We start from the raw sequence: 72,089 nt of genomic DNA on the forward strand, positions 1-72,089 counted from the left end.
GATAGAAAAGATTATACCGGAAAACTTTTTACCTGATGATGAATGTGGGGAATTTGTACAGTACAGTATATTAAATATTCAGGCATAAAAAGAAAAGCTTTGTAGAATTTTTACTTTATTTTTACTCATAATTTTTAGAATTTGAATATATATTTGCATTTTATTAGGTAAAGCAGCGTGGCACTTGTTCTTCTGTTATCTGTGTTGATATCAAACGATCTCTTGAATTTCTTATGTCTACTTTTAATAGACCCTACATAAAATAGGGCATGTGGTAATTCATTCCTCCATTCATATTGGGGGTTAGGCGTAGAGCTGACAACTCTGCACTGTAAAAAAAATGTCAAGAAACAGCAATATAAGGCCATGGATGTTCCCAAGGTAAAATATTCCGGAGGTAAAATAGTCCCTCGTTCGGATCTCCGGGTGGGGACTACTTTGGGAGGTCCCTGGACTAAGGATAAGATCTACGTTAGGAATAAGGATATTAAATTAAGCACCTGGAATGTTCTGAGCCTTTACCGGCCTGGGGCATTTCAGTGTACAGTTAATGAGATAGTTAAGTATAAATTAGATGTAGTAGCTGTCCAGGAAGTTAGGTGGCCAGGAGAAGGGAATTGTAAAACTAAAAATTATACTTTTTTCTATGGTGGTACTGAAATTCATAATTTTGGAACAGGCTTTTTCATAAATAATAGAATTATCTCGGCTCTTAAAACTGTAGAATTTATTAATTATAGGATATCATATGCAGTTTTACAGGGTAGGTGGTGTAAAAATATATATATAAACATCCATGCACCAACGGAAGATAAAGATGATAATACTAAAGATAATTTTTATACAGAGTTAGAACAGGTCTTTGATAAATTTTCTCAGTATGATATGAAAATTCTGTTAGGTGACTGTAATGCACAGATAGGCAAAGAAGAGACATTTAAACCTACGATTGGTAAAGAAAGTCTTCATGATTTAAGTAATGATAATGGTATAAGATTGATTACTTTTGCAACCTCAAAGAATTTAATTGTGAAAAGTACCACTTTTAAACATAAAGATATCCATAAATATACCTGGTCTTCTCCAGATGGTAAAACTCATAATCAGATAGATCATATTCTCATTGATAAGAGATGACATACTAGTATAATTGACGTTCGTACACATAGAGGTGCTGACTGTGCCAGTGACCATTATTTAGTAATTGCTAAATTAAGAGAAAGACTCTCAGTGATAAATCATAAGCAACAAAATCTAAAAGTTCTAAAATATGATACAGGAAAGTTTACTGATGAAAGAATTAAGAAAGATTACCAAATTAAACTGTCAAATAGATTTGATATTTTGCAGGATTTAAATGATGATGAAAATATAAATGAAACAGACGTAAATAAGAATTGGGAGCACATACGTAATGCAATAGAATCAGCAGCTAAAGAAAGTATAGGATACCATAAACCGAGAAAAAGTAAGCCATGGTTTGATAATGAATGTCATAATCTAATAGAAATAAGAAATCAGGCTAGACTTAGGTGGTTAAATAACTCTGATGATACAAATCTAAACAATTATAATAGAATAAAGCGAGAAGTTAACCGCACGTTTAGAAGTAAAAAAAGAGATTACTTGAAAAGCAAAATTAACGAAATTGAAACAAACAGCAAAAATAAAAATATCAGAGATTTATATAAAGGTGTAAATGAGTTTAGAAAGGGATGGCAACCTAAAGTAAACTTGATAAAAGATAAAGACGGTGATTTTCTAGCTGACCCAAGCGATATTCTAAATAGATGGAAGAACTACTTTAATGACCTTTTAAATGTCCATGTAGGAGATAAATCAGAAGTGAATGAAGTCCACACAGCAGAACCTTTAGTTCCAGAACCCAACTTGACTGAAGTTAAAGATGCTATTAAAAGGCTAAAGAATAACAAAGCACCTGGCATTGATTGAATACCAGCTGAGTTAATTAAATATGGTGGAAATTTATTAATATGTCAAATTCATAAATTAATTTGTTTAATATGGAATAAAGAAGAAATCCCTCAACAGTGGAAAGAATCCATAATTGTTCCTGTGTTTAAAAAAGGTGATAACATGAACTGCAATAATTACCGTGGAATTTCTCTACTCTCAACAACATATAAAATATTATCTAACATTCTTTTAACAAGAAGAACCCCATATGCTAATGAAATTACAGGTGATTATCAATGTGGATTTAAACGTAACAGATCAACTACAGATCAAATTTTTCACATCAGACAGACACTTGAAAAAAAATGGGAATATAATCAAAATGTCCATCAGCTATTCATTGATTTCAAAAAAGCATATGATTCGGTCAAAAGAGATAAATTATATAATATATTAGTAGAGTTTGGAATACCTAAGAAGCTTGTTAGTATGATAAAAATATGCACCAGTGAAACAGAAAGTAAAATTCGTGTGGGTATTAATATGTCTGACAAATTTACAATTCATGATGGGTTAAAACAAGGGGATGCATTATCTCCACTGCTCTTTAATTTTGCCTTAGAATATGCTGTTAGGAAGGTAAAAGAAACTAAAGAAGGACTAAAATTATATGGTGTGACTCAGTTGTTAGCATATGCAGATGATGTAGACTTACTTGGGGATGATGTGAATACAATTAAGAATAATGCTAAAATATTTTTCAAAACTGCTAAAGAGATAGGTTTGGAAGTTAACAAAGAGAAAACTAAATATATGCTTACAGGCCGAAACCAAGTGTTAGGTAATAATCAAAATCTAATTATTGATAACAACTCGTTTGAACCAGTTTCCAAATTCAAATACTTAGGAGTAATATTAACAAATGCAAATTATATTAAAGAGGAAATAAAAAGTAGGCTTAATTCAGGAAATGCATGTTACTTCTCTCTTCATAAACTTTTGTCTTCTCGTTTAATATCTAAGAAACTAAAAGTTAAAATATACAAAACAGTAATTTTGCCTGTAGTATTATATGGATGTGAAACTTGGTCCATTACATTGAAAGAGGAACATAAATTGAGAGTATTTGAAAATAAGATCCTTAGGAAAATCTTTGGACCTAAAAGGGATGAGGAGACAGGTGAGTGGAGAAGGTTACCTAATTTAGAACTACATAATTTGTATTCATGTCCAGATATTATTAGAATAATTAAATCAAGAAGACTTAGGTGGGCAGGCCATGTGGCACGAATGGGAGAGGAAAGAGGAGTTTACAGGATTCTTGTTGGGAAACCTGATGGTAAGAGACCTGTAGGAAGGCCAAGACGAAGATGGAGGTACAACGTTGAGATGGAACTAAGGGAAATTGGTAGGGATGGAAAAGAGTATATAGAACTTGCTCAAGACAGGGAAAGATGGAAGGCCTGTGTTGCTGCAGCCATGAACCTTCGGGTTTAAAAAGGCTAGGGAGTTAGTTAGTCAGTTATGTGGTAATTCAGCCATTACTGTGATGATAGGCCATTACAATCAACGATTTCTTGGGGGCGCCCTCTTAATGAAAATTGCCACCGCCCTTTTGGCAGACCCAGTTCGGCCCTGAGTATAAGGAGCTATTATATGCAGATCCATAGCGAGGGATAGGCTAGGGGGGCTGAAGACCAAGGTGCAATTCAACTTTTTTTTTAAGGAAACACAATCAGAATATGCGACGGAGAAATTTACACTTGGTAGATGTAAGGGGGAAAGGAAAACATACAAGGTGTTACTCGACTCTTGTCCCTTTTGAAGATTTTCAAGTGATGAAGTGATATCTAGGTACTTGAATTTGGGGAGGAGTGAAAATAGATGTCTCCATTCAACTCGGGAACGACCTCAATCCATTTCGATTTATAAGGTTCATACCAAATTACAGACTTACCCTGTATGTAGATATATATTTAACAATATGCTTACTTAATGCTTACGTCAAGATGGTCTTGAAAGTCAAGAAAAAGACAAGAAATCAACAGGTAGGTCAATAAGTTAAGAAAAATCAAGAGATTGATTGATTTAGTTTATTTTCCTTCACTTTTCTTTTCTGCCACTTTTGGCTAATCGCGAAGATGAGGATGAATGATGGTAAGATGAGATAGATGAAGGGACGAACCCAAACATATATGGATGCCACAACACGAGCTACACAGAAGATTATACTGGCTGTTAGTCCGGCGCCATAGCCTCGCTAGTGTGCCAGGTAGATTACGTGGAAGAAAGGTTGACATTTCGGAAAGGGTCACCCCTTAAACCCTGATAAGGCGATGATGACCTTCTGAATTGCTCTTATTCTTAATTTATGATGCTAATCTGAGCAATTGATTGAGTGATAGCTGTTTTGCTTTATTATTTTCCAGGTCTATACCTATCCTATCATATGCAAGCTTTCCCTTACAGCTGTTTATGTATATTTAGAAATCTAAAATTGTTTTGAGTTGTGGTTAAGATTTGTTCAGCTTTATTTCTTAAGAATTACATTCTTGTATGCGTGAAGTTTAGTAAAAATATTTTAAAATGTGGCCATTCCCCATTCAGGATGATGTCTGAAGCATTAATTTTTACATGCATTAATAGATGAAACAAGTCTAATTATCTTGTTAAAGTAGAGCTTCAGTTTCCATCTTAACCGACCTCTTGGTAGGGGTTTTTCATTAAAGAAAAATAATTTACTGCCTGTAAGGAAATATTGCTTTATTATTTATTTTAACTGTGCTAATTTCCAACTTTACCTAAGTGGGGTCAATTAAATAAAAGTTTAGAGAAACGATAAATAGTCAATAAAAGGTCATGAAAAAGTCAATAATTTTGGCGTTGTTATTTTGGTTGAGTGTTGACACGTCCTTTCCTCTTGTACAAATGTTTATTGTACTCTGCAAATTAACTTTCTTGTTGTACAAATGTTATTTTTTAATCTATTTAAATTGATTTCTGCGCTTAGCCAATATTTAAAATGATGACGTCACAGGATAGTGACTGACCTTTATGTGCATATCTTGTATGAGTTGTTGCCATGGGAATTACGATTGCATTTTGTCTTTAGTTCTGGCTAAGATTTTTAAAGAATGGTCAAGCTGAATTGTGAGAAGCTGTTATTTCTTTGACTGCAATGGATTTATGCACATAAGTATTTTTATTTTGCTAAGATGTAAAATATACTTCTTCTTCTTCTTCTTTGTGAAAAGTTAACTTTGATTTCATTTGACCAAAGAACGAACAGAGATATTACCCATACCCTGAGAGGCACACGAGTCTTCATGTGATCATTTTTTGCTTAAAAGAACGTGTCACTGTAGTGCGTTTTTAAAGATGTGTTCCAGACACTAAGACATAACTGAAATACGATTCTTATATATTCTGACTTCTTTTTATTCAGAATTACAAATTACAATTGATTGATTGATTGAGTTAGATTTTTTGGTTGTCTCGGCGGGTATGGCCTTTTGGCACCCTTCTAAGTATAAGAGGAAAAATCCCCTTATCTAAAACCCTTACTTTAAAAATTAAAAAGTGGTGTAAAGGGCCCCTTGAAAAGTGAAAATTGTAAAGGGACAGGCACAACAATTAAAAAAAGGTAAGGCTAGTAGAAAACCTTCGTCAGAAATAGTATAAAAGGCCCGCTCTTCTCAAAAACCTAAACAAATTTGTTAAAACACTGTCATCATCTCTCAGCATGGAAGAATAAACGTTTGGAAGGTCAAGACTTTTTCTGAAGAAATTAAAATTAGCACATTCTAGAAAGATGTACCGAACATTTAAAACGTCATTACAGACACTACACAACGGAGGGTCCAGCCGTTGCAGAAAATGATGATATGTGAGAGAGACGGCTGTGTCCTATTCGAAGCTGAGTTAAGATGACTTCTCGGCGGGAGGGACGGGGCAAGGAACGTCATGCACCAATGGTGGGCTTGATAGGGCGAAGTTTGTTGCCCCTTATCACATCCATCTTTAAATATAACCTATATTATTTTAAATGAGTTTTTCTGTTCCCTCGTTTAAAAATTTGTAGGATATAAATATCGAAAGAGGCATATAAAATGTCGGTGCTTGGTAGTACAAGTGGAGGGGAAGAGGACGCCAAACAACAATCTTACCTAGGGCGCCCAAATATCTAGCCACGGGACTGATTGTATGTGACACAAGATATGAAAAATAAGGATATTTAACAACGTAATTAAGGATACTAAGTATGGAAAAACATGTTTTGGAAATATATTTATTGATCACACTAAAATATTTTAGTTCATGATTAATATTGTAATAATATACATCTCATAGCCACTATATGTATAAATATGTTACAGGGTATGTAATGATAATATCATGTTAATGTACTTCATAATCAGGTGATTTACTCATCTATGTAACAAAGTACCAGGTTACACTTCACTGAGGAAGTTGCTGAATTGTTTGTTCCAACTGAGCAGCCGACTGTGCTGCCACTTGGCCGATTATTCCCTCAGGTGACTCTGGATCCTCCAGCTGTAAAATGGTTGCCGATTCTTTCAGATAGCCCGCTGCTTCTTCAAAACTCTTCCGCATGCCCTTCTCGTCAATTTCTCCATACTGGCATAGATTTCTGCCATAGATCAAAACTGGTGCATGAAGCTCGTATAGGGTCATACCTGAAAGATAAAATTAGCAATATTGTTAGGTGGAAGTATATTGACATATTTCTCTTGTATTAACTTAGTTTTCACCTTACCATAGACATATAGGCATCCAAAAATGTGACTGTGTAATACTTTCCTATGTTTCTGTGTTTTTGAGTAAATTTGGTACTTATATTTTCATATCATTTTGACCGTAATACAATATTTATATTTGATATTCTATATTATTAAATGGAATATGAAAATATAAGAACAAGTTTCATATAATTTGAAAAAAAAAAATACTTCATGGATTCTAGAATACGTAATTATTTAATTAGCTTTCTATATAAACACGTAGTCAGTATAAAGTACAGTCAGGAAAGTTGATCGTTGTTATGAAATGATTAAAAAACACTCGCGAATATCGAACAGTTTATACCTGTTAGTGGTGGCCGCGGTGGCTCAGTCGGTAACGCGTCTGACTACCATGCTAAAGGTCCCGGGTTCGATCCCCGGTCGGTTCAAATCCGGGAACTTTTCTAACGATGGAAGCGGCTCCGGCGCCCACCCAGCGTCGAATAACATGGGTACCTGGGGGAAACCCTGGGGGGTAAAGGCGGTCAGGGGCGTGATGCTGATCACATCACCCCCACTCACGACCGGATCAAGAAAGTGTGGGGCGTTACCCCCACACCCCCTATACGCCTTCATGGCGTGGTGCTATGCACAGGGGAGAACTTTACTTTTTACTTTACTTTTTATACCTGTTAGTGGCAGGAAACTTTTCATCGTCCTTCATTTTAATGTGTGTCTACGACTTCTTTTAGGTCCTGCAAATTTGCGTATAACGGGTTCAGTGTTAATGCTGGAAACTTTGAAAAATGATATTCGATATAATATTATTGACTTATCAGCCATTAAAAAACAAGATGATAGGAAAGCTGTTAGGTATTAGTCGTTTGTCGATTGTCCGTTTATCTGTCATTTCTGAGAGATTACAAGCAGGGTTTCGGAGCGGAGCGGATCAACGCTCCGACTGTTGCCCACGCTCCGGAGCGAGGAGCGAGATTCTAAGAAATGGTTCGCTTCGCTCCGGAGCGGAGCGATGTCTTAGCCCGCTCCGCTCCGGAGCGGAACAGCGGGAATCGGAAAATTTCTCGCTCCGCTTCGGAGCGAGGAGCGAAATTTTAGAAAATGGTTCACTCCGCTCCGGAGCGGAGCGCTACCTTGACACGCTCCGCTCCGGATCGGAGCAGATGAAGTTGAAAAATTTCTCGCTCCGCTCCGGAGCGAGGAGCGAAATTCTAAGAACTTGCGCAGTCCGCTCCGGAGCGACTCCGGAGTGCTCCGATGTTGGATAATACTGGACTGTTTTCGTGAAGAGAGCGATATTATTATTATTATTATTATTATTATTATTATTATTATTACATTTTCATTATCACTTTTACTACTCTACTACTACTTCTGGGGACAATATATTTCAATAGCAGGTGTGCCACCTGTGGTTTTATAAGTTGAGAGAATGGAACCACTCTCTCATTTCCTGCCACCAGGGATCGCGACTGAAACTTATTTCTGTTCAACTTCTGGTTCGGGCTAAGCACTTCGACATATCGGCCCGACGTTACAGTCCACGCCGCGGGAGAAGTGAGTTATTCCGGAATATTGGTTCGAGTAACACTGGCGAAACTACTGCATAAAATCCATTCTACCTTCTAAAAGGCTAGGAGCGCGCAGAGGAACGGCGAAGCAACTTGTACGGAGGAAGATAAAAGGCAGACAGGTGTTCATGCAAAACACTCGCTGGTGCATGATTGCCATATCTAACCTTCTTTTACGCTGGTTATGTATGATACTTTTAATGTAGCGAAAGGGAAAAGTTTTAAGTAATTGGAAATTCAGGTTGCTAATTTTAACTTTTCGATTTTTGAATGTATGAAGCTGAAATTCGGAATCATGCTTATTAATGTTACCGTCGGCCAATAAGGAAACGTTTTAATTTGAAATACAGAGTTTTCATATCTAACTTTTTTTTAAATCTTGACACTAGAAAGTTGAAAACCGGCTTAACCAAAAATGTAAGTTGCCACATTTGGTTTACTTTCATGAAGGTATAAAGTCGAAAATCGGAATGTTGTTTGTATACAGCCGAACAGGGGAATTTAAATAGTATGAAATACAGGGTTGTCATATCGATTCTTTTTCCCAATTTTAAAGGCAGGAAGTTGAAATACGCATTTAATGGTTACATACGTATACTACTGCAAACATTACAAAATGTTCGGTTGCCATATCTAACATTTCAAGTTTGTAAGCAGTAACCTGGAAATAGGCATGGTGGTTATAAGAAAATTGCAAACATTTTGGAAAAACGACGAATGGAATGTTGCTATATTTAACTTTCTGAGTCTAGAAAGCCAGAAAACGTATACGTATAAAATTAATATTTTTTTGTATTGAGTACGTTATACACAGCAAACTGAAAGCAAGTTTTCAGTAATGAACAATGTGTAGTCAGCAGATAAGTCGAAACAAGATGTATAAACCTTAATAACTGTGGTAAACACAAAATGTAATATTATCTACTTGAATAGGGTCATGTCCTGAATTTTATGGTTTCATTTTGAAAAACAGGGCTGCGAGAAATACGTTCCTTCCTCACTGATGGCATTTGATTTGATTTTTGTTACTTAGCTTTGAATTTAGGCTAATAGCGACGATGATAATGAGAGAATAGATAAATGTGTACTGGAAAATAATGTAGCGCGCCGTACCCCGATAACATAGTGGTAACAACGTCTCCTTGTAATAAAGGGGCACTGGGATCGATACCCGGTGGAAGGACATAGTGGCTCGAATCCCACTTTAGGTAGGATTTAAACTGTAGGTCTATTCTCGATAGCGTATTGTTGAGTCTTAAATCCACCTAAAGTCCATAACAAAAGGCATTGTTTCAACGTATGTTGAATGTATAATTGCAATGTATATTGTGATAAATTAATCCTCAAGCAAATATACATTTGTAATTCTGTTTAACAATAAGAGACTTCACTTTCCTTTACATCTATTCACAAGAGCATAAAAATACAACTTGGAAATTCATTTCCAAATGAACAACCTCTTATGCATATCTTTTACGTATGTGTGTGTGTGTTTTCTGAAATCTGGCACTTCATAAATGTCTATTACATAACAGAAAGCATCATTGGGTATTCAATATCAGACGAATAACGAATTCCATGGGAATATTTCAGCGAGTTCGTGGATGTGAGTTTAGCTCTCAACGACAAATGGTGTTGGTTTGACCCATGGTGTCATAACTAGGGCTCGGATTTTTAGGTGCTAAAAATCAGAAAAATATTTATTTTTTATGTGCTCAAAATACGGAAAATATTTACACTTTATGTACTTAAACATGGAAAATATGCATTTTTATGTGCTAAAAATATTGAAAATTTCTGCTTAAAACAGCTCTACTCACCAGATGAAATTAGCATGTTTTGCTGAAAAATGGTGAATTACAATACACCACAACTGTCATCTTCAAATTGTCCATTACAAAGGACTGACGATTGTCTCGAAACAGTGCCTTATACTGCGAAAATGTTCGTTCTACATCACATGAAGTCAACCTCGCATACTTAAGGCATGATATTTCACTCACACTTAAATATCCAATATTGTCTTCCTGTTCACCGTCCAATACATTCGAAATGTTACACATCATTTTAAAGCCGGAATTTTTTGCCATGACATCTTGGAGTTTTCTGCGAAGCAATTGTGCCTTTGGTCCATTAAGTTTGTTGAGCTTGCTCTCCACTTCACGAACTTCTTTAACTGCTTCTGACAAAGGAATGTCCGTTGCTTCTAGTTTCTTGATCGTATTACATAGGAAACTCAAATTTGCAGAAATATAAGCCAGGTCATTTCTTAATGTAGAGTCACTCAACATACCTTGAAGAATTTCAATTGAAGAAGCATCATCTTTATTCTTTATTCAGTCCATTAACAACAGATGAAAATTCTTCCAAATTTTCAGCATAGTATGCAACAGCATTAAGCCATGTTCCCCACCGCGTAACTACAGGTGTGGGTGGCAACGGTGTTTGGGGATTTTCCTTTTTGAAGATTTCAATTCTTGTTGGCGATTTCACAAACACCTTTTTTCCATTCGAAACCAATTTTTCTACATTAGGATATACATTTCTGATTTCTTCACATACCCTATGCAATCCATGAACAATGCACGTAACATGAGTCATTTTAGGATAACTGACTGCAAGACCTTCTGCTGCTTTCTTCATATATGCTGCAGCATCTGTGAGCAAAAGTAAAACATTGTCGAACTTCACCCCACTTGGCCACAATATCAGCATGGCTTCATTGAACAGTCTAGCAATTGTAACATGATTTGTGGCACACAGTTCTTGGCACGTTAAAAGAAAAGACTTACTTGAAATTGTTTCATCATTTTTCAATAACCCAACAACTACATTTCCCACTTTCCTACCACTTGAGTCCGTACTTTCATCTATGCTGACCCAGATTTTTTCATTCTCACAGATATCGCGAATTTTCTGCATCGTTTCTTCGTAACACTTTGGGAGGTAACATTTCCTTAAAGTAGACTCATCTGGGGTGTCGATGTTTGTGTATTTGCCTAAAAAATTTCGCAGCTGAGGATGATTCACCTTATAAAGCGGTATGTCAGCAGAAACAAAAGCCATACACAAATCCGCACAATAACGAGAAAACTTGGATGGTTCTTGGGACGAACTTGGGATGGGGTCACCAATAAGGGATTGTTTGCTTTTCACACGCACAACTGCAGCAATATGTTTACTGCCATTCACATGTTGGGTTACCTGATCGCTGTTCTGCTGTTATGGCTTTTCCACAGGGCTGACAAAAGAGTAGCTTTCCCTCAGTGGTAAATGTGTTCTTGAATTCTGCAACATATTGCTGCAAACGATAGCTTGGTACAGATTTCACTTTCGGCATTTTCAAACACGCACACACTTACAGAAAACTCGCACCTTTCGAACGAAACACACTAGTGCTTCTCCCACGCCAAGCAAATACTGTGGAACAATCTGTCCACTACTGAACGTTGAGCTTACGTTTTACCTCTCAGTATGGACAATTCGTTACATCCAGACTGGATACTGTTGCCAGGTCTTGCAGAAATTTTTCCCTCTCTAAGATGAGAAAATAAATACAGCGACTATAAAAAAAAAAACCTTTTGATTTTTTTTCTGGGAAATCTTAAAAATATAAGAAAATTTAAGTAGATAAGAAATTTTATGTGAAATTTTTGGGACAAAACATTCATTTTATGCATTTATGAGCGAATATTAAGAAATATGTATTTACATAAAAAAAATGGAAAATATGTTTTTTTATGTGAAATAAAATTTGATATATAGGCTCCAATTACTATGATCGGAATTTGTAACTCACTTACGAGGTCATATCTACTCGCAGAAAAAATATTTATTTACCTAAAAATCCGAGCCCTAGTCATAACGTCATTGGTGTTTCCTTTGTGTTTGTTTCTCTATCACAGTATATTTCTTTTCCATAGTTCCGGTGTCCTATTTTTTTACCGACTTATCTAGGATTTGTTTAAAATTACGGATCATGAGAAATATACGATTAAAGGCAAGGCAAAGGTAATAGTCCGGAATAGACAAATCGAAACTTATAGTTAGTTGAAAGGACAATTGGTCATTGTTGATTACAATTATAGAAATAACTTGACCGAAATACTTGGTTTTCTTTTACATACATTTTTGTAATTCTTTTTGTGCACCTTTCCATTCCTACTTGAACAGGTAAACTGTAAATAAAAACTCGGCATGGTTTCCTTCAATTCATTATTACAGTATACTGTATCTCTACGGATACGTCGAACGCAACGTACAGCGCAGCAAACGAAGTTCTCAACCCCGAAAGCACACACAAACAAGCTATGTACCAGTTTCAACTTCCTTCCCTCTTGAAATGGGCACAAGACCAATGCGCTATAGTGGAACCACAAGGAAAGAAACCTGCCCAGAACCTCATCGCGCTGGCGGGTGGGGAAAAGGGCAGGGGGAAGGAGCCTTCGGCGCGGCCAATGTCAGTGTTGCCACACCTATTGATTTCTTGGGAGAATTCCTTAATAAACTATTGCTATGGCACCTCCAACGGCCTGCAAAAACACGTTTCCTGCTCATCTTACTTGAACATGAAGGGGAGAGGTAGAGTGGAACTCCACTCAGCCATGAAAAGTGCTGTTTGAACTGTGAAATTATGCCAAACGATACTTAATTGTGCTAGAACATTATTATTATTTTATTACTATGTTACTATTTTTAGATGCTTGTATTTTATCCCACCCGAAAATCTATTTCTATTTTAGTTATTTTACGTCGCTTTTGTGCCTCTACGGGTAAGTATGACAATATGGATGAATGAAAAAATGATGAAATGGATGAAGTGACACAGACACAGTGAAACGTCCTTGCCTTACTAGGTAGAAACACTGACTTCGGAGCGTGGGCAAATTATTTTATACATGTGTGTGTGCATGGGCGTCCGGAAGGGGGGCAAGGCGGGGGGGGCGTGCCCCCCCTGGAAAATGAAAGTCAACCAAAAAATATGTATTTCACACATAATTTCATTTTAGCCACAATAATTTGTGTTAATTATTGCATGAACACCATAAATTCATATTTGAGCAATGTTTTTTAGGGAACAACACTATTTTTGGGGAAATTTTGCCTTCGTTTGCCCCCCCTGGAAAAAAATACCTTCCTATGCCCCTCCCTGGAAAAAATCCTGCGGACGTCCATGTGTGTGTGTGTGTGTGTGTGTGTGTGTGTGTGTGTGTGTATGTATATATTATATAATGTATATATATTGAATGCAGCAACATAGAGGCAGCATAACTGACGAAGAAAGCATGTGAGTGTTAATAACAATAAATTTGCTAGAGATCGAAGCGGCATAGTTCAATTGCAAAGGAAATAATGCACCCCCTTCCCCGTAGTTGCTTCCAACTTTCATCGGCTTGAAATTACTTAATTTTCTATCCTTAATATACTATTCTAAACTTAAATACTTCATTTTCTACAAAATTATATAGCGGCATGGACGTCCAAAAGGAAGTGCAAGGATGGTCGCCACCCCCTCCCCTTCTGGAAAATGAATGTTGACATAAAAGTAGCTATTATTTCAGATGTATGAGAGTTGATTTCAGTCACAGTAATTTACATCCATCATTATAATAGGAATGTATGAACGTTATAATTTCAAACTCAAGTGGCGTTTTCTGAGAGGGCAACATTATTACGGGGCAATATACCCTCGTTTACCCCCTGATAAAAATACATTGTTTCCCCTTCGCTGGAAAAAATCTGCGGACGTCCTCTTACACCCCCCCCCCCCACTGCGAACGCCTATGCCACCCCCCGTCCCCGTCGTTCATCCGCTACTATTCTCCCGATTTTTTCAAGTGTGACCTGGCAACACTGCCCCGAGCACCGACAACGGCAGGGAAGATGCGCGAACTCATTTGACGGAAGGTTTTTTTCCTTGTGGTCGAGCTATAGCCGACTGCACAGAGTCACCTGTAAGGAACACGAAATACGGCACAAAACGAAGCTGTCTGTTGTATGGGGGAGGTGGGTCGGACAAATCCGCAAAGCAGAGAAACTGATTGCTTGAAATTATTCGTAACACATTCAACACATAACATTCAAACTCTTATATCTAAGAGTCACAATACAAAATAGTACATCTCAATACAGAAATACTATTTACGTAATTCATATTTCAACTTACATCAAATGAACAATTTACGTACTATAGCTCTCTCTCTCTCTCTCTCTCTCTCTCTCTCTTGAGCCAAAACAACATTCTTGTATTGTTTTACCAATGTTTAATGTGCATGATTGATTGATTGATTTAGTTCATTTTACTTCTCTTCTTTGTTGCTTTTGGCTAATCGCGAAGATGGGATGATCGATGTTATGATTAAATTGATGAACGATACACACAAAGATTGTACACTCGCCTCACTTAGTACTTCGGCAGTTTGTTTCTTTATACAGCATATTTGCAGAAGATACAATTCAACATACAAGTGTATATAACAAACTTATTACTAACTTCGTTGACCCTGTACAAGCCCATGCCGGGATTTGAACCACCCCACGGATCCCTGACGTCATAGGGTGCTGTGCTGTAGAGCGACCACAAACACAAAAGCTACGGCCAAAAGTCCCCGCGCACCTCCCTTTACCCGTTCGACTAGGGTCAAAAGGAAGCATGATCCACTCTGTCCCTCCCCTCCAAGCGGGGGCGATCATACAGACAAACAACTAGAGTACGTGGAAACAGGACTGCAGGCTCTTTTCCATGTGGTTCTACTATAACCACTCCGTCACGGAAGTCGGCTTTAATGTGCACATTCCCATTATTCATAGTTGCATTACAGCATTCGTGTAAAAACAAACCTTTACCGGATCGGAGCGTGCTGTCAAAAGCACCACGCTCCGCTCCGGAGCGGAGTACTGCTGTATCACGCTCCGCTCCGGATCGGAGCGTGTATCCCAGAAAGCCGAACCACTCCGCTCCGGAGCGCTCCTTTAGTACGCTCCTCACTCCGCTCCGAAACCCTGATTACAAGAGCTTCAGTGATACAATTTGGTTCACTGATAGACTTACCTAATGATCAGTCCTTAATTTCTTACCCGTCAAGACCAACAATTGGACTCACATAACATCACGTTATCTCACTAATTATAGAGTTGAAAATTAAAATTCACTTGTGTTGGAAATCTTACAAATACTAATTAAACACGTCACAAATCACCTATATTGATTCAGGTAGTTTCTATGGGAATTAGTCATTCGATTGTCAACAATCAACAGCAATTTAACCTATCGATATCTTAATAACCACTGAAGCTATAAATGTGATACTATTAGGTGAAATGAAAGGGCTCTATAATTCGAATTAATCTAAAGTAACGCAACGTAATATTCGACGCATTGAAATAGCTGGCTACCTATTACTATTTTAACACGACATAAATTATCTGGATCAACTCCTTTAACTTGGTGCTTCGACTGATCAATAAATAGACAACTTCATGGCATATTCTCGATCAGCCTGTTGCCCGACCCTGTGGCCGAGTGGTTAGCACATCGCGCTGCGACGCCAAGGGTCCCGGGTTCGAATCCCGGTCGGGCTTGGTTGTTTGTGAATGTCCATTCATCAATTTCATCATTTCATCACTCATCTCCATCTTCGCAAATTAGCCAAGAGGCACAAAACGCGAAGTAAAATAAACTAAATCAAATCAAATCAAAATCGATCAGCCTGTCCATTTTTCTGTTCGAGCCAACAAGTAAATCATTCGATACTTATTGGTTGTTCGGTTACAAAAACAAAACTGGTACACTCTATGAAACTTACCAAATACTAGTTCATGTCAACCTAAAGTATATTTCGTAGTTAATTTAAAAGGCAACAAGTAGTAATGACTGATCGTGAGTCAATGTGAGCACGCTTTAATTTATGCCGCCTCCATAAGTACTACCACACATGACCAAGGAAAAGCATTACTTTGTGTAACTTTGACGCTCCTATGGAATATGTTCGAGCATCATCAGTTTATACCGATTGGAATGTTTACGCAAGTAAAGCTCATTAACATTCACTGCCTAATTTCTGTTGCTTCGTAAGTACGTATGTCTACGTAAAAAGCAAGTTCATGTGTTCTAGGTGTTTAGATTAGTTATATTTAACTAATTACGGCTGATTACAGACTAATGCGTATGAAATATGGTTCTATATGAGTATGAGTGAATTATTCTCATGTGTATGGTGTATCTGAAACGTCAAAATGGTACAAAAACTAACGCAGAACCCATTTCAATAGCTAGAAAACCGTCTGTAATTGTTGCTATGAAGTCATTTCAATTTATTCATCTATAGCATAGGTTTCAAAAAATTATTCCATAACGACAATATAAAATGTGGTTTACAATATTAAACTGACACTCATTTGTGTGGATTCAAGGACGCTGATTCTTTGATGATCAAAATGAAGCTTAGAAACATTGTACACATTTAATTCATAACAGTGATTTGCGAATTTGTTAAAGTACTGTAGGAGAAAATTTCAATACGAAACACGCACCTCTTAATCTGCTGTATCCCGGCTCGATGATATCAGCAACTCTGAGAAGATTTTTGCAAAGGTCGATCTTCCTTTCAAGAAGGACATCGGGCAGCTCGTCTAGCGTGTAACCAGGAACGCGTCCGTACATCTGGGACAGGGAGTGCCTGATGGCAGTGTGGTGGGCATGGAGTGGGTGAAGGACGCTCTTGTACTTCTTGGCCATCAGCTCGAAGGTTTCGACGTCGCTGGGGTCCGTGGAATCGATCTCCTCCTGGATGACAGCGTACACCTTCCTCACCGCGTTGCCGCTGGTGGCGAACGGGCAGTGCGTGCATTTCCACTCGGCTGCGGGATTCAACGGGTCCGTCGAGAGGACCAGACCGGGATCGCACTTGGTGCACTTCAGGGTGCTCAGGTGCGAACCGAGCTCCGTTGGATCTTTGCAGCGGTCGCAGTCGCAGTCGAAGAACTTGCTAAGCTTCAGGTGCTCCCGACGTATCAGCGTCGGCGACAACGTATGGGTGTAGGTCGTCGTGATCTCCTGCCCCTTTTCTATCTTGACGGTGGCCCTGACGACGATTCTGTAATTCTTGTATATGGAGTGGATGGTGTTGGAAAGGCAGCTGTGAGACATGATGGCAGTCTGGGGGTAGATGCCGCGAATGCTGGTCCCTCGTCCTCTCGCCTCGAACGCGTTCACCTCGAGGATGCCGCAGATGGAATGGATCAGATCTTCGTCAAATCGGTCGGAAAGCTTGCACGCTTTGCGGAGGAAATCCACGACGTTCACCTGGTTGGCGTCCCAAGTGGGCGTCTGCTTTCTCAGCTCGTTGTGCGTCTGCATCATCTGCACTTCCTTCTCCCACCGTTCCTGGTCTCTTTCCTTGGCCAGGAGGAGCCTGAGAGGCGTTACGCACTCGTACATCTGACTGTTGGCCGTGTAGTCGTTGTCTGCTGCCTGGAATCGAACTCCCGCTTTCTGGAAAATCTCGCACTCGTTGTCCTTGTGGTTGTGATCATCCTCGCATTCTGCCCCGCACACTGGCCACCCGCAGCGAGAGCACAGGTACGAACCGTCGACCGCTGTGTAGCACCCCAAGCACACGGGTGTGGTGTCTTGCTTTGGTCCTACGGCTACAGGCATTTCGTCAATTATGGTTTCCCCAGGTTCCAAGGTCCGTGCTGCTACAGTGTACCTGGAAAATTCAAAGATAAATACAGGTTAAACCTTGTATGCTTCAATATTATGCGCATAATACAAATAAAAATTTGTACAAGTACAAAGTAAGGAGTTCATAGTGCATCACTAAATGTAAAGAATACTATTTTATTTCCGAAGCATCTAGCTTTCATAGTATTCTTCAATTCACAGCTACAGAAGGAAGATAAGTATAAATGGAGATTCCAGACCGAAGCGACACACGACACTTCCCGCTTTGGAACGAGCCAATCAACAGCAATATTTCACACCATACTGGTATGGCAGGCCGCATGAAGCTTTGGCCAAATCTTCAAATTCTCCCTTATTTTTTTTTTTTATGCGACACTTACAAAATTTCAGTGGAATCTTTACAAATCAGAAGTTCCCATGACTGTACTTACTATTCCAACTTAATTTTACTTAAACTGTACAAGCAGCACATGAAATGTCTAAATATCAAAAGTTATCCGCATTTTCATTATCTCATTTATCTTATTTCTCTGTATCATTTTTCTGCCCCTTTCAGTTCGAATTGAATGATGAATGATGAAATTGATAAATGGACACTTACAAACATCCATGCCCAGGCCAGGATTCGAACCCGGGACCCCCGGCGTCGTAGCTCGACGCTCCACCACGGGGGCCGGCCAAAGTCAACCGTGTTAATAATTATTAACTATAATTATAATTTGGGATGCATCTTGATCTCCGTGTTGTTTAGTGGCAGAGGTAATGAAATCACTGAAACATTACTTTTTGACTCTTTGAAAGTCGTTGAGTTGATTGAGTTGGTGTTTTAAGTCCACTTTATGCACAGTAAGGCTAATCGGGATTGCAGCTACAGTTTAAAGTGAGATCCGAACCACTCTGTGCCCTCCATTGATTACAATGAGACGTTGCTACCACTGCGCCATCGGGGATGCTTTGAAAGTCATCGTCAGGAATGAAACGAACGAATCAAAAAGGAAAGAGTTGTGTTCAGGAAATGAATCAAAGCTATTTTTTTTCACGTAAAAGCTTTGAACGACAGTAATAATATTAATATTTATTTAAGTGATGAGCACGATTTGACAATCATGTATGTCAAAATTGGTTATACAAAATTACAAAATTGAATACATAATTATAAAAATAATACAGTGGCTCCTACAATCTTAAGCATCATCATAAATTCAAATTGTATGTTTCAACAAGATCAGCTACTAAACCTCTGGCCTTATTTAGACCTGTAAGAATTGAGATATATCTATGGGAATATTTGGGAATTTTATAAGATATACTAGCTTATTACCCGGCGTTGCCCGCGTATTTATTTATCCCAATATTCTATTAGACAGGAAAATAATGAATTCTAACTATAGTGCAAAATGAACTTGGAGTTGAACGGCATTGGGAGTGTCACTATTCATCTTAGCGACCCCGTAAACTATGGATTCCACACTAATATCGGTCGTTTTGCATGTCACGCACTTCCCACCCCCACCCCTAGGGGTACCATGGGTGTCTTGGAGTTCAACGGCATTGGGATTATTCATCGTGATTATTTTTACATGCCACCCTTTCCCACCCCACCCCTAGGGGTGCCAGAGGTGTCTTACCCCAAAAATATTATTTCCAGATTGCAAGTGATATGTATACCAAGTTTGATTGAAATTGCTCCAGGCGTTCAAGAGTTATGCCGGAAAAAACACGCATACACACCCACACACACAGACACACACACAAACACATACATCCATTTTTATATATATAGGTTGATTATTCAAAACTTATTCACTGTCAATTTGGAAAGTTGACATCTTCTGTACTAAATTTATCCTTTTCATTTTTCTTCTTTCTTCTAAGGTAAACATATTCAACTATGTTAACCATTCAGAGTAATGTTGGTGAAAGTATTTGTTTTAAAAACTTTGTGCATAATAAATAACCTGATAAAAAGTTTTTGAACTGATTCAACTTTTTGAAGGTTACCGGTGACTGTCAGAAACCATCATTCATTAGCATATTCAAGAATAGGACGAAATCGTTTTATACAGGTATATTAATTTATCTTCTCTTTTAAAAACTTTCCATGAAAAAAATATATAACCAAGCATCTTCTTTGCTCTTTTGCAAATTTCTGAAATGTGCTCATCAAATATGAGAGAGGAGTCCATTAATATTCCTAAGTCTTTATGACTGTCGCACACTTGGACTTTATTTTGATAAATATAATAGTTGGAGACTATGTAATGAACTTCCTTAGTACATCTTAAAACTTTACACTTTTTCAAGTTAATTTCCATTTCGTTAATCTTGCACCAATATGTCATTCTATCGAGATCAGTCTGAAGGTGAGCTACATCATTATTTGTTAAAATACTCTTAAAAATTTTTATATTATCTGCATGTAGTAAACATGTGCTAGATTTAAAACATAAAGTAACATCATTGATAAAAACAGCAAATAGAATTGGGCCAAGTGGCGACCCTTGAGGTACTCCACAAAGTATTTCTTTTTTAGAAGAAGTTTTTTCACCAATCTTAACAGACAAACTTTTTTACTAGAAAGTTGAAAAACCATTTCAGAAATCGTGGTGATAATCCCATTTGGTCGAGTTTATAAATTAATAGCCGATGGCTGACACTATCAAAGGCTTTCGCCAAGTCAATAAATAAAATATCACTCTGGGATTGCTTCGTAATGTTAGATTTAAGAGAGACTATTAAAACCAATAAATTTGTAATATAGACTTTTTCTAAAAAAAAACATGCTGATTTCCATCAATATATTGTTTTAAAGAGAAAGACAAATATTCAGCAATTATGTGTTCAAAAAAATTTACCATGGCGTTTAATATACAGGGTGGCTCAATAAGTCACTTAACACCCTCAGTACAAGGCCACTGCGGCATGGAATGTGATGGCGATGACCAATCATTGCCTGGCCAAGGGGGAACCACATTGATGCCACCCACACGGTCGGCGGCCATCTTGATGTCCGCCATCTTGAATTCAACTTCAGAATTTTAAATGGGAAGGGGGTCGTGCGACATATCAAAATGGGCTAGAATTTCACGAGAAACGCAATGGTGAAGGTTTTTTCGACGTATCTCTAACCAGTAAAAAGTTATGACTGAATTCTTGTACCAATTTGCTCCTTTTCGAGGTGTTAGAAAAATGCCTTAAAATTTGTTTAGCGCATCGGTAATGCATCGAGATCAAAGTGACGTCTAGGGAGAGAAGTTCACATGCCATTGCACACGATTTTAATCGGATACATCCATGAAGAGCTGCGCATTATAAATGGTTGTCGCGAACAATTTACAGTGTGACGCTTCCATTAAATGAAAAGTCCTTCACAGTGACAAGGCTAATGTTTATGTTCAGAAGGAAGTTCATAAACAGAATATTTGATGCTTTTTATATGATAACCCATTTTCGACAGATCAAAGCTGAATGGTTAGTGTTGGTAAGTTAATGGTGTGGCGTGCTGTGTGGAACACGATTGGTTAGTCAATTTTCCATCAACGGAACCTTAAATGCTTAGGGCTACTTGGATTTGTTAAATAAACAGTTTTTTTCATCCTTGCCTATGGAAGAAGGTACTTTTTACAGAGTTTTTTCAATAAGGAAGAACACCAGAACACTTATGGGAACGTTATCAACCTGTTTTTGTCCAAAGTTAGTTATCAGATGACAAGGGTCGCATATTCTGTTTATGAACTTCCTTCTGAACATAAACATTAGCCTTGTCACTGTGAAGGACTTTTCATTTAATGGAAGCGTCACACTGTAAATTGTTCGCGACAACCATTTATAATGCGCAGCTCTTCATGGATGTATCCGATTAAAATCGTGTGCAATGGCATGTGAACTTCTCTCCCTAGACGTCACTTTGATCTCGATGCATTACCGATGCGCTAAACAAATTTTAAGGCATTTTTCTAACACCTCGAAAGGAGCAAATTGGTACAAGAGTTCAGTCATAACTTTTTTACTGGTTAAAGACACGTCGAAAAATGTGGTTCCCCCATTGGCCAGGCAATGATTGGTCATCGCCATTTTCACATTCAATGCCGCAGTGGCCTTGTACTGAGGGTGTTAAGTGACTTATTGAGCCACCCTGTAGTAATTGGTCTATAGTTATTAATATCATTGTTTTTAGTTACAGGTAAAATAAACACATTTTTCCAGATATCTGGAAATATTCCAGAAGTAAGTGACATGTTGTAAATTTTAGTTAACAATGGTACAAAAATATATTTGTTTACTTTCAAAATAAAATTAGGTATGCCATCAAGACCTATCGAAGACCTGACTTTAAGTTTGTTAATTGTATCACTTACATCCTTTTCCTAGATAACGTACATCAATCAAGTTGGTGTATGAATGAAAATTAATATTTTAACATTTACATGACTTCTTTTTGAGAAAGATTTGTGAAAAATCTCACTAAAAGCATTAGCAATATAATATTCATTATCATAAATAATTTCAGTGATAGTATTTTCTCTCTTCTTTCTATTAAAGTGAAACCAAAAAGCATTCTCGTCACCATTAATATTGTTTTCTAAGGAGGAATAGTATTGCTCCTTCATGTTAGAATATTCCTTTTAAACATTTTCCTTAATTGGGAATAAGTACTGCAATATTCACACTTATTTGTAAGTTTAAATTCATCGTGATATCTTCTCATTTATTGATGATTCCCTTTAATTTTCTTGTCATCCAAGAAAGTTGATTGTTTGTTCTTTTAACTTTTGAAGGAATATTGTTCTTTAATATCGTATACACATTTCTAGTCAGATCAATAACAGATTTCTGTATATCATTAGATATTTCAACCATATATGGTAAATGTAACAATTCATTATAAACATTCACATAATCACTTCCAGCGAAATTAGACATCTATAAATACTAGTTTCCCTTGTATCTGTATTATCTTTTTCAAACCTATCCAATTCAAAATAAAATGAGAACGGTGGCTGAAACTTATCAATTTTAGATAAAGGATATTCATTAAAACTAATGTTACAAGTGAAAATGTTAGTGAGTAGAAGGTCTAAAACACAAAAAGGCAGTGAAGGGTCATACCATACATTGTGCTGAACTAGATTTGAAAGTTTTGCGATTTCAACAATTTTTTCAGCCTTCCTTTTAACATAATAATTAGAGCAATACAAACTTTCCAGTAGCCCAGTCAATTCCACCAGCATTAAAATTTCGAACTAATATTATTTATTGTGTAGAAGTAACAATAACAGAAAAATAATATACAGGAAGTTGCTGTATTGATAATTCGCTGAACATGTCCTATTAAGTTATTAAGTCGTGAGTCTTGGTGTCACGCGAATGGCAAAATTACCATCCACTTCTGCAGGACTTATAACATTTATGTTATATATATAAATAAATATATTTAGAACTAAACTCCATGGCGCAACAACCCCTACAGGCCAGGACCTGCCAGATCTGCTTGTTGATTGGGTGACGCGTGGTCAGCGGATCGAGTCCCAGCTGTTTTCTGGCTTTCGAGACCGAAGCCAGCTACTTCTTCTTATCAAGTTGCTCCCTAATTGTGCTCACGACGCTAGGTCAACGCCGAAAGTTTGGAGCCTCTCACTGGTATTCACACCCGGGACCGCTTGCATCAAATGCGAGAGCTGTAACCATTTGGCTACTCAGGTACATAAACACATGCACTTAGCCTCTGGTAATACTGAACAGACAGGAGATAATATGGTTACCTGCACGTAACAAGGAAGATAAATATATTTTGATACAGTTGCTACTAAACATGCAGGTCACCATGTTGTCTCCTATGTGTCCACTATGGTCGGAGCCAAATACACATTTGACACACACACAGGAATATAATAGGAAAGGTGCCAGAAGGGCGGAAAGAACAAAAATTGAGAAGTAGGAAACAGTAAACACTTACCACAAATGAAATATTAATCCTATATTTTATTTGTTGTAAGTGTTTGTCTCCTACCTCTCAATTTTTGTTATATATCTTACAAGAGTTATGTGTCCACTTTTTTTACGTTACTCGAGTTGCCACCCACAATATTTCTGTCTATTGGTTTATTTGTTGGTACAGGCTAATCTGGTCTGAACAGTCTAAAAGTGGGGTCCCAATCACTGTGGAATGTGCCTCCACTGACGATCAAATCTAGGTTCCTTGATTACAAAGCGACCACGTCACTACTACGCAATTGGGGCGGCTCTGCTGTTCACTGGTACCTAAACCGTTGTTGCCTTAGCAACTTTAAAATATTTGATGAAGTAACAAGCACGAGTAAAGTGCCGCAAAACAAAATGCAATCAAATCTTTAAAACTCACCCCTGACACATCCTTATATTCTGATTCAGTTCCTTCTCGCCTGAAGCTACAGCATTAGCCATTTCAGTATTCTGCGATTGTCAGATCCAAGAACACTGCGAGGTAGTTCGTATTTTCGGCACCGATCAGGTAAGGAGCTCCCTATTTCCTGGAGAGTGGGTGTCCTGAACAACGAGGCATTGAATAACCAGCCCACAACTCATGCCATGCTTGGATCCAGCCAGATAAATATTTTGGACGATTGCTGTTTTTTTGCTGAGATATAATTTCTTTTAGAAAAGAACTAACCATATTTTTAGCCCAGTGTTAGCAGAATTGGTGTTGATCGAATGGGAGAAGAAAGTGATCGGAAAAGGAGGGGAAAAGATAATTCTATTCTGCAGATATGTGGACGATTGTTTCGGCATATGGAGGGGAACAAGGAGGCAGCTGGACATATTTGTCAAAGAAATAGAAGATGAAGCACGAGGGATGTTACTGGAACTTGAAATAGAAGACGAAGAGAAATTAAGTTTCCTAGATATAATGATGAAAAAGGAGAGAGGAAAGGAGATTGAGACCACTTGGCATCAGAAAAAGTGTGCAGCTGGAGTCTTCTGTCACAAGAGAAGTGATGTGAGTGAGGGGACAAAAAATTTTTTTATAAAGAATATGGAAGACAAAATCAAGAAAATATGCACGAAAGAAGAAGAAAAAGAGAAAAAGATAGAGAGTCTATGGGAGCAACTAGAAAAGAATGGGCACGAAAAGAAAGACAAACGACGTAAACAGAAGAAGAAGGAAGGAAGAAGATAAAGAAACAGGAGAGGGGAAAGACAAAGAAAAAGAGAAGTGGTTTGGTATAAGGAATATGGGGAAAGCCACTGAGACGATAAGCAAAGTACTTAGAAAGGCGGGCATAAAAACGTACAGAAAGGGAGGCCGCAGCATTTTAAGGATAGCGAACAAGAAGAAGGAAGAAAGCAGAGAGGAGGAAGGATGAAGGAATGTGAAAGTGTGTACATAGGGGGAACAAAAAAGAGACTGAAAGACAGGTTGAAGCAACATAAGGATGACGTAAGATTAAAGAGGGAGAAAATTTCTATATTCAAGCACACAAAAGAAACGGGACACGACATAGAATGGGAGAAGGCTAGGATTATAGGGAGGGAGAAGAGACGAATAGTGAGGAAGTGGAAAGCGGCAAAGGAAATAGAGAAAAAGGAGAAGAAGAAATAATGAACTGGAATGGGGGCTGAAAATTAACAAAGAATGGAAAGAAGTGCTAGAAAGAGTGGAAAGGATGAGAGAATGGAAGGAGGAAAGAAGAAGGAAGAGTAACGAAGAAAGAAAAGAGGAGGGAAGGAGTCCAGAAGATAAGGAACCTGTCTATGTCCAGAAGTGGAGGAATTGATAAGGCTCAACTCAACTCAACTCAACTCAACAAAGTTTTACAGCTTAACATATGGCTGTTTATGTCCAGTATACAATTGATAAGGCACTCTCTCACCAGGTATCTATCAATCACATGTCAGGTAGTGTCAATTACCTGTCAGGAGATTCCACACTCAGGAATTCCTGACAGCAAATGGAAATGTCCTAATATAAGGACTGGTGCCTTCGTGTTCATTTGTGTATGGACCCTGTACTGGGAGTGTATATATAAGATGATGGTTGTATCTTTCATCAATTTATTGTAAATATTTGTCTGAAGAAGACCCTGTTAGAGGATGGAAACGTTACGTTTTTATGTATATTTTTTATACTAAAAAGTTTGCCTTGATCAGCATTTTAATGTTTTATTAACATGGAAACAAGGCTTAACAGTGTTACCATATTTTTAGATTTCATTCTCAGGATTCATAACTCTGCCAATCGTTCTATCAGTCGATTGCGTGTAATGAAAACAGACAGCAGAGAATTTACGTTGATTTTAGCTTTTTGTCTTGTTTAAGTCAACACAAACGAGTTTACATTCCCTGTTCCACTCTAATTGCAACTTAGTTCCTTGACATTGTTACAAGCAGCCACGCCCCTCGCGTATCTGCCAGCACGTGGGAACCTAATGTTCGCGAGAATCGATTAATTATGTCAGGAGCTTTATTACCTAGATCCTGGTGTGGAAAGATTCAAATTAAGGACATACAAACTTTCCAACTACGAATTTTAGAGGGACAAACAGTCACACTGGAGCAGGCTAGGCTGTGTCTCGGTGTTACTGTGTCAGTGAATCTTATCTAAGAAGCTAGGTAAAATCAGGACGAAATTTAAAATAAAATACTTACTAGATATGTTGCTATAGACATAAGACAATACGTTATGTACTTTCCAAATTATGTCTATAATACAAATAATAAAAATTTATAAAATAATTATTTCAGACTTAGTTCACACATTCAAATATAATATTTTAAACTTATTCAAACGCTTAATAGTTGATATGGCAAGAAATTTTATTTTAACACCAATATTGACAATTTACAAATCACTGTTCTTTTAATGTGCTTTCCTTTTCTTATATTCAATATTTATTCAATGATAGGTTTAACTATATTGATGCATGATATTTCCACACAGTGGCGTGTCCATGATTTTCGAAAGGCGGGGGGGGGGGGGTGTTACATATACCTTTTTAGTACGCAGTTCTCATTTTGCCTTTTCTCCCTGCCTTTAAATTTATATAATTTAGGAATACTGGGCCAAAGGGGGTTATAACCCCTGCTATTCTTCTTGGGCACGCCACTCTTTCCACACCAAATTCTTATTGACTTCCTTGCAATATGATAATGAAAAACATTAATATAGCTGAGTCAGATTTCTGAATTTGTGTTTTAAGTCCACTTTATGTACAGGTAAGAAAATCGGGACTGGACGTACAGTTTAAAGTGGGATCCATACCACTGTGCAATGTGCCTCCACCGAGTAATTTAATATACAGTAGCTTTCAATGTGACCATGTGTACTGTATTTTGCCCTTATAAGCTCGTTTGATGTTCAGAAATATTTGACTGTAATGGTGAGGCTGCTCGAGTTTAATATGTAATACAAAATAATTATTTTTACTAGAATTTTTAGAATTTTAAATATACAATTTGTAATTGTGACAATTTTCAAATATCAAAGTAAAATTGTACACTGAAAATGTTTCACCTTCGTCCATTCATCGAAGTCAACCATGAAAATCTAAAGAAAACTTGGAGAGATTTTAAGAGGTCCCTCAGGGAAGAGTCATCCGTTATTCATAACATGAACAAGTAAAATGTTGTGTCCACTTTTCTCCTTCCCTCTATCCTATTTGTTCTATTCTTCGTTTATTCACACCTCGGGACTCAATATGGACCGTGCGCATTTTCTCTTTCATACATCAAAATAAAACTATTATTTTTGTCCTTGTTTTACTGTATTCCCAACACACCATATCCTTCGAGACGGAAACCTGTATTTGTGGAGAATAAAATATTTAAGCTTTTTGTTATTATTATTATTATTATTATTATTATTATACAAACATATCTCACGCCCCACCGAAAGAGAAGGGTCATTTTTACCTTCGGAAGAAGGCCGAAAACTTGGTTTCTTCCAACGGTTTGACTGGCGTTTGCATTCCTATTCTTTTGTCTTTTGTATGTCGTGCCAATGGATTCTCATTTCAATATGTAAAATATAAACATATGCGTTCGAAAGTGAGACTCTTAGTCAATCAATATTAATGAGGACTGATACCAACCAAATATAGACCACCGATGAAAAATATTTTCATATCGTTCACACGCGAATTTTAATCCAGTTGAACTTTTCAAAACTCTTCTGTTGTGTGACTAATTTTGTTCAAAACTCTCTCCCCTTCTCACTCTATCCGCTACCCCTTAAATAATTTTATCCTTGCAGTGACAGTCGGAAGGTAACAACTCATTTTTCTTCCCTTACTCGGGATACAGATTTGTTTTGTAATATCATACTGTAGCCTGCGTTCAGATATTTATATTTAAAAGAGTGGGAATTGTTGTAGGGAAGACGAAATACTGGATTTCTATGATGTTATTATGTCATGACAAATAACGGTAATAAAATCTACTAATTATTTAATCGTTATTTCATATTTTCTAATATTACTCCATTCTAATTTTTAATGCATGAAAATAAAATTGCTGACAGTTTGTTTGATTTGGGTTTTAAGTCCACTTTATGCATAGATAGACTAATCGGAACTGGCTCTACAGCTTAAAGTGGGATCAGAACCACTGTGCAATGTGCCTTCACCGGCTATCGAACCCAACCCCTTAATTACAAGGCGGCAACGTTACCACAACGCCATCGGGGAGGACCAAGACTAGTGACAGGAAGTAAACGTAGACATACCAAGAGATCCCAGCACCATTCGATTATAAACTCTCTCTCCCCCTTCGCCCCCTCTCTGTGTATGTGTAGTATGTGGTGTCATACCGATAAACCATTGCAAGCAGTTTCATGTTTGATGCAGCTAAATATAACATATAAGACTGGAATGTTCACGTAATCGCTATGGTAATGTACAGTAGACGGTTTGGATTGGGAGTACACTCTGGACCGAGTATGCGGTCATCACTAACTTGGACTCATTGTGTAAAATAAAGATCCAAGAACAACCAGATGCGTATGCCAAAACGTCAATCTCTTCAGTTTACATGTTCGTGGCTCTACACTTTTCTAATCGGTCGTGAGCTGCTGAAATTGTTATCCTTTCCTGTAATTGTTCAACTATTAAACTAAATCAGTACACAAAGATAGATTTATAAAGCTACAAACATTAATTTTAGGCAGTGCTTAAAAATGAAGAGAGGATGTCATCTCTCCTACTAGAGAAATGTGCGAAATACATGATCCATCATTTTCATTCTTCAAAGCGAGACGCCGAGACCCTGTCCTGCATTGTCACAACGGACCATAAAGAATATTATTATTTTTAATATATTATATATTATTTTGTAAATATTATTATATAAATATTATTGCTTTCCTTAAATATTCTACGTTAAATTGATTGGTTTCGTTATTTCTCTCTCTGTTTTCTTTCGTTAGGAATTGTTCAGAATGCTTTCAACTTTTCCTGTCCTAAAATAAAAGACCTGTGTTTGAGGAAATCCATCAGCATTCGTGGATTGTGGTAAAGCAACTTCTGTAGAGGCAAGTTCGAAGAATTGAATTCGATAGGGTTGTGATTTGGTTATTAAATTTCATTGAAGGAGTCAAATACAAAAGGAGTTACAAATTCCCACATGTTGGCCTCTAAGTGTCAAGTTTACGAGGTCTAGATAATAATAAGTGCATGCTATCTCTCGGGATGATTGTTAATCTATAAATATTAAATTCTGTTAAAGAGTTTGCGCATCCATGTAATGCAGTGTCATTCTAAAACTTGATTTCGGAATTCCGATATTTTTTCCTTTAAGTGTCAAGTTCACGAGGTGTAGATAATTAAATGTATACTATCTCTATGGGTTATTACTAACCTATAAATAATATATTCTGTGTAATTTAAGGCCACTTTTAAACTTTATTCCGGCTGGTTCATAATAACAAGGTTGCTTCGGTTTTGGAAATGATGGAGACTATCTAATTTCCCTGATGAAATAATTATAGTATTTCTGTTAAAATTACAACTCGAAACATAATTCTTGCTATTAATAACACATACGAAATGTTACAGTACTATAGATTAATGTTGATACCAATAAATATTTAATATTTATTTAAATATGGATTTATGAATTTATATTTTTTCTTCATACTTTCCTCGTCTTTGTGTTTTTATACTGTTCCTGCCTCAATGAATATAAAATATTTTGCATGTAACTGTGTTTTAAATTAACTTTTTATGTATTTTATCATAGTCATTAAATGGGTGCGAGCATTAGAAATATTTTACCCTTCATTATAATAAGCCACTGCTGTTATTTTTTTTTTTTTGCCCCTCATCGTTAAGTAAGGAACGAATACCCAAATATTAACTCTTAAAGAGGCACAGATTGATATATATCTTGCTGGTGTTTTCGTTTCCTTTCGTTCCAAACGTACATCGTGTGCGGCTGAATGATTGATTTTACCAGTTATGAGCAGTTAAGGAACATCTCCTGCTATCCTTCCCGTGCACGAAGCTCTAGAGCCAATATTTGTTACATAACCTCTAGTCGCCAGTTACGTCACACAACGTCACAATGACGCTAATAGAATCAGCGGCAACCCGAAATTAGTTGCTGCGGCTGCAGGTCTGGCTCTTCTGGTTTCAGATCGAGAACTTTCAGATCTTATAGTCGAGTTAAGAGAATAAATGCTTCGTGCTTACATATTATAGTTTCTGCCAACCTCCGTGGCTCTACGATGCCAGAGTTCCCGGATTCGAAACCCGGACTGGGCAGGTGTTCTTTGTGGATGTCCCTTCATAAATGTCATCATATCATCTCTTATCCTCATCTTCGCGATTATCCAAAAGTGGAAGAAAAGCGAAGTAAAATAAATCAAATTAATCAATCAATCAACATATTATAGTTTGATAACATCTAGTTTGCAAAGATCACAGTTCAGGCACGTATCCAGAGGGGGGGCTTAGGGGGCTCGAGCCCCCCCCGAAAGTTTTAGGTTTACACTAGATAAAATGAGTTTTTTTTGTTTCTTGTGGTGTGAAATAAAATAATCTGACAATAATTTAAGGAAAGAAATAATTATCGAGGCAAGACGGAGAATGTTCCGTAACCCTGTAATTGATAATAGCACGTATCCAAGATGGGGCACAGGGGGCTCGACCCTCTCCCCAGGAAAGTTTTCACTTTACGTTAGATAAAATTAGGTTTTTCGCTTCTTAAATAATGTGAAAATAATGTAAGGAGAGAGATAATTACCGAGGCAAGACGGAGCATGTTTTATACCCCTGTTATTATTAATAGCACGTAGCCAAGGTGGGGATGAGGTGGCTCGAGCCCCCCCCCTCTCAGGAAATTTTTAAATTTACACTAGATAAAATTAGATTTTTGGCGTCTTGAATAATGTGAAGATAATAAATTTATAAATCTGAGAGAAATAATTATCGAGACAAGACTGAGAGTGTTCTATAACCCTATTATTGTCAATAGCACGTATCCAAGGTGGGAATCAGGAAGCTTGAGCCACCCTTCAGGATTTTTTTTCTGTTTACACTAGATAAAATTAGGATTTTGGCTTCTTGAATAATGTCATGATAATTTGGGAGAAATAATTATCGAGACAAGATGGAGAATGTTCTATAACCCTGTTATTGTTAATAGCACGTATCCAAGGTGGGGTTGATGTGGCTCGAGGCCCCCTTCCCAGGATTTTTTTTATTTTACACTAGATAAAATCAGGTTCTTGGCTTTTTGAATAATGTGAGGATGATTTAAGGAGATAGACAAGTATCAAGGCAAGACGAAGAATGTTTTATAACCCTGTTGTTGGTAATATTGCACGTACACTTTTCTTGCGCTTTCGGTGATGTCTCAGCAAACTTGAGGACTATGTAGAGACTTGCCAGCATTTGGAAGCTGCACAACAAAGGTAGAGCCACACGTAGGGCGATTCGTTGTAATTTCTAATCTCTGGAAGGCGCGAGAGGGTACGTTCTTGAATGAGAGAAGGAGTCAATTACTGGCGATATTAACGAATCGTTTTATCTGCGGAACGTTCTACAATATAATGAGGATATAAATACGCCGATTCAATTTTTCGATTGATCTGTACAAAGAATCGGTTAATGAGATTTCAGAGGTAAGTGTGACAATTCATACAGTCGATTGGTGATCAGATCAGTCAGCGTCCTCTGGTTGCTTTATAAGATATAGTGATTCGAAAATGAAGACATTGACGACAGCAGAACATCCGGGGCCTCAGAGAAGTGCTAGCTCGGTTCGAGGGCCGAAGAGATCAAGGCCTCTCTCTCTCTTTCTCTCTCTCTCTCTCTCTCTCTAAAGTGAATATTTCATCAGTACCGGATATTAAACTGCATAGATCAACTGAAAATCAAAGTTTTGAGTGATGATTTAGTTTTGCCAGAACTAAACTTCGTATATGCAGTCTGAGAATTTCATGATATAAAAAAATACTTTTGTTTAAGCCTACTGGGTTCGAAACACATTCAAACACTTAACTACCATAAAGAGACAGCCGAAAATTTTATGAATGTCGAGAAGAGAAAGCAATGTAGACATTTTAGGCGGAAATTGCACGCTCTACCAGGACCCAAATCAGGACTCTACCAACTGAGCCACCTAGTCATCCTTGACTTCAACCGATTTTTCGTTACAATGTCTACATAGTACATGTCCTGTGTATATCAAATCGTAAGGTGTTGCCTGTATAGTGAACAAGCACAGAAAATATAGGAGAGAAGAAAACTGAGGAGCATTATCACCGGTTGAGGATATTTTTTTCTGTAGTCAACAAGAGCTACTACTTCAAGATGACAATGACAGTGGCCTAATAAGGGAGATTTCACACCATGTCGCCTGAAGATTAGGTTTGTGCGGCCTTTTGTGTCGCTACGGTGTGAAACGTTGCTGTTGATTGGCCCATTCCTATCGACATGTATCGCGTGTCCCTTCGGTCTGAAACCTTCCTAAGTCTTGAAAATCCAAGTCACAAGGATGGAAAATTAGGGTCTTGTTAAGGTTAGGTGGGAAGGCAGGCAGACGACAGCACCCTAAAGGATCATATTCAAACCTGCTGGAAGAACGCATCTTACTTCAATCTCCAATACGATGAAAAAAAAAACTTCTGGTGAGTTCATTTTAAAAAATGTGTCCGAGATAAAGAGAGGCGTGCCCAGGATTTTCGGAAGGGAGAGGGGTTACGCATACTATTGTTGGTGGTCAGTCCTGATTTTGCCATTTTTTCACTGTCTTTGACGTTCCTCTTTTTTTTTTTTTTAAAAAAAAAAGGAATACTGGGTCAAATGGGGTTATTACCTCACCAACCCTCCCTTGGGCACGTCACTGGAGATAAATGAGTAAGCATTTGATCATACTGGGAGACGAAACATTAGATGTGTTGGGAACGAAAGGGTTTTCATTATGCGTTAATTGTTTAGTGATCCACCTGTATTCGAGAAGACTTCCTTTGTTTCGTGCCGATATATAACAAGACTACGGAAGCTGTGACAGGCATTTTTGAACACTTGTGAGTGCTAAGGCCTGAATCTGAACAATTTGGTGGGTTTCGGCTTTTATAAGAGCTGAAAAAATGGGAGGACAAGACACGTTAGTGGTGTTCAGGCTCGAATCAGAGATAAATATTCGAGAGCTGTCTGCGTCCAATTCGCAACCCACAATTTGGATCTCGCGTTGTCGAGTGGATTGTCCATCCCGTGCATCCATCGTAAAAACACTCAAAGATACTATAGATGTTTTTATACCTGATGAGAAGAAATGGACAAACACACATACTGAGATGGTTCCGGCACACATTATTAATGCATGGAAACAGAGGAGTCGAGTGGTAAAAAATGTTCCGATTTCACGTTCTGATTAAAATGATAGCCTTACAGTGGCAACGATTTAAGGGATAGTTGCTCCCCATTTTTTATTTTTCTGCTTCAAAATTTTCTGCCTCTTAATGTTAAGCCTTGGCTACCAAGAGAAAGTAAACTTTCCTTGCAACGCCCTCCGCACCCCCCTTCCCCCCGCCCCGTTTTGGAACCCAATTGCCACGACTGGTCTTAAACATACAATTGTGAGGTTCTTACTATACCCCTTAAAAAAAATGGTGTTGAGCCCCCCCCGAAAAGAATTCCTGGATACGTGCCTGTCACAGTTAGAATAAAGCTTTTATAGATAGAACTCCCCAAAGGAACAAAAATGTAGGAGAAATGTGACTACCTTAAAAGCAGAATTGAAATAGGTCATGAAGTCTGCCTCAGGAGTAAAATAATATGTTCTCAAGGGAAATAATGTTGCTGAAAATCTTGAAATAATTTGCATCACATATGTTGATTTGTGTTAATACTCCCTCTGTGCCATAATTATAGTCCGGTATGCCAAAATGGTAGGACAGGAATGACAGACGAAGAGGCAGATGGAAAGCACAATTTGTACTGATCCTTGAGAAATAAAGTTGTATGACTCATTCCCGTGTTTCATGCTCTTCTTCTGTATACATCAATGTCACAGTTTGAATATCGGACAATTATTACGACACAACAAACAAAAATGTACCGGACAATAATTATGGGACAGAGGGAGTATTTGTTAACATACAAATATGGAAGATAGTACCAATACAAGTTCCTTTAGTGTAATGACTGGCAAGCCAAGCCTATTGAAAACATCACCTTTTGGCAGAAAAATGAAAGTCTGGACAAAACATAGATCTGAACTAAAGATACACAATACAGAAGTTATTCGCGGCCAAAGCATTAACTGTTAAAGACAACAATATTTAACCATTATTTAATGCCTACTCGTATTTTCTCAAATATTTAAGGAGGCCTTATTTAGCGTTTCTTAAAATTAGTAGTTTTTTTTTTTTATATATTTTGATGATTTGTTTCTGCATGAAGTTTAAATCACATGTTAGTAAGCTATCTGTTATGAAATAAGTGAAATATCTTCCAAACAAGTTATATCATGATAATGTAATAGGTGAATATCAATAATAATAATATAACATTTAAAAGATTATGTAGCGTTTACATGGGTAATATTGCAACAAACTAAAAGAGATCTCAGGTTTCGTTTTTGTCTGAGACTCTGAGAGGTGTCATGTACCATTTTATTTATTTGGCAGTTTTCCAGTTGTGTTTTTTTTTCATTTTGTGTTGATAAAGGTAAAAAGGAAGATTAGAAGGATTTCAGCACTCACCTACTTGGATAACTAGTGAACAAATGAGCACTTGAATATCAAATAACACTTGCTATGATAGGCGTTGATACCTAATGCTGTCGCGACAAGCAAAGGAGAAATTAAACAAGAGATAAGAGGTTTGTGGATTATCTCTCTTCAACTCACCTTCCAACTTTATCATTTCGCAGAACTTTATAGGCGCAGCATTTTGCCTTGTGTGTGCTCCAGTGTTCCTCCTGGTGGTTCTCTGCGCAGTATGCTGCCCCTCCGCAGGCATCGCACAGCTTGCTTGCTGGTTGACTACACACGGCGCACTTCTCGCCTCCCTTAGCAGGCACCTAAAATGATTTCATGTGAAGCATGTGTTTTTTCAGTATCGTTATATGTATTCGAATTCGAAACATAGTATATTTTAAATCACATACCAAAAATGAAAACTCTATTAAGATGTATTTAATTCGTATCGTATGAAGCTTAGACGTTAGATATTTTTTCATGGTAGTTCTCAAAATTATTCAGGCCAAAATCCCTTATTTACATACTAACCCTCATCGTTCTCTTGCTTTCACATACTATTACTCCATCGCTCCTTTCAGACCAATCCGTTCCCCTACGTCTGTTCCATGTACAACAAGCTTCACAGCTCTCTAATCATATTCTGTAAAAATGAGATGTGATAACACAATTCAGAGCAGTAACATATGAAACAAGCGACCAAGCCCATGGAGTTGTCGACTCAATCTGGCTACAAACGTTTCGGATTCGAGTACCGCTGGACAGGCCCGTAGCAAGATGTAGGCTAAGGGGGCTAAAGCCTTGGCCGCCATCATTCAAGGCTGTTTTTTTCTTTTATTATTATTATTATTATTATTTCAGTCAGAAATATACACTTGGCAGAGGTAAACAGAGAAGGAAAACATGCAAGGCTTCACTTGACCCTTGTTCCCATTGAAGATTTTCAAGTCATGAAGTGACCCCTAGATACTTCCTGTTGAGAGGGTCACCACGTGCAAATGTACTCGGTACATGACGTTCTCTGTTCGACCACTTCACGAAAAAATCTTTATCATATATTTTTGGATTTATGAGGTTGATACGTACGGAGTTACAGACTTACCCTGTATATAGGTATATATTTTACATTATGCTCACTTATTGACACTCTCAACTTGGCATGAAACTTACGCCGAAATATTTTTCTCTGCGATTCCTTTTTGAAAAATAAAATCCTGGCTACGTCGTGTCGCTAATATTTTTGTTAGTTTTGTGAAATTGTTGCCATTCGCCGACTTTACAGAATTTTTAAATATAACATATTATTTTAAATGAGTTTTCTTTTGTTTCCTCATTTCAAAATTTCTAGAATTAAAATATCGCAAACCATGGCATAAGAAGAAAATATCAAAGGATGCACATAAAATGTGGATGCTTGATAGCGAGGGCGGGCGCCAAACCACAATCCTGCCTGGGGCGCCAAAGTATTTATCTACTGAGCAGCCGATGGACATAGTTGTTTCTTTTTAGTAGCTATCGTTTTATTAATGTAATCCAGTCCCCTTCGACTTTATCGTCGCTACTAGCCAAAAGTGCAAGAAATGCGATGCAATACAGGAAAAGATACAAAAGACAACAAGAAAATGTAAAATGAGATGTAAGGAGAAACTACAAAAGCATTCTCAGAACAACATGCTTCTTCCAGGTATTCCATAAGTGTGAGATCTCACTAACTTTAAAAAATAAAGCAAAAACCGCATTCAAACTTTTTCCTGCTGCTTTTCAAACCGTTCTGGAATTTGTTTCGTTCAAACCTTGGGAATCGTAAATAAACATTTAAACAACAGAACATTTGCAGTGCCTCGACGCTGTCTCTATATCTCTTACATCCTCAAATGATGTGGGGGAATCCTAGTTATCAAGTTTATCAATAACGGCAAAGCCGAGCGCATTAAATGATCGATTTATCATCATTTCACCACCGAAGTTTCAAGGATCGAGTCCTGGCCAGGGTGTATGTATAGTTGAGTGTCCAGTCATCAGTTTCATGTTATCATAACTCATCTTCATCGTAGAAATTAGCCAAAATTGGCAGAAAAGCGACTCTACAGTAAACAACAAAAATCAATAACGACGGATTACAATTAAATAGAGGAAACTGGAACACACTGCATGTGATATTTATATCATTGATACATTGCACATCAAATCAATCTTTCAAGTATTGGAGTTCAGGAAGTATTTTTTTTAACTGAACAGGTTGTTTATTTTCAGTATTTTTCACATCTGAGTAAATAAATATCTGAAGATAAATTTACTTGATACTCCACTTGAATAATTTATATTACCATTCTCATTTGTGAACATTTACGATTTGCTGTTTGTATTATTTAGCGTCGCTTTTCTTCCACTTTTAGGTACGAGACGATGAGGGTGCTGAGTGATGATAAGAAATTGATGAAAGGACACTCACAATGAACACCCATGCGATACCCAGGACGGGATTCAAACTCCGAATCCCTGGTATCGCAGTGCTCAGTGCAAACCACTCTGCCACGAAGGTTGACATGAAGTGAACATGTACGAGAGAAAAACATGGACATGAATATGCAACTAGAATAAGTAGAACTATCAGTCAACAGTGCTATTTCAAAATTCATATTTTAGTACTGAATTTTTATTACTTTTTACATCTACTACTATTAAGAGTACGTCATAGTTGCTATATTTATGAGCATATTGTAGTATAATCATTATATTTTAATCGATTTAAGAGCAAATCACGTCTTCAAAATACAAATTTTATAATTCATGCGAAATTGGTGTCCCTCTTTCCCAATACCTAGGCCCTGATTATGTAATTGCTTCGCACTTGTTATTTTAAGATTCCAAATGTCATTCTTATGTGGGATTAAAAAGTTTGTTTTCAGTCCGATTCATGCTCAGAGAAGTCAAGGAAATGATTACAGTTTAAAGTGAAATCTCAACCACTATGAATCCCCAGTGGAAATCAAACCCGATACCCCTTGAATACACGACCACGTTGTCATCTTCACTCCCGATTTTATTCTATACTGCTGGACAATGAAAACCGGACACTTTAATATTTGACATCTGAATTGCAATAACAGCTCGCAGGTATATTACAGAATGTTCGGCAGATCATGTAGTACCATATGCACCATTCATAGGCTCGGACTTTGTTTATGCATTCGTAATTAATTCAGTTTCTGCAACATTTAGTTAGCCCTTGTACCAGAGCTTTTATCGACCCATTGCGTTATCACAAAAAATGCAAGTGTCCGGTTTTTTTTTGTCCAGCAGTATATTTTAAGCTCTTCAATGAAGAAGTCATTTAATGGCGAGGTGGTTAATTAACAAACAAAAAATGTTAAGTGGGTTACGTCAGCTGTTAAGTTAAAATCAGACACGATGAATAACAACTATTGATATTTCAGCAACAAGACTTCAACAGATGTATGACATAAAATAAAGTCCATGTCAGTATTATCAAGACTGCCTCTAAAACCAAAACGTTTCCCATGGCTACAAGTTTGCCCAGTGGTTAGTTTATTCATTTCGTATTCCAAGACGTTCAAATTCCAGGCAAGGCATGGATATTTCTTTGTTTGTTTCCTCTGTTTCAACCAAAGAGCGTTCTATAATACGCTCTTTGTCTTTGGTTTCAAAAACGTTCGTTACCAATCGTCACAATTAACTAGAAGAAGAACGTAGAAGAACGACGTTAATATAAATCAAAACATGAGACTTTACGAAGCCTGAACACATATTAGGGTCAAAGAAGGCTACCATGTTGAAGGTGTCACATGCTAGTTAGCTTTGCAGTGGTTAAAGTGCACAAATAATATTGGTACAAACAAGAGAATCAAGTGCAAGTGGCGTACTTACCAAATCAGGTAGGTGTGGCTTCATTTCAACACTGTCAAGCTTAACTAGAAAAAGTATGTTAACTTAACACCAAGATGAATCCTTAAATCAAACAGTTGGTCGTGGAAGCTTTTTATAAGCTGCTACAGAATGACTAGAACTTTCGAGGAAGCACACGGCCAAGACAAGGGAGTTCCTGTACATTCTAGAAGTCTTTTTTTAGTCCACGTGTGCTGGTCGGGAATGTCAGATACAAGTTACTGAAGGAGAGATAGTTTCTAAGCGGTGGCGTTGGGCACAGGGCTATTTTTAAGTTTGAACGTGTGCTGCTACTTAGGAGTGTTGCGCATTGTAGATTGATTCGTGAACAGGCTTTCTGGTTCCATTGCCAAGTGAGAATGAGCATTTTTAGTGTCGGTAAGCTTCATAGATAAGTGCAGCCCTACATATGCGTGAAGAGCGGGATCAGAGGAATAGAATGAGAAAATACCATTCTGCATAGATAGATGTGGGTGGATTCATAAACCCAGGGACCATCAATTAGTCACATGCGGTTCATACATCTGCCTGTCTTTACATAGTGTTGCCCACAGTTGAGAAGTAACGCAATTATCGCGTTACCTTTTGGATATTTGCAGTGACCCCATCTTTTGAAATAAGATTGAGTGAGCTGAACTCAGAGCTTTGTTGTGTAAATTTATACAACATATAACACATGTCATAAGTCCTTACCAGTGCCAGATCTATAAACCGCAAAACCCCGCAGTGCGGGGAAGGGGGGGGGGGGGATGAACAAGACTTAATGGGGACCTTGCCATTTCCTTTCCATGCTCAAATATGTGTATGTAAAACAATTAACGCAGTAATTTGCCCAGCACCGCAGAGACGAAAGGATCACCTAAATTTTGTAAGGTGAAAGAAATTGCTATACATTTAAAGTTGGTTAACATGAGGTGGTTTTCGGTTAATAACTTCTGTTCAATGCTCTATTCCACAAACTGAACATAGATTCCCTTCTAACCGCGAGTTTTTCTTCCCTAGCTCCTTGGTGTGGGACCACTAGTTGAGATTGTGCTGTACTTACATATGAATTAAGGTGAAACGGGTCTTACTAGAAATTCAACACTGCAGAGCAAGGGATGGAAATCCTGTGGACAGAACCAATTTACTTTGGAGGCCCTCAAACCTGATTTGCTTACCTAACCACCATTGCATACTCAATCCAACGCGTGTCGAACTGATAGCAAACAATTACAGAAATATTATGAAAAAGGTATTGGTCCGTGCTGAATTGTTGTCTCTTTAAACAGCTCTCAAAAGCGACCAACCGAAAGTTTTATCTTTACATTATTTTGCATAGTCCTTCTCCGTGGCCGTGCGGTCTAAGGCATCATGCTTTGGGTGGAAGTTGAGGGACGGCATAGGTTCGATCCCGGGTTCAGTCTCCGGGAATTTTCGGCCTGTGTATAGGGCCGGTGGCAACCCACCATCGTGAGGAAATTGGGGAGCTCCGAGTGAGTGAGCGTAATCCGGTCGCGACGTCCTACAACGGCTGGGGGTCGGTCGGGCCGACCACCCGTCCCCCTAGTCTGGCTGCAGATCTCCACGCCCGCCTGGTGGCCCAGCAGTCGGTAGGTAAGCCTTGGCCCAATATTGGGCTATAGGGTTACTATTATTTTGCATAACTTCTATGTGAAAAGTACAATACAATTCCCCCTAACTCTCCAGAGGCATGCCGACCTTCGTGACAGAATGGTGAGCACAGCGTGTTATGACGTCAGGGATACCGGATTCGAATCCCGGCCTTGGCCTGGGTGTTCTTTGTGAGTGTTCTTTCTCATCTAATCATCCCTCATCCTCATTGTTGCGATTTACTGAAAACGTCAGGCAACCGACGCTAAATAACAAAGATAAAATAATTATTTCCAGAGGTTTGTATATACCTATAGCCTATATACGTATACATATACATCCAGACATACACATATAGAAGAAACTGAATTACAGCAAATGTTTTAGTATTTCCTTAACAAGTACGTTAATAACAGTTTGCGGGAGGGCTCAACATTTGTAGACCTGGCACTAGTCCTCAGAATCCATTACTTTCGTAAAAACGATTGACCGCTGATAGAATAAGTAATATAGAACACTGACAAGCAGTGGCTGCAATTGGGTTCCAAAATTGGGGAGTAAGGTGCCAACACTGAGGGGGGGGGCAAGGACAGTTTACTTTCCCTTGGTAGATAAGGTTTACTATACTGCGGGGGCAAAAGTGGTAAAATGTGGGGGCAACTGCCCCTCTTAATGGCCGCCATTGCTGACAAGTATCAAATTAGAGATCTAACAAATTATTTTGACCAGTAATTAGGTTGGGAGAATTTTTTAGATGTATAGTTATGAAACTGTTTGTTTTGTTAAACACGGTGACTTTATTTCTAAAACATAATAACAATACTAGGTAAATTATTGGATGGGCTGGAGCTCCACAGGCTCATATATACTCTGTCCCAGGAATCTCTGGACCGAGCGAACGAAAGTAAGTCTCTGCACAAGTAGTGTCTCCAGAGGGCTCGACCAATGAACACGTGCGAGAGAACAGGATCGAGTGGAGGGGGGGGGGGGTGAGTGACTGCAGCTTCCAGCTGTTTGCATCAGCGTGAACTGCTTGGCTCTCCCACCTCCGTCCTATCCTTCTCCACGTCCTTGCTCTAGATATTCTGGGGGTAGAGTATAGTTGGCGCCACTGGGTATTTGAGTTAGTAACACGTTTCTCTTTAGGTTCTTGAGATACTAACTCGTTATCGAAATTATGGGAGTTAGTTTGCGTTACCTTCAGAACTGGAGAATATATTTGTCAGAACGAAACATGATTTCATGTTTGGTTTACATGTGCATGCAGTAGCGAAGCGTAGTCTTACGAAGGAGGCAAGCAATGTTTCAGTACAACAAAACATGTAGTACAACGACATGCCGAGGGGAAAGATTCAAGGTTTATAGCCTCATTTACCCAGTCGCTGGATTTGTCAAAATATCGTAATAAAGTGACTGTACTAAAAATAAACCATATGATCCGCAAACGTCACATTTACTTTTTTAAAAAAATCCAGGTAACGTTATTCATATGATATTAAACGTTTTGCATATGCGAACTTTCCGCATACGACTAAAGGGAGACGGAATTTCTTACTTACTTATTAGTACCTTTATTTGTTCATTATTATTTAATATGGTCAAACGGTGACCAAACCGATTTAGATAAAAAAAATGGGAATCATTTGTTTATTTTACGCTGCATGATGTAATTTAGTATTTTTGGGCACCCTAAAAACCGCATTGGAGTAACTTAAACACTAAATAAAAAGTTAAACACAAACAATAAAAAAATCATTTCAAAGCAAAGAAACACATGCATAGACGATGTACTCACCACAATAAATTTCAAACTCTTGGTCCATTGGATGCCACCCTTAGTGACGATATTCATACTCCATTCTTCTTTTCTTCTCTAGAAAATGTTTAAGCACACAATCGTAAAATTGTGAGATTCTGCTTTTTCATGTCTCTGTAATGCATTGTGCACGTTATTCAGATCACAGTATCCCTCACTTGACCACACGGAGTTCGTCTTGTGCACGGCGAACAATACGCATGGCCAACAGTACAACCTACTGCGTGCTTCACAACCTGCTAGCCAAATAAACTTGTGGTACAAATTGCTTTGGAAATGTCGCACAAAGCCCCTTGGGCTAACTTGTTTTAAGTCCGGTAAATGCGGTGTTGGTCGACCCCCTTCCACGATTTTCATTTTAACACTTATCTCTCTCGAGCTAAACGAAGCAATTTTCAATTGCTCAATAATACACCCGCACTTCACATCAACCGTTCCTAAATACGCGTTCATTCCGATAAATTCACAGCACAAACACCAAGCAACAAACACTCACACTATCCCACGCGCTTTCCACAACTGCAAATGCAAGCATCCACACAAGATCACTTTGAAAATCTCTGAAACAACAGAAAGTGATACCAACCTATTTCCTTAATTTTATCCGTCACAAAGGAAAGATATATCAGTTTGGAGATAAAAATTACGCGGAGGAATCAGAATCATTTCAGCAGAACGAGTATGTACATTAATATTTAAGTAATAAAGTGTCATTCAATGGCGTGCCCGGGGCGAAAGGGGGGGGGGTGGATGGTAGACATAACCCCCTTTTGGCCCAGTATATCTAAGAAAAAACGTCAAAGGAAGGAAAAGGTGACAAAATGGGGACCGTAAAAAGACCCTGGGAACACCACTTGCGTCATAATAATAGAACTTAAAACATATTCGGGCCTCCCCGATGGCGCAGTGGTAGTGTCGTCGCCTTGTAATCAAGGGGTTCCGGGTTCGATACCCGGTGGAGGCACAAGTGTTTCAGATCCCATTTCAAACTGTAGGTCCAGTCCCGATTAGCCTTACTGTGCATAAAGTGGACTTAAAACAACAAATCAATCAATCAATCATTAAAACATATTCTTGTGCTCATAATATGCAGAATGTATACGATTTACTTCTATGCCATGTACAAATATCAGTAGATAGTTCTTTCTCAGATAGCTTTATTTTCACCCCAAGTTTTATTCAAAAGCAGTCAATTTATTGATTGTAAAATTTGTGAAAGAGCTCACTTGAATTACTGCGTAAATAATTTGGCAGTTGCAAACACTGGTAGCGGTCAACACTTCTGGCGTAATTTGAGCTGGACCGACCAGGAAGCAGGGTGCAGGACCAAGGTCCAATCTTCCCTCCCTCCCTGAGAAAACTCTTCACGGGGGTGCAGAAATTCCACTGCCCCAACTCCCAATGTCAACTTTTTTTACGCGTTTTACATTTCGCGAAATCTAAAATAATTTGTAATATAATATGATATATATGGAATTTAGAACAGTGATAATAACTTCTTTTAGTTATTTTATGACTAACAATTATTATTATATTTGCGATCTTGTTTACGTGTTCATGAAGACAAATATTCGTTACTAGTTTTTGCTGCCAACGTACCCATACATGAATCCTTCTGCTTTCGGTTGAACTCGGCTATTTTCGGGAATCACGCAAGCTCGGAAAGCACAGCTTTTTGTAGAAGCTTTGTGGACGGGTTCCACCAAAATTTCACGCTTCGCCATGTGACTCCTTCGGAGGCCTTATTTTCCCGCAGAACGGCTGCAAGCATTGAGGCTGGTGCTTGCTACAGAGCTGCTGGGGGAGTTTGCGGCAGCATTTTTTCGCGAAATCGAGTGCGATGGAAACTAAATACGGTTAGAACATTAAGTACATTAAATGATATTCGAATTATGCAAGCAGTGCTTGCATTGCTTGTACTATATCTTCGCCACTGTGTGCATGTAAAGTTGCATTGGGAAAACATGCAATGCAGAGAACAGATATGATAGTTGTGTAAACAGTGCATTGTCCTTGACACATTTTCGCTTAAAAACTAATGATTTTTTAAAGTACAAAATTCCCAAACTTACAATTAATAACATTGCAAGTGTTTTCAAAACGTACTTTCCTGATGAGCCAAATTTCTAAATTTTGCCTCTAATTTCTGTTTTTCCAACTAGAAAACTTTTTTTTAGTGTCAATTCTGTGATGCTCAAAATGTAGTATATTTCCAATTTTTTTAAAAAAAATCCCGGACTCCGGACGTTAGAGAAAAGAGAGACATGTTCGGGAAATATTTGTCGTCTGGTAACCCTAGAGGCTAGATTAATCAGAACTATAAGAATTGTATATATTCCCACTGAGAATGGAATCTAGAACACTGATTAGAATGCAAAGGCTTTTGGCAGTACATTACCCTAGACCTGCCTAAGCAAGCGAGCGAGCACGACTAACACATTAACTCATGTAAAAAATATAAATACATAATCCTCGTCAGAAAAGCGAAGTGAAATGAACTCAATCAATCAAAACGAAAAGATTAATAAATTGAGGCAACACCTAAGAAACCAAAACATAAATTATCTAATCAGATCAGAATTCTTCGGAACAATCAATATAATTAGTTGACCTTATATAAAAAAAAAGAACAACACAAGTTTGAAAAGAAAACATATACAAAGACTTTTCATAGTAACACCATCACAAGCGTTACAGGGAACGGCGAGACAATCTACAAAATTACGAACAAAAGACCCAAAATACAGGCGCTGACAAGCAAAGATAGCATAGGAGCAAAATAGGAAGAACCACCAGAGGGCGCTTTCATGATGAAACGCTGCTTCGTTTTCACGGGAAGACAAAAGGCAGCCAAGAGAGAGAGAACAAGACAAATACAAATGCCCGGAAGGAGACTTCAAGATCGGTCTGAAAATTCGTATATATGCTACCAGTCAGTAAAGTAAACTATTGCGGTTCTAAGAAGATTTAACATTGGTTCTAAGTTAGAAACACTTAGTATTCTAAGAACACCCAAACTCATACACAAAAAGAGGTATCGAACTAATACCACCGAAAACTGGACCAAATTTCTATAGACAATTTCATACCTAACGCCCACCTAACCTACCTTCAAGATTCTTATGAACATGTAAAATATCATCACTATGGAATGAAAACTTGTGGAAAACAGCCAGCTGTTGTCTCGGCTCGGTGAGGTTGGTCAGTTGCAGAGAGTCCGTGACGCTTGCGCCGACTCATAAGGCCGGGGCTTCTTATCGGTTCATTTCCGCAGCGACATATGTCAAGACCTTCATTGGTGAGTTTTCCCACAATCCGGAGTGTCATTACAGCCGCGCATACGTGTGCTTATGACGTTGCCCAGCCGCAGCTGTGTTTATCTTTGATTGAAAAGGAAGGTGATTGGTAAATGAGTGTAAGATGAAAGTATATATGAGTGATATACATTGAGAAATGAGTATTTATGTAAAACTGAGACTCGAGAGAGACGACAAGATGGCTGAGAATATGGAAATGATAGAAACAACGCCTGGAAATCCGTCCCTTATTTACGAAGGCCAGCAGTATAGGAAGAAGATGGAGAGCAAGGATAATGAAAGTGCAGTACTTAATGTGTTAAGAAACGTGTTTCCACTGTCACACAAATATCAATACATCGAAATGGACAAACGTGTTGAGTGCGTTCTTTCGAAGTGCAGAAGCTCGGGCGATCTTCGAGGATGCCTTCGAGCATTTGCATACCTACAAGAATTCAAATAACGTTAGTATTGTTGTTGTGCAAGTGTATCGAAATATTGTGTTTATATATACGTAGCTATTACTTGTATAATGTTTGCAAACTGGCACATTTATGTTGCTTCCCATGGGTACATTTACGTAGTACTTGTAGAATGCTTGCAATATTTTAACAATAGTTAATAGGCTGATGCTGATTTACGTATTTTGTGTTGTGGAATAAAATTGATACAAGTAATCCTGCGTAACTTCTTTTGAAATAAGTAAAGAAAAGTCATATTTGACTCTCTGGATAGGTTTAACATTTCAGTGTAAACACAGCTTTGCAACGTCATAAACACACGTTGATTTTATGCACTATGCACCATGTGGCTATAAACACACGTGCGCGCGGCGGTGATGACACTCTGGATTGTGGGAAAACCAGCCAAGGAAGGTCTTGACATATGTCACGGCGGAAATGGACCGATAAGAATCCTCGGCGCAAACGACACGACACCGTTGCAGAATGGTGTTTTTTTTAATCCACAAGGCTGCGTAGTTTTTGGCAGGGAAATCTTTGATGACTGGACCATTAATGGACACGATTGATTTTTCAAATTTTTTTTATTACATAGTTAAGAAATGGTATGCTTTCAATTCAATTTCAATATAATGTTCTTTGAGGGGGTAAGGGGAAAAACATCCTTGGCAAGGATAAAAATAATTTTCTTTGCAGGAGATACATTTTTGTAGGAGGAATCCCCGGCATCTGACCCGTTAATTCGTACGCTGCTAATAACTAAAAATCAATGAACAATAGAGTTATAATAGGTACACTAAAACATAGAAATTAAATAACATGAATTGATATTTATTAATTATCTTAAGAAACCTCAAGTAAGTTATAAACATAACTCAAGCTGCATTTGAGGAGGAATATCTAGCCGAGAGATAGGCCAAGGCCCTTCGAGGGCTGTCGCGCCATGTGTTATTCAATATTATTATTTATATTGCTAGCATCTTTACGCTTGCAAGCACGAATTCACTGGTCACAAAGGAGACGAATCGTTTGGAATATTACTGTACGAAATGTTTGTTGCTTGTATCTTTGGACCCCAAAGGCAGAAACTAGTAGTATTATAACGAAACCATATTAACAAAACAGCTTAGTATATTTATAAGCTCAATACAACTTTTCTCATGTGCAAAAACTGCTTATGAATTGTTGATATGGAATATGCTGCTTGAATACTGTAAAACATCACATAAACTTTCCTAATTCAGACGAATCACAATTTTCAAAGTCTTTTATGTCGAAAGACAGAAATTAAACGCTCTTTTATGACACAACAGAAAATAGGCAAAAACATTAGTAATGTATTTTCCTCAGTTGAAAGATTAAGTTCTAAGACATCATTGTTTTTTTAGAAATGATGAGACTTTAATTTCACAATTACGTAATGTTATAATTTTTCACGATTCAATAAATATTGATCATTTTAAAATGGATTGTACCTACTGATCAGAATACAAATTATTCATAAATTATCACGTAGTTATTTCTAGCAGTTTTCACTAAAATAAACACACATTTAAATTTTTCGAACTAAGTGAATCATACGATGTTTCATGAAAATATCATGTTATGCGACACAATTAAAGTGATGAAGATAATCAAAATCAGCAAAATACAAAAAAAAAAAAAAATCTCTACCGGATTCGATCTTAAAACCTTCAGATTGTGAAGCAAAAAAGCGATAGAGTAAGGTGGAGCAAGACTGCGCAGTTTGAGTTCATAATTTTATATTCAAGCTATGAAACTACAGACACACATGAAAAAAGCAATACACATTGCACTTGGGTTAGGAATCGCTAACACAAATCACAAATAAAGGTTCCTGTTTCATACGAGGTGCAATTTTCATGCCACCACTCGTCACATGTAGAACACTGGATCCAATCCTCTACTGGTGGATCGCTGTACTTCTCATTACAACCTGGGCAATTGTACTCTTTCTTCTGGCTCAACAACGATGTTCCGTTTCTGTTTCTCCTGAACTTTCTTCTTACTCTTCTCAGCCAACGAGACTTCCAAGTTGACTTTGAATGGAGATCGAGTTAACACCTAAGACTGCCTTCCCTTTCGTCGGCTGTGCTGAATATGGAAGTGGTGATATCTGGTTAACGGAAATGTGCCCGTATGATCCAGTATTGTTAACTCCACTTGTTGAAGGTTGCTCACCTGGAGTTTCAGCCAATGCATGAGCAGCATTGGCCTGCTGTGGCACGCCATTGGTGGATGGTCCAGTATTGTTAACCCCACTTGTTAAAGACTGCTCACCTGGAGTTGGAGCTGATACATTTATCACAGTAGAGGGATGAAACTCTTTCTCAGTGAAGATGTCTGGAAAGCTGAATGAACGTGCGCAGTCGTGCCCCGTGCTGCATTCCTGAACAAATCACGTGATGCTGCCCAGCCATTGCACAAAGCAATGGAAACTAATACACAGGTGGACTCGGCATTAACACACTTCTTCTACCCATCAACATCGTAATATTGTATACATTCACAGTGACGTAGTACTCAAAACACATAGCACCAAAATAAATAGCAAACACCCTCAAAATCTTTTCACTTACCTCTCTCAGCACAACGAATTTCAAACGTATCTTCACCACTGTCCACAGCTAGCTACCATCTTGGACGAAGTAACGGTGGCGCAGTGGTGCCAACTGTGTGTGATTTTCACCTCGAAAAACCGGTGCGCAGTCTTACCCGCCGCGCAGTCTTACCCCACCTTACTCTACCACTGGACTAATTTGCCACTAGAATACATGTGAGTTATGAATCGAATATATACTGTTTTTAGGTTTGAACTAGGAATCATAATATACTGCTTTAACAACTTATAATTGCTTTTCAGTTTAAAAACTTGCCATTGCACGTTATTTTGTTTAACGTGTAGCACTAATTGTGTAAGAGATTGGCACAAAACATTCATTCTGCACATCTGAAATGCTGAAGCGTGGCCTCGGATTGCACAGTAGATAGCTTGCATTTCTATCTGAAAATAAGCAATTTCAACCCACTTGAAGTGAAAACCTCTAAATATTTTTAGTAATTACGAACCATAAATGAACTCTCACATCAATATATAAGCATTTCTGTGCTCCATTTCAAATTTTCACTTTGTACTCTTTTTTGATATGTGGATAATGCAACACTTTTATGTCAACTTTCGAGGGTTTCATTCACTTGATCCCACGATTCGTCATCAGATCGCATGCATTTTGAGTAAAGAAGCTTACGACCCAATCTTATATAATTCTAATAACCTTGGTTTAACTAGAATTTAAAACCAGACAAAAACGAATGTTTTAATTTTATTTCCCACAAAATTTAGCCTTTTCCGTATTTTTTCTCACTTCAATTCATTACATTTTTCGTATCAACCCCATGGGACGCGAGGTCCCGGGCGGTCGCCCACTTCGCCCACCCCTTGCTACGCCGTGTATAAGCTTAAAACAGATCGTTTCGTCTCATGTTCATAACATTCAATACCCTATACATATCTAATTACAATTTATATATACAATACTCTTTTATAACGCATTAAATATTAATTAACTAAGTAAGTACAATTCGAGTTATTCATAATTTAAAATTTTCTTCCAATACTATCAATAAAATGCAATACATGCCTAAACCTCAAAACCTAACTTTCAGATTTATTTATACATTCATTTATTAATTTAACAGGATTCCAAATACAGCATTCATCATTTTTCATTGAAATGTAATAAGAATAGAAAATAAAAGTAAAAGTATCAATAAAAAATATGTTTCATTGCACTTTTTGTCTGTTTCTCAAGGAAGGCTGTACATATTGAAATTGTAACAGATTTAACAACCGAAGCATTTTTAGCTGCATTGAAAAGATTTATACCCCGGAGAGGAAAAGGCGCAGCCATTTACAGTGACAACGCCAGTGCCTTTCCAGGTGCACACGGAGAACTTCAGGAACTCCAAAATATGTTTGAATCTACCCAGTTTCAAGATGTTATTCAAGATTACGCCGCAAATGAGCACTTTGAATGAAAATTCATACCTCCAAGAGCACCAAATTTCAGTTGACTCTGGGAAGCGGCGATTAAGTCGCTAAAACATCATCTATGTAGAGTGATGGAAAGCACCATACTAACCTACGAAGAGTTAAGTACTTTACTTTGCCAGATTGAAACCATATTAAACTCAAGACCACTTTGCATTTTAACTGACGAATCAGATTACCAGATATTAACTCCAGGGCATTTTCTCATTGGCAGATCCATAACAACCTTCCCAGAACCTGACCTCACCCTCATACCTGACAATAGACTCAGCAGATACCAGCTGATAGAAAAGATGAGTTGTGAAACAAAGAATATCTACATTCTCTTCAACAACGTCAGAAGTGGACATCCTCCACCAAGAACTTAACTCCAGGGACAATTGTACTGCTCATGGAAGACGACGTACCCCCACTACAGTGGAAACTAGCTAAGGTGGAAGCGGTGCATCCTGGGAACGATGGACTAGTGTGTGTACTATATTAACAGTGAAAACGAAAGATGGAGTTTTTAGAAGAAGTGTTGGTAAAATTGTGCTTCTCCCCATAAGTAAAGACGGAGATTAGTTTAATTATGTTCATTCAACTGGGGAGTATGTTCAGGAAGTGTAACAGTGCGCGCGGGCCGTCTGCGACGCATGCGCGCGAGCGAAAAGACTGACTTGCTCGAGTGAGCTCGGCCGTGCAACACGGTACTTGCACGTCTCCTACTATATGGGATAAATAATCTATCTACGATGTATCAGACAGTGCAATTATGGTTCTGAATACCAATATGTATTAGCATTTAGTGTTATAAATATTCGAAATCGATGTACTGTGTTTTTTATCTGGTAGAACCACGCCTAGGTAAAGCAGCTCTCTGAAAATACCAGAATCACATCATAAGTCGGTTATTACCGCAACAGGCCTAGCGTCGTCGCCTTGTAATCAAGTGGTCCCAGGTTCGATACCCGGTGGAGGCACAAGCGGTTCGGATCCCACTTTAAGCTGTAGGCCCTGTCCCGATTAGCCTTACTGTGCATAAAGTGGACTTTAAGCACCAAATCAACCAACTAAAAAAGCGTGTCTTTATCACAGATCGGCGGGTAAGTTTTTTTTTATAAAAGCAAGAGACTTGGTAGAATTAATTGTTATCCCACTTAAGATATGTTCAGTCGAGTAGCCAATCGCCATCTTGAAAAGAGTCCGCCATATTTAATATTTTTAATTTGAATTATCTCGGCAACGGTGGCACCTATCAACTTCCGTTTTTTTCTTCAGAAATCTTTCAAATACTGTAACCTTTCATAATATAATAATAAATCTATTTTTGAAAAGTAAAAATAGTAGTTTTGTAGAAATATCACTATTTACGTATAGTATAATATTTTACGTGAATAACTGCGAGTTGAAAGTCTTAATAATTCTCGAACCAAACAATAGTATTTTATATTTTGTAAGGTTACGATATGTTTGCTAGAAGACTTTAGACGAAATAAACCCTTAAAATACTATTATTTATGTTTATAAATTTACCTTTAAAACATGTTTAAGAGATATATTCAACCAAATTTGATTTCTGAAAATATAATTGAAGGGAAAATACATATTCATTGTAATTGATGATACGAAAATAGTGAAAATTATTTAGAAAATATGTTGTTATGAATCTTTCATAAGATCATTACCCTTCTTTGATCAGGTCTCAAAATCAGCGCTTCACATTCGCATAATGTATGAAGGCAAGATTATCCATTCAAAGCTTGGAACGTCCAGTCCTTCTTATTTAGTACAAGGGATTCATTTCGTAAATCTTGAAATGTGAGGGAAACAGCACTTGCGCATCAAACTACAACGTGTGTACTCTACAAACGGCATAATAATGTATACCTTGTCAATTGTAACACAGAAGCTGACTCAAGGTATCTCAATCTTGAAGACTAGTGCAAGCAAGGAACTAAAAACAGCCCAAAACTCTCAGTGTGTCAACTTAAATGAGACAGAACTTCATACTTCCACCTGGGAAAGAGTCTTGATGAAATAAACCTGTCTTTATACATCAAATCTCTGTGCAATCTGCAGTGGGTTTTTCACGCTCAAAACCATTACAAACAAGCACGAGGTGCTATACTCTGTAGCGGCCGGGAATCTATGGAGCAAGCGAACGAAAATAAATACCTGCTCAAGTAGTGACTCGAGAGAGTTCGACCCAGTGGCGGCTGGTGTTCTGATTTTATGGGTGTACACTTCAGCCTCGCGTCCAGAAGAAGTGTTTTATCACCCCTTTCAAATACTCGCACCCGTTTTTGCGTACATACTGATGCTAAATGTATTGGCAACACAACGTGTGACCACCTTTTACTGAATATGAGGCTATGACAGAGTTTTATTTCATGAAAAATATTTAAAAAATATTAATTTATACAAATTTGAAATAGTCTCGATTGGAATGCGATTGCAACACTGCATCGTGAACATAGCACTAGCAGTGTGCGTATAGCCTATAATACTGCAAGCTACAGGCGCCAATCAGTTTAGACTCCTTGCGTGGTGCAAACAGAGGCATTGAGCACAAGGCGACGGATGCGAAGCGAACGCACCTCAGTCTGCAGGCGCTCGTAAATTGAGCGTGGGAACGTTTGATGTTTTCAAGGAGATAGTGTTCAGTGTATAAGTATAATAAAAAATGATTACGTTGCAGATTTATTTGGGTGTGCACCTGCGAATGTGCGAATAGGCAGAAGCCGCTACTGGCTCGACCAATGAAAACTTGTAAGGAAACGGGATTGTGTGGAGGGGAAAAAGAGACTGCAGTTACCAGACGATTGCATGAGCGTGTACTGCTTTGCTCCGACCACTCGCTTTCTTCCCTGCTCTACCGTTATGCGCGGAGATTCCCGGGATAGAGTATAGGTGTTTGGTGTTGAATGAGAAATGTTCTTTGTACAGTCACGGACACTTCTGGGCTGTAATAAATTCATTTACTTTCAATTGGTTCGTTACAAGCCAGCAGTGTCTGTGACTGTACTACATTATCCAAATGTGAAGGATTTGAATTGAAGACCTGATCTATAAGGGAAACCGATATAATGAGAAATTTATAAGAATATATTTTGTAAATAGAAAATTTTAACATTCTCGTGTCATCAATTACAATGAATATGTGTTTCTTTCTTTCAAATGATAAAACACTGTAGTCCTGTATAAATTTCAATAACTCCTATTTTCAGAAATGGAATTCGGTTTTATATAAATTGTATTTCTCATAAAAAGTATGTTAAGCATTTATTTCGTCGCACGCAGATGGCGATTGGCTACTCGACTGAACATATCTTAAGTCGTATAACAATTAATTTTACCAAGTCTCTTGCTATTATCAAAAAGTCAATGATTCCGGACTTACCCGCCGACCTGTGATAAAGGCACGCTTTTTTGGCACTATCCTCCATTTTGAGACACTTTTCGCGGTGAATCTTTAATTAAAATATTTATATCGTTTCAAAGCTTATAAATTGGGCTAGCCGGCCCCCTTGGCGGAGTGGTTAGGACATCGCACTACGAAGCCAGGGGTCCCGGATTTGAATCCTGGCCTGGGCATGGATGTTTGTGAGTGTCCATTCATCAATTTCATCTTATTATCACTCATCCCCATCTTCGTAAATTGGCCACAAGTGGCACAAGAAGCGAAGTAAAATAAAACAACTCAATCAATAGTGAAGTACAGTTTCGGATGAAAACAATACGTCTCAGTATTTTTACCCCCTTTTCACCGAATTCCATTTCGCCGGATGTTCCAGAGACAAATATGTCACCTAAACAAAATTTTCGCCTAAAGAGAATTCTTGTTTCGCCGAATCCCCTTTCGTCGAATATTTTGAAGGGAGGGAATTTTCCTTCCGCTGGTAAATATAGGGACTGAAGTGAAAGATAATTTGAACGAATTCAGAAACTCATTGTATATTTTTTCATTGGCTGATGGAAGTGAATGTTTACTGGTTTTTGATTATTGGAAATTGATAAACTATATTGTTCCTTTATTAATTATTTCATTGTTCTCTGCCTTAATAAACAGATTTTTCACTACAGCTTCCAAGCTTTCGCTTCATGTCAGCGTAGGATCCATTTAATTTGACATGATCTACAATTTGATATTTTCTTCTTCCCCATTAACCATTCCTTCAATATGTCCAAGGTATCTGAAGCTGTTAACTTGTTCAATGCAAATTCTTATGAGCCGACCTCAGTGACACAGCGAGCTACAATGCTAGGGGTCAGCGACAAGTTGCAACTACTGAGACCGTGTCATCCCGTCTCGCCTAATGTCCCAGATGTGTATTATATCAGATTTCCCACGTAAGTAAAGATTTCGACGATTCTCTGTTTCGCTGAATCTCCTTTCGCTGAATATTTTGAAGGCGGAGAATTTTCCATCCACTGGGATATTTCAGGTGTTCGAGGCCAAGGTGCACCTGTTTAATTTTCGTAAACAAACAGAAAAAATATGAAAACGGTATATGGCGAAAGATACCAAGAAAACGGAAAAGGTATAGGTGTAGTATGTCTCCACATTTAATCACGGCAGTATGTATCCACATTCTCGACATACGAAAATCGGTAGATTAGGTTAGGTTAGGTTAGGAGTGTTCACTTGTGATAACTTTTGTAAGTCATGTTTTGGAAGTCTCCTCTTAGTCATGTTCTTTGCAAACATTTTCATCATTCTTCCAAAAGTCTTGATTGAGTCAGTTTTCTGATTTGCAGTGTTCACTGAGCATTCCTAATCTAACCTAAATAAAGAGAACATACAAAAATGAAGAACTTCCTTACCTATTCAAATGTGGAGACATACTACACTTATTGTCTTTGTTCTTCTTCCAATGTGGAGACATACTACACTTATTGTCTTTGTTCTTCTTCCAATGTGGAGACATACTACACCTATACCAACGGAAAAGAAATAGTTATTAAATTTGTATATCTAGAGCAAGCATTTGATAGTGAATTGGATGACACTTATAAGCAGGGCCCGAATTTTGATGACGTGTTATATTTTTTTCCTTATTTAGTACGCAATGCATGCTCTTAAGTATTAAAATCCTGAATACAAACCACTGGTTATAAAAGTGTGTATTTTATTGAGCATTTTTTCGTCATTTTTTTGGCGAATTTTCGCATCTTTACATCATTTTCTGGTCTTTTTGGCGTAATTACAAAAAAACGTAATGTAATAGCATTACGTTTAACTCACTCATTTTTAGCCAGGAACTGACTAAATGATGTTGGTAACAATGAAAACAATCGCCACACGATTGTAGGAACAAGACAACATGCAGCTCGACAATGCAATCTTGGCTACTTATTGTCGTGGCACGCTTTTGATTCGTTATTTTCACAGAGAGAAAAGTTTGCTTTTCTATTTTCGTACTTTCATTCAACCATGCCTAAAGTAAAGCCATCTAAATCGTGTCATTGAAGACAGATTGTATCTGGATTCCGAGAAGATGTTTTTTTTTCTACGGACTGTAAAGTATTATTTTGTGTGATGTGCGAAACAAAGGTATCGACCGAAAGTATATTCACAGGGCAACAACAAGAACTCGCTTTAAGAAGAAATCACTACTACTTATTTGGTGCATTTCAAGTATGCTCCAGTTGTGTCAGCAGATGTGGAAAGTACTTTCTCGAAGTACAAAAATGTGCTGTCCGACAACAGGTGTTCTCTCACTTTCGAGAACTTTCGCATGTAAATGTTTTATAAATCTACCTAAAATTAGCATAACACCTTGTACTTCCAGTTCTAACGTTTCAGAAGTAAGATATGTGCCGTACTAACTGTCATACCCTGAAATAAAGACAACATTTTTAAGGCATTTTTCTTGGTCATATTATTGATATTTTTAGGTCATTTTATTGAGCATTTTTCAGATTTTTTTAGGTCATCAAAAGGATTGGTGTCGTTTGTAACGAGAGTGGAAAAAGGTTCAATTTTCCGCCACCAGGTTAAAATGTGACGCTGTAATAATGTACAAATTTCTTCATCATCTTTCTTAACCTATGCGTCGTCATGGGCACCTTTCGAAGTCCTTTCGCATGACGATAACCTCGCGGGGCAGCTGCACTATTACTACTACCATTGTGATAAAACAACGTCACCAGCAATGCACGTTCTTTCTTATTTAATGGCATGGTGATCACTTCCGAACTTTTGTTCAGCACTCATGTCACGTTAAGTGATTTAGTAGCTGATTTATTAATGGGCCTGGTCCAAGCAAGCTATTGTAGGTGGCAGCATCCCTGTTGCGTACCCACGCTTTTGATCGGCAATTGTTTTCCCACTTAAATCCATTGGGAATTTGATGCCGAACGTGCTGCTATTACATTAAATTCCAAGTTCAATATCATCTTAACCTCAGAAATGATGTCTGAACATGATAGTTGAATAATCAGTGCAGTAAGAGTAAGACTTTTGAAAAGACGATCGTCAACAACAGAAAAGATATCGGAACTCAAAGAAGCCTTAAAATTTGCACAGCACTCTTTTACGTCACTTGCAATTTTCACAATTTAAGTGAGCTATTGTTGAGAATCCGGTCAAGAATAATGCATAATAATTCCGCGCGAATGTACTTAAATTTTTATAGTTGTTTTTAATAACTGACTTTTTTTCACGTGATATAATACTTTTCCACGTAGCTAGTAAATATGGTCCTTTGTTTTATATACACACATTTATCGTCAAGAATAGTTATTACAATTTTTTTTCTTCTGTTTCATGTCTGGCAACCTCTAGGGCTATCTTATTTACAGGTATTATAATTTAAAATTGATGTTACCAAGAAAAAGAAGGACGAAAATACGAGGAGAGAATATCTGCTTAATAAAATGAAAACATACGTTAGTATTAAATTATCGGATAGGGCATAATGTCAGTCATAGTGTATAATAATATATATCATGCATTTACGCACTTAATACATTTTTCTTTATAATGTTTGGGAGTTCCTTCGATTCCTACCCGCCGTTGAATTACACATGCTCGAAACCAGAAAAACAGCAAAGCATAGTGTAAAAATCTAAATTTTTGTATTATCGACCCATGGCAGCAAAAGACGGCCCAAATGACGTCACGTTTAGTGTTCTTTGTGCAGAAACGTACTATATTTAGCTCGTTTTTGCAACCATTCCGTTGCGCTTTAATATATAAATTCTTAGGTTCAGGAGAATGTAATTTTCGGAAACTTATTACTGGCTACATTATCTTAAAGCTTTGCTAAACCCATTTTTATTATCGATTTACACGAGAAAGTCTTACCTTCATTGAAAATAACGTTTGAATAGCCATCCCATGGAGCTCCAATGTAAAGCTTAGGGCAACCAAATGACGAACGAAATTATTTTGTGGCGCAACGGAGGTGGCGCCGCCACCGGAAGAAGTTTGGCAATGAACAGCCCCATTAGAAAGACATTTCTTAGTGGCTGGAAGTTGCGAGAAAATAATCTCTCGTTTATTGTAAGATTGCAAGGTAAAGGCAAATCCATAACCAATTGGAGTAGTTTACATCATTATTACAACCCATCATGAAAGTACAGCGCCACATTTCAACCTCGTGGCAGAAAATTGAACTATTTATCATCATCATCATCATCATCATTATTATTATTATTATTATTATTATTATTATTATCACCATCCTCTTCCCCATGATCTGCCTGCATAGTGGATTCACCAAATTTCAGAGTTCTACGATGCCTCAAACAGGCTACAGAGGGTTCTGAGTTGGGTAACTTTAATTCTGGCCACCCGGTACATTATTCAATACCTGAAGAACTCGGGTTACCAGCCAGGTTAAATCGGAGTTTGCATCCAACGTTTCGAGTGAATACATTGTCCTCATCCCTTCAGATGGCTGGTAATCCGAGGACACTTCTTAGAATCACGACGCTAGGAAAGCTACAATTCTTATTAGTAGAGAACTGTTTTCACAAGGGTGGAGGTAATAATAGGAGCAAGAAGAATATAATGTATAAAATTTGCGGACGACATGACCTTGCTAGCAGAAGACGAAAGGACGGTGAATACTTAAATTCCCACTATGAGCTTTTGGAGTGAAAATAAATGTGAACAAGACAAAGGTCATGCTTATTGGGAAGAAACAAAGGAAAATTAACGTGAGAATTCCATTTGTTTGTTTGATTTTTGTTATTTAGTGTCGTCGCTATTCTGACACTTTTGGATAGGATGAGGATGAGTGATGATATGATGAAATTCATGAAAGGACACTCACAAAGAACACCCATGCCCAATTCGGAATTCAAACTCGGTAGTTGGGAAATTCAATTATTGTTCGAAATATAAACTCACACGAGCCACGGGAACAGACCCATAGCTAGAGGGGGCAGGGGGGAAACTGCCCCCCTGAGAATCTGCCTTGCCCCCCTTGTGGAAAATACAGAACACATTCCTACCTGGAATTCTCACTAATCTTTACAATTATATTCTGTATTACTCTAGCAACATAACAAAGACATTTATTGATTTGTGACTTATGAAGGTGTGTGGGATTCTAGAATGTCATATCAGGATTGGGGGAGGGGAAATTCCCTTCCAGATTCAGACTTCGGGAAATTATTTCGAATTTTCAGTATCTAGAACAGTTGTGACATTTTGAGCAGTCTTGTATTAAAGGTGCCTAATGTATTTCGATGTTTTTCTTGGATGTGTTGCTATGAAGTTTGAACTGCATCATTTTTTTTTGTTTCCCAAGTCTAACTTTTGGTAATAGCGATTCATGTGATACAGAGAGGGAGTGGATATTTGATTTTTGTTACTTAACGTTGTTTTTCTGCCACATCTAGCTAATCGTGACAATGAGTGATGACGTGGAATTGATGAAGAGATACTCACAAACAGTGCTGCAACCACAGTGGGGCATGGGCATTGTCCCCCCAATCTTGGACGGAAGTCCAATCTAGTGGGGCAAACATTGAAGTAAAGAAACATGACTAGCAGAATCTTAGAATAGCAGGACAAATGGGTGCTCATGATGGAATTAATTTTCAAGTGTTTCTTGCACTTTTCTTCCAGATGGCTAAGGGCACTTGCAGGGGTCACAGAGGGGCAATTGCACCCTCGATTTTGAATTTTATACAAATAATAGTACATTTCGTAAAATGTTCTTGCTCACTTCGCTCGCAAGCGCAATGTTTGCTATTCTTAAAGTCCAAGTGCAGAGCTATAGCTAGGGGACGGAGGAATCTGCCCTGGGAGCCAAAACGATCTAAATGAAAAAAAGTTAAAGAGAATGTTATGGCGTCCCGTGAAATTATTTGCGCCCTATTAAATAAATATTGTTTTCAGTTTGCAAATATTTGGATCCAAAAATTTTCCTTTTCGCTTCGATCCCAATATGATTCTTTTCTGAAAGGCATTCTAAATTACCCGAGAGAGAAGTAAGGCCAGATATATACTTCAGATTGTTGCTGCTTAAATGCATGAACAATTATTTTGAGAAAAAAAAAACACGCACATTTGAGAGACAATTTGGCGGATGAATTGATCATGTAGTGTATTTAAATAATATATATATATATATATTAAAGAAACTTTGAATACGTACACAATTTAGCATTAACATGTTGCATATGTATTTTCTTATTTTACGTTGCTCCATGGTGCATAGTAAAATATATGTTGTACAGGAAAGTTATACGTGTCATATGTACAAAAAAAATAATGTTCGTCATGCATATTCTGTCTTTCAAAAATACAGTGTGTGTGTGCTTGTTTTCCATTACTAGCTAATATGAAATTGAACGTGTTGGAAAAATATTTCAAATCATTTGTTCAAACACAAATGCTTTAGCACCGACTTCTACCCCCTTTTGCATGATTTACGACGATAATAACGACTTTTAATGCTACTATTATTACTACCACTATATAACCATATGCAAGGTCTTTGAGAGTAAAAAGAGAAATGTTTAGTTAGTTTGCCACCAGATGGCTTTGATTTGGAAAAAGGGGCGTGGCTACGAAATACCGGAGGCTCTCTGCCGGAGGTCAGAGGAAAGCGAGCCTCGTGTGGAAACTTCACTTCCCACTGATTAGCTGAGGTTAAAGCACGTTAAGTTGAGTTCTTTTGAGTGTAAAAAGGGACATACTCGGAATGGAACAAAGTCCAGGGAGTAGCGGTTTTTGTAGTGGTTTAGTATTTTAAGTTGTTTTGTGTAGTGTATTTAGTTGGGCTATTTTAGTTAAAGCATAGCACACTTTGTTCTATTCTGAGATAGGTCTTGGGGGGGGATGAATATTAAAATTGGATATTCATTTGAAATTACTATAATCCCATTTTGTTTAAATAAAGTGTTAGGAAGTCTTAGTTAGAAATACACCTTTATTTAGAGATTTAATTGTATATTTCAATTTCTGTAAAATTGTTTCTTGGTAACTTATTGAATTTAGATTGGGGTTTATATTCCTATTATTATCATTTATGTTGTCTCAAGTCCTTCAGGCATGATGTTAGATAAACCTCTTTACAATCAAGCCTTTATGTATAATTCCTCTAAACCTACAATTTTACGGCTTAAGCCTTCCACTGCCAAATTTAAGTTATATTTCTGCTGGTACCACCTTTAGTTGTAAGCCTTGTGTGCTAATAAAGGACAATATTTCTTGTAAAGGAAATATTTCTTGTAAGAAGCTGGTCATAACTACCCCCACTATATTACTATTATTATTGTTGGCACGTTTGTCCTGTTACATCACCCCCCTCTCCAGATAAAAAATTGTGGTTTCGCTTCTGCTCACAAAGAACACTCATGCCCAGGCTCGAACCTGGAGTGTGTTATGTAACCATCCCACCATAAAGGTCGGGTAGTGAAAAATGTAGGACAGCTTACTGGCTCAAATTATTATCAAACACGATGAAAATGTGATAGTGTTAGTAGTGTAATTGGCTATACTACTGCCGCGAGAAAGTTTGAACCCCCCTCAGGCAGATTTGGCTACACTTAAAACAAGCTCAACATGCCCATATGAGTTTTTTGCTCAAGTGTGGAACCCTGTCTAATCCAAGATTTTTGTAAAAATGCCCTCGGGAATTTCCCGTGAAAGTATGACTCCCCTCAGATTGATTTGCCTACACTTATAAAAGGCACTTCTGTGAGATTGTTGTCCATAAATTTGTTAAAAATATGCCCCTCTTGATATTTTTTTTTGTCTACACTTAAAACTAGGCCAAACGTATTAACACACACATATTTACTTCCGGTCCACTTCCGGTTTGCCTACTTCCGGTCCACTTGTGGCCTATTTCTGGTTTATTTATATTGCATCATGTTTTGCAACAAATTATTACCCAATATTATGCAACAAATTATTAGACATGTGTTGTTTTCTGATTGGTTGGTTATGACATAAAGTGATGATGTGTTATATTCTGATTGGCTTATTGTTTCAGATGCTTTCAATGCGGTCTGTGCTTAGGCTATATAAAGAGATTTTGCATTGCATATCAGCCAGTATTGTGAGAGTTGTTGAAGAGTAAGGGTGTGTTGTTGCAGTGCTGCTCATATTTTTTTAAACACAAAAATATTACAAATTTATATAAATTGAATTACATATCTATTTGATTTAATAGACAGAATTTTTGACAACCTGTCATAGGTTTTTTAAGTATAGAGTTTTGATTTGAACCCCAAGAAATTTTATATAAATACCAAAGCCAAAAATATTCACACACATACACACACACACACACTAAATATACAAAACACACTGCTGAACCCAACTGATATTTTTTTTATTAAGCATAGAATTTTGATTTGAACCCCAGGAAATCTTATATAATAAACAACAACAAAACTGCCTAATCAAAAATATTGTAATCAATGCAATAAGAATATATCCAGCCCCAATTGGGTTAAGCACCAAAAGAATTGTAATCCAGATAAAAGCAGAATTCTCACAAAAATATGCCCAAAATGCTATAAAAAATATAACATGAAATATTTCACTTATACTTGTTCTGCACAGTCATCAACATTTCCAAACAAAATTGATTGGAAATATTTGTGTGATTGCCCTCTATAACTTAGATTGCAAGGCCATATTTTGTAATTTTCTAGACCAGGAGCTAGACCCTATGCACCAGAAACAGGCCATAAAATGCCTCTCCACAAATTATATGAACATCATGGAACACACAATACACTTTACAATTTTGAAAATCTCAATTTAAATTCAGGAACAAGAGATTTGGATTTGATATATCTGGAAATATCCCTTTTTTCAAAAAATGTTTGCATCTTGAATCAACCTACAAACAATATTACATGTTAGGCTGGGCTATCTCAACAGCAGAGGCATGCAGCTTAGTGGTTTCCCGCACTCACACTCTGTAAATACATTCCATGATTTTATTATTCTATTAAAGCACCCAATGCTGCAATTTTTAAATTTTTGCTGAAGAAGATACATGATTATCTCAGTCATGTTCAACATCTGAGAATTGTATGCATCAAAATATTGCAGGTGATGATTAAAATCTGCACCACTATACAACATTCCACTATCTGTTGTAACAAATTCTGCCTTTTGGAACCTATCCAGATGCATCATCAAAAATCTAAAATGTTTCCAGTTTGAGCTCTGATTGGGAAGAATCTCAAAATCATAGAATCTCCCCACACTTGCATGATTTGAAAACCATCCTCTATAATAGGAAAAATCAATATAATAATAAAAAAAACAACAAACTATCCAACAATTCTCCTTCAAGAATTATACTTGTGGCACTCAAAATCAGTGATGTATCTCAAGTTTAGATATTTGAAGCTTTGTGTGCTGTACAGTGCCCAGTGGAACTCTGTTTCATTATTGACTGAAAATAAATCATACTCTGAGAGTGTTGAGAATCTAATTTTGAAATCAGGAAGAAGAGATTCAGATCCAATATATTTTGCAACATCTCTTCTGTCAAAAAATGACATGAGCATTGATCTTATTGTGCACCTACACAATTGTGGAGAGCAATCATCTAGATATAAACAGAAATTGTACATGGCTCTGTGTACCTCCCGATCAGAATTTGAGGTTGAGATTTGAAGATTGCAAAAAATTGCAGTTTAAAGGTTCAAAATATCTCAAATCATGAAATTTTATCTTCAAACTCAGCAAATACAGAATAATCTCATTTGCATTTATGACCCCTGAGATATATTTTTCCCTTCTAACAAAATCCGCACCAGAAAACACCAAGCCTGTATCTGTGGTTACAAATTCAAAATCATCATAGGATTTCAAATAAGTATCATAATTTAAATGTTTCCAGTTCTCAGATATGTCAAATGGGATATGAAGACAATACATTGATTCAAAATATTTTGTTGTGAACCAATAATTTTTTCTGTAACAATCATAAAAACCTACAAACAGCCCAACAATTCTCCTGTGCAACAGATATATGTATTTTTCCTTCTTGCCCAACAATCCCAGATGTATGCATCCAAATTCATGGTCACTGTCAAGCACCCACCTAAATTCTGTCTCATTTCTAACTGCAAACACATCATATTCACATAAATCGGAAAATGCAAGCTTGAACCTTTCCAACAGTGATTCCGATTGTATATATTGTGACAAATTCCTTCTCTCAAAAAACATTATTGCTACAAGTGCTGTGTGTTATTCTTCTAAAACAATGACACATTCAAAAATGCAATGCTGTAATTTTTTAAGAGCATGCCCAACACTATGCTTAATAATATTGTTCCTTTGTTGCTGATAATCCCGATTTATTTCCAAATCACACTGCCCGGGATACATATTTGCTGAACAATATTGCGAAATTGGAACTGTAGCAACTATGTATGTATTATTGGGAGCTTAGATAATTGTTCCCCACACCTGCATGTTTCATTCCAAGAGGTTTTGTCTAGGCACAGTGCAAGGCACTTACTGCTGCAATTTCTGAATTTTTGCCTCAAAAAATACAGAACAAGCTCATTGAGGCATTTGTGCTTTAAATACCCAACATGATCCGGGTGGAAATCATCTGCACTGAACAAGTGCCCATCATCTGTGGTCACAAATTCAATATTCCTATTAAACAGATTGGGATTGGAAATTATTCTGTTCAAAAATTTAAAATGCACCCAATTTAAGCTCTGATCAGCCATGAGCTCTAAATCATAATCTTCATACCCATCACAACAATTGCTGTACCAACATTCATCAAACAATTTCAACCTGCAGAAATAATAATAGCTCCCAGTGTGGTGATGCACAAACAATCCACAAATTCTCTTAAACTTGTTGTACATAAATTTTTCAAACTTGCTTACATCCTTCAGTGACAAGTATTGAAAATTCTTGTCACTGTTAAGAACCCAGTGCATTTCAGTCTCATTCTGAACTGCAAACAAATTATACTCGGACAGGTTCAGGAACCTAAGCCTAAAATCTTGAACAAGTGATTCGGATTTTATGTATTTTGAAATTCCTCTTCTGTCAAAAAATTTTGTATTATGACAAGCTTAGTGGCAATGTGAACAATTCCCTGTCACATTGGAATGTATTTTGTATGTTGTGCGCTTCAAGTGACAGGCATATGCATTCATGCTCACAATTTTTAAATTTTTGCCTAAACATATACATTAGAATCTCACTGAAATTTGTATATTTTGAAAATTTGTTCATGCCTGGCTTAAAATCTTCAAGTCGATACAAAATTGCCCTCATCTGTGGTGACATATTCAATATGATTCAGGGGTAGAGGTACAGAAATTCTGTTGGTGATATTATAGTGGATCCAGTTTAGACTCTGTGGCATAATTATGTCCATTCTGTACACAAAACAATTCTCATTGCAATCGTTGTACCAGTAATCATCATACATTGCAAATCCACAATGCCAATAATAATACTCTACAGAATAATGCACAAAAAATCCAACAATTCTTTTGCATGTATTGAACATGGATATTTCAAATCTTATTAGGGATTTCAGGGACAGGTAGTGAAAGGCAAAATCACTTGAAAGCACCTATTGCATTTCAGTTTCATTCCCAACAGAGAACAGGTCATGCTCGGACAGATTCAAGAACATAAGCCTGAAATCCCCAATAAGTGATTGTGATTTGATGTATTTTGAAATTGCTCTTCTGTCAAAAAAATTCTGCATATTTAATAATTACACACTGGCATGAATATGCAAGGAACAGAATCATGAAAACCCATTACTCAATGCATTCCGATACAGCCTCATTGTTTATGATTGTTGCAAATTTTGAGATGAAACTGTTTTTATGTGATTCAAGGCCCATCAAAGATATTACACAGTGAACAATTACAGTGTCACTGGTTTCATCCAAAACAATATTGTATATGAGATGGGGTAATTTTTTCAATTTAATATATTCCAATCTGTCAAGTTGCATGAAGCACTCAACTGCAAGAACCCTCTCGGTGTTATTTTTTGCTGTTCTGAAAAGGAGGTAGCATGAAACAATGGCATTTACAGATTCTGAATTGTATATAATTTTTGTAGAGAAACAATCAACATAGTTGATAGAGCTCATATAATTAGATTTTTCTGCTGAGGTCTTGGAATTTTTGATGAATGCATATCCTATATTCTCTATGTATTCATATGTGATGATATTATCAGGTGCTTTGTCCTGAAATTCTACAAAATATATTTTTGTTGTTCCTACAAGGGCCATAACATAAAAATCATCATAGTACCCAACCTCAGAGTATACATACCTGAGCAACTGATTGTATTTGTGGGTATTGAGCTTGAACAGATTGATCTTATTTTCAGGGGGGCTCACAATGTTGTCACAGAACCTGAGGATCCCATCACTGCTCAGGGATGTGCTTAGCTCAGGTCTGAAAAACTGATTGTTGAACATACATTGAAACGTTTATATAGGAACAATGGTGGAAAATATCAGAATCAGATTATCTGGATTCTCTGAGTATGACCTGTTTGCAGTTTGCAATGAAACAGAGATGCAGTGGGTGCTTAACAGTGAATTGCCTTTTCACTACCTATGCCTTAAATATATAAGCAAGTTTGAAAAAATTGTGTACAATAATTATGGCAGAATTGCTGGATATTTTGTGAATTTTTACACAGATGATTACGGGTATTATTTCATGCTCAAAGTGTTTAGGAATCACTGGTGGGGAAATTGCTACAATTTGTTTTCAGAGCATAGGATGAGGATTGATTCATATCCAAGCTTGAATTGGATGCATTACAAATTTAGAATATCTACAATTTATAATGATATTGAATTTGTCACAACAGATGCTGGCCATTTGTATAGTGGGGATGATTTTGATCCTGATTGTGTGTGGTACTCTAAACATTTATACCTGAATGAGATTATAATGTATTTTATAAGACAAAAATTCAAAGATTGTGATTCTGATTGTATTGCAAAAATTCTAGGTGGAAATAATCTTAGCAGAAGATGCAATTGTGGGAAACAATTGTGGGAAACAATTATTTAAATTAAAAATATTTTCAGACACAGCAGAAACAACAGACACAGCAGGGACAGCAGGGAGTGCAGAAATAGAGCAGAAACAGGATTGAAGGTATAGAATGATTTTTTTGTTCCCAACATATTGACTGTACAGAATAGTGAAAGCCTAGATATAAATATAACCCATAGATATTCTGTTGCCCCCACTTGCAAGATGTCTGAAGATTATATTGTAAAATATATAAACAATCAGTATCTTGTCTACAGTATATATGAAACAAATGCAAGAGATTTTTCAGATAATTTTAATCACAGAACTGTTTGTTTTGAAGAGAACCCATATGCCCCCACACAAATTATGCAAGTGAGCATCATAGATGCATTGAATACAAATCAACAACTTGTCAGCATCCTGGGGAATTATGTCACAGAGATAAGCCTTGTAGATTTCAAAATTGTTGTTAAAATTTCAAATAAAGGCACAAAATGTTATGTCAACAAGATTTTCAGACCTGAGCTAAGCACATCCCTGAGCAGTGATGGGATCCTCAGGTTCTGTGACAACATTGTGAGCCCCCTGAAAATAAGATCAATCTGTTCAAGCTCAATACCCACAAATACAATCAGTTGCTCAGGTATGTATACTCTGAGGTTGGGTACTATGATGATTTTTATGTTATGGCCCTTGTAGGAACAACAAAAATATATTTTGTAGAATTTCAGGACAAAGCACCTGATAATATCATCACATATGAATACATAGAGAATATAGGATATGCATTCATCAAAAATTCCAAGACCTCAGCAGAAAAATCTAATTATATGAGCTCTATCAACTATGTTGATTGTTTCTCTACAAAAATTATATACAATTCAGAATCTGTAAATGCCATTGTTTCATGCTACCTCCTTTTCAGAACAGCAAAAAATAACACCGAGAGGGTTCTTGCAGTTGAGTGCTTCATGCAACTTGACAGATTGGAATATATTAAATTGAAAAAATTACCCCATCTCATATACAATATTGTTTTGGATGAAACCAGTGACACTGTAATTGTTCACTGTGTAATATCTTTGATGGGCCTTGAATCACATAAAAACAGTTTCATCTCAAAATTTGCAACAATCATAAACAATGAGGCTGTATCGGAATGCATTGAGTAATGGGTTTTCATGATTCTGTTCCTTGCATATTCATGCCAGTGTGTAATTATTAAATATGCAGAATTTTTTTGACAGAAGAGCAATTTCAAAATACATCAAATCACAATCACTTATTGGGGATTTCAGGCTTAGGTTCTTGAATCTGTCCGAGCATGACCTGTTCTCTGTTGGGAATGAAACTGAAATGCAATAGGTGCTTTCAAGTGATTTTGCCTTTCACTACCTGTCCCTGAAATCCCTAATAAGATTTGAAATATCCATGTTCAATACATGCAAAAGAATTGTTGGATTTTTTGTGCATTATTCTGTAGAGTATTATTATTGGCATTGTGGATTTGCAATGTATGATGATTACTGGTACAACGATTGCAATGAGAATTGTTTTGTGTACAGAATGGACATAATTATGCCACAGAGTCTAAACTGGATCCACTATAATATCACCAACAGAATTTCTGTACCTCTACCCCTGAATCATATTGAATATGTCACCACAGATGAGGGCAATTTTGTATCGACTTGAAGATTTTAAGCCAGGCATGAACAAATTTTCAAAATATACAAATTTCAGTGAGATTCTAATGTATATGTTTAGGCAAAAATTTAAAAATTGTGAGCATGAATGCATATGCCTGTCACTTGAAGCGCACAACATACAAAATACATTCCAATGTGACAGGGAATTGTTCACATTGCCACTAAGCTTGTCATAATACAAAATTTTTTGACAGAAGAGGAATTTCAAAATACATAAAATCCGAATCACTTGTTCAAGATTTTAGGCTTAGGTTCCTGAACCTGTCCGAGTATAATTTGTTTGCAGTTCAGAATGAGACTGAAATGCACTGGGTTCTTAACAGTGACAAGAATTTTCAATACTTGTCACTGAAGGATGTAAGCAAGTTTGAAAAATTTATGTACAACAAGTTTAAGAGAATTTGTGGATTGTTTGTGCATCACCACACTGGGAGCTATTATTATTTCTGCAGGTTAAAATTGTTTGATGAATGTTGGTACAGCAATTGTTGTGATGGGTATGAAGATTATGATTTAGAGCTCATGGCTGATCAGAGCTTAAATTGGGTGCATTTTAAATTTTTGAACAGAATAATTTCCAATCCCAATCTGTTTAATAGGAATATTGAATTTGTGACCACAGATGATGGGCACTTGTTCAGTGCAGATGATTTCCACCCGGATCATGTTGGGTATTTAAAGCACAAATGCCTCAATGAGCTTGGCGAAGAAAGGCGAAGAAGACACAATGAACTGGAATGGGGGACTGAAGTTAAACAAAGAATGGAAGAAGATGTTGGAAAGAGTGGAAAGGACAAGAGAAAAAGAGGAGAGGAAAAGGAAGAAAAATGAAGGGAAAAGAGCGTGAGATTAAAAAGTCCAACCACATTCTATATGGAAGTAATTGTGTTTAGCCTTTTAGGTGAAAGTAAAGTTGGAAAGTGAAAGTCATCTGCTAGAAAGTTCCTAACAACTTTCTAAATAGTCTGGAGGGAGTAATGTTTGTGTATATATATTACCCTTCTCGTTGTATCTGGTTATTTTTGTACTTGATACAGAGTCTGAAGAAGACCTTGCTAGAAGGTTGAAACGTTACGTTAGTTTATGTTTTTATAATAAAATAAATTACTGCCTTGGTCAGCATATTTAGTTTCTCAATGAGCTTGTTCTGTATTTTTTGAGGCAAAAATTCAGAAATTGCAGCAGTAAGTGCCTTGCACTGTGCCTAGACAAAACCTCTTGGAATGAAACATGCAGGTGTGGGGAACAATTATCTAAGCTCCCAATAATACATACATAGTTGCTACAGTTCCAATTTCGCAATATTGTTCAGCAAATATGTATCCCGGGCAGTGTGATTTGGAAATAAATCGGGATTATCAGCAACAAAGGAACAATATTATTAAGCATAGTGTTGGGCATGCTCTTAAAAAATTACAGCATTGCATTTTTGAATGTGTCATTGTTTTAGAAGAATAACACACAGCACTTGTAGCAATAATGTTTTTTGAGAGAAGGAATTTGTCACAATATATACAATCGGAATCACTGTTGGAAAGGTTCAAGCTTGCATTTTCCGATTTATGTGAATATGATGTGTTTGCAGTTAGAAATGAGACAGAATTTAGGTGGGTGCTTGACAGTGACCATGAATTTGGATGCATACATCTGGGATTGTTGGGCAAGAAGGAAAAATACATATATCTGTTGCACAGGAGAATTGTTGGGCTGTTTGTAGGTTTTTATGATTGTTACAGAAAAAATTATTGGTTCACAACAAAATATTTTGAATCAATGTATTGTTTTCATATCCCATTTGACATATCTGAGAACTGGAAACATTTAAATTATGATACTTATTTGAAATCCTATGATGATTTTGAATTTGTAACCACAGATACAGGCTTGGTGTTTTCTGGTGCGGATTTTGTTAGAAGGGAAAAATATATCTCAGGGGTCATAAATGCAAATGAGATTATTCTGTATTTGCTGAGTTTGAAGATAAAATTTCATGATTTGAGATATTTTGAACCTTTAAACTGCAATTTTTTGCAATCTTCAAATCTCAACCTCAAATTCTGATCGGGAGGTACACAGAGCCATGTACAATTTCTGTTTATATCTAGATGATTGCTCTCCACAATTGTGTAGGTGCACAATAGGATCAATGCTCATGTCATTTTTTGACAGAAGAGATGTTGCAAAATATATTGGATCTGAATCTCTTCTTCCTGATTTCAAAATTAGATTCTCAACACTCTCAGAGTATGATTTATTTTCAGTCAATAATGAAACAGAGTTCCACTGGGCACTGCACAGCACACAAAGCTTCAAATATCTAAACTTGAGATACATCACTGATTTTGAGTGCCACAAGTATAATTCTTGAAGGAGAATTGTTGGACAGTTTGTTGTTTTTTTTTATTATTATATTGATTTTTCCTATTATAGAGGATGGTTTTCAAATCATGCAAGTGTGGGGAGATTCTATGATTTTGAGATTCTTCCCAATCAGAGCTCAAACTGGAAACATTTTAGATTTTTGATGATGCATCTGGATAGGTTCCAAAAGGCAGAATTTGTTACAACAGATAGTGGAATGTTGTATAGTGGTGCAGATTTTAATCATCACCTGCAATATTTTGATGCATACAATTCTCAGATGTTGAACATGACTGAGATAATCATGTATCTTCTTCAGCAAAAATTTAAAAATTGCAGCATTGGGTGCTTTAATAGAATAATAAAATCATGGAATGTATTTACAGAGTGTGAGTGCGGGAAACCACTAAGCTGCATGCCTCTGCTGTTGAGATAGCCCAGCCTAACATGTAATATTGTTTGTAGGTTGATTCAAGATGCAAACATTTTTTGAAAAAAGGGATATTTCCAGATATATCAAATCCAAATCTCTTGTTCCTGAATTTAAATTGAGATTTTCAAAATTGTAAAGTGTATTGTGTGTTCCATGATGTTCATATAATTTGTGGAGAGGCATTTTATGGCCTGTTTCTGGTGCATAGGGTCTAGCTCCTGGTCTAGAAAATTACAAAATATGGCCTTGCAATCTAAGTTATAGAGGGCAATCACACAAATATTTCCAATCAATTTTGTTTGGAAATGTTGATGACTGTGCAGAACAAGTATAAGTGAAATATTTCATGTTATATTTTTTATAGCATTTTGGGCATATTTTTGTGAGAATTCTGCTTTTATCTGGATTACAATTCTTTTGGTGCTTAACCCAATTGGGGCTGGATATATTCTTATTGCATTGATTACAATATTTTTGATTAGGCAGTTTTGTTGTTGTTTATTATATAAGATTTCCTGGGGTTCAAATCAAAATTCTATGCTTAATAAAAAAAATATCAGTTGGGTTCAGCAGTGTGTTTTGTATATTTAGTGTGTGTGTGTGTGTATGTGTGTGAATATTTTTGGCTTTGGTATTTATATAAAATTTCTTGGGGTTCAAATCAAAACTCTATACTTAATAAACCTATGACAGGTTGTCAAAAATTCTGTCTATTAAATCAAATACATTTGTAATTCAATTTATATAAATTTGTAATATTTTTGTGTTTAAAAAAATATGAGCAGCACTGCAACAACACACCCTTACTCTTCAACAACTCTCACAATACTGGCTGATATGGAATGCAAAATCTCTTTAT

General features: G+C 37.2%; 1 protein-coding gene across 2 annotated transcripts; it reads right to left on the minus strand.

Annotated features, from left to right (window-relative positions):
* Positions 1-6,215: 6,215 nt before the first annotated feature.
* SmydA-3 (SET and MYND domain containing, arthropod-specific, member 3) lies at positions 6,216-39,208 on the minus strand. Of its 2 annotated transcripts, XM_083141425.1 has the most exons (4): positions 39,001-39,208; positions 35,263-35,435; positions 16,781-17,958; positions 6,217-6,614 (listed from the first exon to the last, which is right to left on the minus strand). In XM_083141425.1, exons 1-4 carry the CDS (start codon positions 39,022-39,024, stop codon positions 6,376-6,378), a joined length of 1,614 nt encoding a protein of 537 aa, XP_082997551.1. In that variant the 5' UTR covers positions 39,025-39,208; the 3' UTR covers positions 6,217-6,375. The 2 variants fall into 2 exon arrangements, with proteins under 2 accessions (XP_082997552.1, XP_082997551.1); XM_083141426.1 differs by lacking the exon at positions 35,263-35,435 and having other exon boundaries at positions 6,216-6,614.
* Positions 39,209-72,089: the final 32,881 nt, after the last annotated feature.

The sequence above is a fragment of the Lepisma saccharinum genome, chromosome 20 (genome assembly GCF_977018435.1).
Source record: "Lepisma saccharinum chromosome 20, izLepSacc3.1, whole genome shotgun sequence".
Classification (NCBI taxonomy): Eukaryota; Metazoa; Arthropoda; class Insecta; order Zygentoma; family Lepismatidae; genus Lepisma; species Lepisma saccharinum.

What these genes read in the sequence shown, in the direction of transcription:
- SmydA-3 (XM_083141425.1), bottom strand. Translation starts at nt 39,024, where the DNA reads ATGAAGCCACACCTACCTGATTTG. An exon ending in AGCCACACCTACCTGATTTG is followed by an intron (nt 35,436 to 39,000) that starts GTAAGTACGCCA and finishes AAATCATTTTAG; the next exon opens with GTGCCTGCTAAGGGAGGCGA. An exon ending in GGGATACAGCAGATTAAGAG is followed by an intron (nt 6,615 to 16,780) that starts GTGCGTGTTTCG and finishes TTTATCTTTCAG; the next exon opens with GTATGACCCTATACGAGCTT.